This window comes from Eucalyptus grandis, chromosome 8, assembly GCF_016545825.1.
Source record: "Eucalyptus grandis isolate ANBG69807.140 chromosome 8, ASM1654582v1, whole genome shotgun sequence".
NCBI classification, from domain to species: Eukaryota; Viridiplantae; Streptophyta; class Magnoliopsida; order Myrtales; family Myrtaceae; genus Eucalyptus; species Eucalyptus grandis.
The window spans coordinates 41,346,867-41,416,652 of NC_052619.1; the positions used below are offsets into that span (position 1 = coordinate 41,346,867).

General features: G+C 38.7%; 1 protein-coding gene, 1 non-coding gene and 1 pseudogene across 2 annotated transcripts; 1 reads left to right on the forward strand and 2 right to left on the reverse strand.

Annotated features, from left to right (window-relative positions):
- Window positions 1-19,005: 19,005 nt before the first annotated feature.
- On the forward strand, window positions 19,006-23,266 carry LOC104417197. The gene is made up of 5 exons (XR_005545650.1): window positions 19,006-19,436; window positions 19,731-20,609; window positions 20,706-21,144; window positions 21,244-21,430; window positions 21,627-23,266. It is a non-coding gene; the product is annotated as a protein unc-13 homolog (transcript).
- Window positions 23,267-23,582: 316 nt separating this feature from the next.
- On the reverse strand, window positions 23,583-36,447 carry LOC120287236 (annotated as a pseudogene).
- A 2,129-nt stretch (window positions 36,448-38,576) lies between these two features.
- On the reverse strand, window positions 38,577-44,147 carry LOC104414447 (protein NRT1/ PTR FAMILY 5.2). Its single transcript, XM_010025568.3, is given in 6 exon segments — window positions 38,577-39,239; window positions 39,242-39,837; window positions 39,941-40,183; window positions 40,185-40,504; window positions 41,680-41,896; window positions 43,856-44,147. Coding segments are annotated over 6 exon segments (1,680 nt in total). The 5' UTR covers window positions 43,882-44,147; the 3' UTR covers window positions 38,577-38,961.
- Between the last annotated feature and the right edge of the window lie 25,639 nt (window positions 44,148-69,786).

The window sequence follows — 69,786 nt, forward strand, 5'->3', positions numbered from 1 at the left end:
TGTGTTATGCGCCTGACATTTCACAACCATGAGCCTATTTAGCCGCCATTACATGAAGTAACTTGGTAAAACTCATTAGAAAGCTATGAAGTGGATCCTCAAATATTTGAAGGGGACAACAGATGTTATTATAGTATATTGAAGGGACAAAAATGGTAGTGAGATCACTAGTTATGTGGATTCATATCACGACAGTGACTTGGATGATGGTATGTCTTTAGTAGGGTATGTGTTTATACTATCAAGTTGTGTAATGAGTTGGAAGGCATATGTACAAGACCACATTGCCTTGTCTTTAACAAGGTAGTGGTAGTGACCTTCATAGTGAAGGAGGCGAATGGTAGAAGGGTTTGCTTTCCAACTTTGGGTTAGAATATAAAAGTATTGTTATACACTGTGATAACCAAAGAGCGATATATCTAATATATAAACCAATTTATCATGAGCGAACGAAGTACATTGACATTGAGTATCATTTCATTTGAAATGTCTTGGGGAAGGGTAAGTTGTTGTGAAAAAGGTAGTGACAATAGATAACTTGACATACATTATGACTAAGCCTATTCTTTTGGCAAAGCTCAAGCTTTGCTTAAGCATAGTAGGCATCTACGGAAAGTAAGTGCCTATTGAGGTTAGAGTGAGCAAGATGAACTAATTGAATCAGGAACTACTTTGACTAGACCGGATCGGACCGCTAGTTCTAGGCAAATCCAGGGGGTGTTGGTTTGGTTCCCAATTCTAAAAATTAGAACTGGTGTCTATTAGTTTGGTTCCTCATTCCAAGTGAAAACTAGATTGATCCAACCAAACCAACTATACATATTTTTATTTTTTAAAATTTCTTAAAAATAGCAAACTCTAATAAAATCTCTCCTTATCTAGTTCTTCGTCTTTCCTCTCACCTCACATCTTGCTCCACATCGACACTCTTAACTCTTTCCCTCTTGCCTCTCATGCCTCACTCTTTCCACTACTCAGCTCTTGCTTGACTCACAGATGTCACTCTCGGCTCTCACTCGACTCATAGTCTCAAATGGCCCAACCATTGGTGTAATTAATAAGTTTTTCTTGTCTTTGGATTGCTGACTTCTGTTGTCTCTACTTTTTTCTTAGATTTCGATAGCTTGTTTCCAAGAATCTGGTCGTACAGGGTTTGCGGATGGAGATTTGCATAGACAGACTTTGATCAACTCTGCGAGCTGATGCTCATTGTTTTGGATCATTTAATCTCGAGATTCTATCGTAGTATCGCCTAGGACCTCTAATTTAGGGCTTAGATTACTTGCATTGTTTTGGATCGTTTAAGCTCGGACCGTTCACTAATAACCTACCTGATTTGAAGTGAAGCTAGAGGCCTCTTGGCTGAGACTAGCATTTAGTTCTGCCCAAACCATTCTCCCGCTTCTACTAAATATGTCTCGTCCATTGCCATTTTGAATTCACTTGGCTTACTTTTATGAAACTGTGCTTGACTCTTAAATCGGGAGGGCAAAAAAAAAACCTAACGTGGTCTTCCTTACGTCTTTTCTAACGTACAAAACAATTACAGAAGATAAAATTAACCGACTTATCCATGTATTGCTCATAGGGGAATATCATTCCTTGTTTTTCCCTGCCATAGTCCTCCACGATGATTAAATTGGCTTTATAAGGATCAAAGAGACAGCCCATTGTGGACAAAGATTGTCTATGCTTTTTTTTTTTTTTTTTCTAGTGGGAAATGTCAAGGCTTGTTTATTGAGATGTAGACCTATCAAACAGGTAAGTCAGATTAGGTTTGAGCCGAGTCATATAAGGTCCAACCGAAATTAACCTGTTTATGACCCATTTATCGTTAAACAAATTTCCTAACCCATACCCAACCCAACCTATTTAACCAAATCTAGGAAAGCTTGTTTCTTATGATTGTTTAAAAAAAAAATAATATTGCTAAAACACTTTCATGAAATACAAATCTAGTGGACAATTTTTATAATTGTTTAAAAAAAAATTGAGACTCCATTTGTTTCTTAAAAAATATTTTCAAAGAAGTCATTTTCTAGGAAAATAACAATATTTTATGATGTTTGACTAAAATATGAAAATAAACTAAAAAATATTTTCCACCATTTGTTTTGGAAAATCTAATCTGATTTGATTTTCCTCCATGTGCTCCTTTTAGTATTTTTATTTTATTTTCTAAAAATAAAATCTTAATTATTTTTAATTTTAATTTTCTTTTCTTATTTTTCATTTTTCTTCTTCTTCAACTAGTCACAAGCCACATGCAAGGTTGCACCTCACCAAATCGCCGAGGCTCAAGCCGTGCTAGACTTGGTAAGGCCTTGACCCCACTTGATTAGTGAGCTCGAGCTTTGCCAACCTCAGCAAGTTCCTCCTTCGCTTGGTCACCACCGGCCATTGATCGAGGAAGATGGAAGAAGGAAGACGAAAGAAAAGGAAAGGAAAAAAAAATAATTATAATTATAATTATGGTTTTCTTTTAATATTTTTATGAGGTTGAAAAGGGAGAGAAAGAGTGTGTGTGAGCCTAATGGGTTGGAAATGGGTTTTAAACTCAACTCATTTACACCCATTTATTTTAGCCTTTAAATTTGATACTCATATAAGGTAAGCTTTTTAAAATTGAAGTAACCCATATTTGACCCTTTTATACTTTAAATGGTTCATACGTGGGTTTAAGACTTATTTTAACAGGTCTATTGAGATGATGCATTTCTAGCCTTGGTTCTTTTGTACTTTGAATGTATGTCTTGCCTCGTGAGTACTTAGAATTTATTTTTATTTATCAAACTCGTAAAATTATGTTTGTTTTAGTGAATTTGTAGTAGTTGTCCTAGTTTGCACAAGGAATCCATCTCACAGCTTGAAGAAAAGTTGAATTTGGTGGGTGTTCTTGTTTGATAGCTCCAATTTATGTTTTGCTTGATTCAGGTGATCTATTTAAATGTTAGTGGAAGTGGATTGATCCAATGATGCTATGAATCCAGTAATGAACTCACTAGAATATGAATGTGAAGAAGACTTCGAAGAGGCATCCGATACAAACAAGGTATCTAATAGGATTAACAATCTAGCTTTATTTTTGTAAAGGAACAACTAGAAAGGGGAAAACTAAGGTGTTCTGCATTTATTGTCGGGTCAAGTATACATACCATGTTAATAACGATACTTTTGCTATGTTGAAACACTTGAAAAGGTGCAACAAGTATCTTTGCAATGTAAATAAAAAGCAAAATTTATTTGCTATATGTATGGTAGATTGGACTCAAATGACAATGAAACATACCAGTATTGATAGTGTTAATATCTTAACAACATAAAAACTTGATCAAGATCTTTGTAGGCAAATGCTTGTTCAGATGATCATATCGGATGAATAACCTTTTTCAATGGTTAAGCGTGTCAGGTTATGTGATTTCATTAATTAGTGACATCCTCTCTTCAATCACATCTCATGATTTATGGTAGTTAGAGATTACATGAAGTTATATCTTTATGAAAAAAATGAGTTTAAAGACTTACTTTTGCAAGCTTAAGTCTAGGGTTGCACTTACGGACGATACATGAAGATCAATTGAAAACTTAAACTATTTATTTCTCACTACATATTGTATTGATGATGACTGGAAATTGCACAAAATAATCATTAATTTTGTAGTGATGTCTAGTCACAAAGGCAAGGATAATGGGAAAATGGTTGAAAGATGCATCTACAAGTGGAGAATAGAGAAAAAAATGTCCATAATCACTTTGAAAAATGCTAGTTCGAATAATGTTGCCACTAGTTTCTTGAAAAATAAAATATCAAGAGATAGGCTATTGATCTTGATGATGATGTTATACACATGAGAAGCACAATTCATCGAGGTATGTAATTCTATTACACATATTCAAAACATGGCTAGATCTATGAGGAGTTCTCTCGTGAAAGTTAAAATACTCCAAAATTGCATTAAGAAAGCAATGATCACTTATAAGGGTTTAATTTGCCCTGGTGTCACAACTAGGAGAAACTCCACTTAGCCATGCTAGACAATGTCTTAAAGTTTAGAAAAGCTTTTGAATGGATGAAAGATCTTCCTTCCTTCTTAACTGAGCTTGACTATGAAATTCCTACACATAAGCCAAAATTCTTTCTATATTTTTGAAGAAGTTTTATAATGCCACCAATAAGATGTTTGAGACTCTATATATCACTTCAAATGATTATTTCAATGAGATAGCTACTTTAGATAGAACTCTTAAACTAGCGGAGAAGGTTTCAAATCCTAGGATGAAAGCTATGGGTGCAAAGATGAAAAATAAGTTTGACAAATATTATGGAAGTTTTGAAAAAGTTAATATGATGGTCTTAATTGTAGTAATATTGGATCCGAAGAAAAAAAATAGTTATGTGTGGTATTATTATAGACTAAACTATGATGATGGTGCAAAAGTTGATGAGATGAAGGATAAAATGAGAATTGCCTTGGAACCTTTGTTTCATTTTTATGAAAAATATTATTTTGGTTCTTGTGATAGAAATTTAGGTGGTCAACTTTTAATTGCCATGAGGAGGGTAACAAGGACGACCTTAATTTGGGTTATGAATTTCGATTTGAAAAAGGCATATGAATTCTATCTTCACAAGGAGAAAAAAAGTGTTCATGAGCAACTTATTTGAGCTTGATAAGTATCTTAAAGCCAAACATGAAGAAGATCATGATCTCGACCTTTTGATATGGTGAAAAACTATTGGCCAAAATTTTAAAATCTTTTTTTTTTTTTTTATGGCTTGGGATATTTTGTCTCTTTTTGTAATAACACTTTAAAGTTGACTTTAAGTACATTTAGTCACATGCTTGATGGCTTTCAAAATTTTTTGACTCAAAGAGTGGTGAAAGCTTTGATTTGTATTCAAGATTGGTTGAAAATGGTTACCATGACAATTAATGTTGAAGAGGGCATTGAGAATGTAGAAAAGTTTGAGTAGAATAAGTCATGAATATATTTTTTATCTTGTAATTCCTTTGTATATCTAATGAATAAATAATTTATTTAATATTTCATTTTTGTTTTATGATGATGTTCACTCAAAGCTCGCTAGAAGTTAAAGTAGAAGAAATATATGTGGTGAGATTTTCCATTTTTTATTTAAGTTTAATTTCTAGTGATTCTAGTTTGTAACTAATGTTTGGTGATCATAAATACTTATTGTAGGACTATTGATGAGTTTAGCCATAGTTTTTGGGTTTTCACTTTGATTATATTTTGCTTACTTGATCAAAGAGCCCGTTCCCCAAGGGACGCAACACTAACTAATTCAATGAGATGTGTGGAGTTTGGCAATTTAATGTAAAACAACGTCTTTCACTTGCATAGATTTTGGACTTTGATTTTTTTGTTATTTCTTATAAACTTTGTTCTAGATTAGTTATGACCATGTTTTTTTTTTTTTTTTATCATCTATATTGGTTCTTTATCAATGTGCTTCTACAAGAGTTATGGGGTATGATTGTTGGGCCGATGCTCTCTACGGTGATTGTAATGTTGGACATTCGTCATAGACTTGGAACTTGATAAGGAATTAGTTAGCAGTTCATCTAGGCTAGAGTGAGTGTTCAAGTGACTAAAAGTTTGAAATTGATTCTATTCAGATTGTGGAGAAATTTCAAATTGTTATTGCTTTAACTATGTCCTCTCTTGTTTTTTCTCCCCATGCATTGAGGTTGATGTGGGTTTTTCAAACCAAATAAGGAGTGCTATTTCCAATTTGACGTATTTCATTTAATCAATGAAGCTAAGACAAATAGGCAAGAGACTTAGGGTTAGGTGCAATGATCCCCATCATCATCATGATCTTGAGCATTGACTTTCCCGCACTTCACAACATGATCATGGAAAGGACACAATATGAACGCCACTTAAAAGAGCTTAAAGAACCAATCAATAGCGGAGCTCGAACACAATCCTTGAATTGATTTCTAAATTACCTGAAAGGTGTGGAGGTCATTTATGGGCTGTGTTTAATGAATGCATTGTGTTGCTATCGGCATATGAATCTCCCTAGCAATGCCCTATCCTTGCTCAAGATGCTCTCTCTTTCCAGGCTTTTGGTTCTAATTTTAAGAGAGAGAGAGACTTAAGTGATGTATCTCTTTTGGACTTTTGACTTTCATATTTCATTGGATTAGATTGGATCGGTTGGTCGGGTCTGTTCCCGATCTTAGGTCTAGTTGGTCCCAAATCCTAGTCCAATCAATCCAATCCTTGGTTCCAAAAACTAATCAATCCTCTTGATCTGGTCCCCGATTCTTGAGGAGGATTGGATCGGATCGGATCGGGAACCAATCATCCTTAGTCAAGATGTTAAGAGAGTAATTAGATGATAAATGCAATAACTTGACTTCCAACTTCGAGTCAAGTTAAAGATGGATAATTATTAAATTTATGTCTCAAATTTGAGCTATTCACAAGACCCTACTCAAGTTGGCTGATCACCAGACAAAGGAGAAGTTCTTGGCCACTAAAAGACAAAAGAGACACTTTTATTTTGTGAAATATATATTTCCATGGTAGACAAGTGCACTCATTTGCCTTTCTTTTGTGGGCGAACAAGAAGAAGCAAGTGGGGCCAAGAGAGAGGAAAGAAAACTAAAAGAAAAATATATGGAGTGTTTACTTTTGCAAAGCCCTAGGTATAGTCCTCCTTGAAATGTAGGCCCCCCACGTGTTTTGAAAGGCGGCCGCACAGTGAAGAAGCGTGTGGGTTTCTTTGCCGTGAACATTTGCCACCCAGTGAAAGGGAGCTTGACTTGTTCAAAAAAAAAAAAAAAGGAGCTTGACGGCCGCGCAAGACTTCCTGGTGATCCGCCGCCCAGTAAAAGCGTGTGGTTCATCTTGGTTCGGTCTTGAACACGTCAATTTGTGCTTTGAGTATTTATATCTAAGGAACTTGTTTTATTTATAAACACTTTTAATTTAGATATGATTCAAACGTGCAAGTAATCACAACTTTAATTCTCATATTATAATGAATAGCTAATAACTCTCCTCAAGGATGTAGATTTTAATAGTCGGAAGAAATCACGTAAATCTTCAATATCTTTTATTATTTCTCATTTATTTATTTGATAATTTTGCATTGAATTAATTGCAAGATCCCCATTAGCTTCCACGTTTATTAATATTACAAAGTTAGGTTATTTTACCTTTTTAGATAGAGAAATCCATTTGTTTATCTTATTCTCAAGATGTGTTTCTTTAGGTTTTCATCGCACTCGCTCATTGAAAAGTAAATACTCAACACAATTGATTAAGCTTTCCATTGAATTTGAAATTACCGATTGAAAGAGATTGCGATGTTAATTCAATATATATGGGACTCAATTTCATGCAGCATTGATGCCAATTTAGATTTTGCTAAGATGAGAAACTAATGAGCTTAAAAGATCATACCCTTCTTGTTGTCCAGAATTCACGTGGAAGAGTTTTGATGAACTTCATTAACTTGTTATCAGTAAGTTTTGGAGTAATTTGTCCAACTAGGTTCCTCCATCTTATGGCATATTTTTAAATGACCCACTCTTCTTTCAATATGCTTGAGATTCTCACAAGAAAAAAGTGGTGTCAATGTTGAATTTGTAATGTTTAATAAACACATTAGCCACTTCACCTGAGGTCTCAAGAAGTTTTATGTTCTGTGAGGTGTACCATTTTAGGCGGGCCTAGTTAAGCTTGCCTGGAATGATTCATCCACTCGCGGTACATGTGCAAATGGGTTTTTAGGTAGAGATTCCATGTACTTCTCGAACTCTAGCATTCTGAATTTTTTAACATCTTGACCTTTGCATAAATGGATAAATTGAATGGAGATGAATTCTGTGACACTTGCAATTGCTTCAGCTTTTCTTCTAGCTTCACAAAGCATTTATCGTGCTACGTTGTGAACATGTTTCGAAGTTGAGCTTTCTCCATCGTGACTTGAGGTGGGTCCTCTTTTAGTCCTGACATGTCATCATCGCTGCTACTGCCTCAGTTGCCACCAGCAAATGTTTACGGCAATATTAATTCAAATGGTGTTGGAGTGAGAACAAGCTTGCTCACCTGTTTCGAGAGTTGTTGGAGTGCACTAACAACCTGTTTCATCTTACTTTCCATACTCGCGAGATGGCTTGGCATGTATTCATTGGCTTACTTTGTTCTCGCTCTTCACTGAGTTCGAATTGGTGAATGGTCCGTGATTACCTATTTGTGAACAACAAGCATATGTAAACATAAGCTGTAAATAGGAAGCCGGTCCATGACAATGACCAAATCCCACCCCTTTTGTTTATTCATGAAAAATTTGGACATGGAAGGAATTTCCTAAAATTGGACTAGGGAAATAAAGACATTTGACATGCTAGTATGGACTAAAAAGATATCAAATTTGAAAAGGAAAAACTTGAAACAACAAAAGCATGAATTGAAAACAAATTCTCGAAAGCTTTGTTCCCCATTTTCTTTTCAAAAAGACTTAATGACAATTATTTCCAAATTGGAATGACCATGGTATTAAATCCACAACTAACCTAAACTAATTGCGAACTAATTGAGAAATATGGGAAAGTAAGTAAATTCCAAAGTGCAAGGATAGAAAACTTAACTAAAGAAAATCGATAGCAATCACATAGAAATGCACATGATACATGCAATTCGATTTCTAACTAAGAAGGCTTAATGAAGTTAAGAGGTGATCTGACTGTTGCAGTATTGCATCGTGTCAGATCCTCTCAACCTCGACTCTACTTGAAGAATTTCAGCAAAAAGAAAGGTAACCTCTATATCACGGTTTCACTTCAAGGTGGTAACTATCTTAATATCATCTTCAAATATCCTGTGGCATCTCAAGTCTAGCGGCAGGGTTGTGTGTGCCACAATGTGGTGCTAAAACATTAAAGCATGCCCAACAATTTATAATCACAAAACATTTATCTCAACAAAATTAATATTTATCTCTAATCTACTAACTTGCAAAAATACCCTAGTTAGAGAAATATTTAAACAAGACAAAAAAACCTAAGTCCACAAAAACAAATCATTCCTAACAGTCGCCAAGCTGTCACTACCTCTTCCAAGCCCTACGCACAAACATGAATGCTAATAGTTTGTTAAGTCTAGACTTAGTCCGAGCTTTCCCAGGCCCACCAATTCGCAATTTATGATTCGAGTTTTTTATCAGTAAGTTATTTTGATTGAGTAGTTGCCATTAATTGTTTTGAGATGGGTCGATTAAAAAGCCAAGTAAAATATTGGAGAAAATTTTACTCCTATGTAACTAGATAAATTAAGATCTATGACTTGATTACATTAGTTAATCGACTAATGCTCTTTCGATACATAATCTTGTTTAAACTTCAAGAAAAGTGTTTGTGTAGCATTTTTTTTTTTTTTTTTACCAATCATGATTCAATTCCTAACTTGGCTAAGGAAATAGCAATTCATGCATCATAAGGGCATAATTGGAATAAAAGGAAATGTGCATACAACAATCTAACATTTGCTTATGAGAACTTAAACACAATCTCTCTCTCTTTCTTTTTTTTTTTTTAGGATTTTCACATATTTTAAGGAAAACCATTCAAAATCTATTTTTAAGCTTTTTCCTTTTTTTTTTTCCTTTTTTTTTTTTTTTGGAAAAAATAAGCATTTTTGGTTTTTTTTTTCAAATAAATATTTTTTAATAAAATAAAAAATTAATTAATTTTTTTATTTATTTTATCCGAAAATGGGACTCGGGCTGGGCCTTCGAGCCTAGTCTGAGTTTGGGCTGCTGCTGGTCTTAGGGTTCGGGCCAAGGACTCAAAACACAAGGAAAGAAATGGGCTTAATGAACTTAAAACCAATTCAATCACGACAAAACAAAATCCAAGCCCACTAACCAAAAGAAAAACAAATCAGGCCCAACGGTAAAACTCTTTTTTCTCTTCTTTTTTGCTCTCTCTGCCCCCTCCGACGCGAGTTGCTCGCAGAAGGGATGAACCGACGAAGTGCCAACGGCGGAGGGGCCCATAGGCCTGCGCGAGACCGAGACTCGAACTCATACTGGAATCTACAAGGGAAACTCATCTTCAGAACGCGCAGCAAGCCATGAGCATAAATAAGAAAACACCCATCATGCATATAACTTGGGCATTTTATCAAACAAGCGGCGCGCATCATCCGAGGAGTGAGAAACGCGAACAACAGAGCTCGAGCTCAAGTCGATATCCGCAGCAATCGACAAAATAGGCCCCGAGATCGTAGTACGCACACAAATGAAGCTGGAACTTGCACGAATCGGACAACATCAGCCCGGTCCGGCAAGCCCGAAACAGAGCATAAGGGAAAGATTGTTCAGGTGAAGAAGCCCTACCCGGCTTGGTGGTGTTGGACGGTGGGCGAGCTCGATAGATCGGGCTACGCTCGTCTGTCTCACGCATCTCTGAGCCAGGATCCTCGGGAAATCGACGCCCAAAAGAATGGCGAACAAAACCGAACGAAAATCCACCATGAGCTCAGGGAGAGGGGTATCGCCGGTGAGTCGTCGGCCAGCTTTCGAGTATGTTTGTCGATGGAGAGCCCTCACTCACTCTTAGTCTCTCACTCACCCTCTCCGCTCATGGTTTCTATTGGTAGTTTGTTTGTAAAACAAATTAAGGGGTGCCTTATCCCATATCGAAAAAAATGTGAGTATACATGTGAAAGAAATTCAACACTAATAAACAATAATTATTTTTTATTCATTGGAAAATTATGATTTATTTTTACAAAAATTAACCATAACGTCCCATTGAAACAGTGCAGTTGTTCACGAATAAGTTACGGTTTTTATTTATTATTTATTTAATTATGAATTTTATTATTTTTCTAATAGTTATCTCAAAGGTTGTACCTGTTCAAATATAATTTCTTAATCTTTAAAATGTTGTGTTTATTTGGATATAACTTTTTGCTTTTTACTATTAAATGTCAAACATGTTGGTTTAATTAATAATCTTTATCACGCCTTGATCCTCAAGTACACGACAACTCTCGTTTACTTAGGTCATTTTGAATGCGACATTCCAAAAGGCATTGCCAACCGATTTGTATTAACTTAGACATAAGCGGAAGTGGAATACAATCACCCAACCATTCAAATAGGGATAGCTTAATACACACACATTAGTAACCACATCATTCCATACAAACTATTTCCAGACAAACTAAGCAATACAACAACATCGTAACCTACTACGCCACTTCAAAAACAACCCGAAAGCGCAATCATATCCATTTACAAAAGGGTCTCGGGGGTAAACCTAGCATCTCTAATACTATGAGGGCAACTTCAAAAAGTGATGCATTCCCACTATCACTTAGCTCCTTATAGGCTCCATGTACTAGGGCTCCGGCTCGACAATCATGTTGAGGTCAGCCTTTAGATCAAGCACTGCCATTAGGCACATCTAGATCCATCACATCCCATATAGTGTTCCCAAGTCCTGCACCTGGAAGTCCATCAAAATCTCGAATGGGGCCATACAAGTCGTCCTCTTTCAGGTTGAACGGTACAAGCAGGTTCTTTAGCTCCGGTCGGAGGCCATTCCTGAACCTCCTAGCTCTATCTATTGGATCCTCTATCAGTCTTGGGGCATACTGAGATAGCTCTACAAACTTGGCCTTATACTGGTCTACTATCATCAAACTTTGACGAAGGCATTATAATTTCTCCATCTTTTGTTCCCTAGCACTATAAGAGAAGTATTTTCCATTAAAAGCTTCAACGAAGGTGTTCCACTCCGGAACCTTGCCTTCTAGGAACGCTATTCCTTTGGTGGCCCTTCACCAAGTGCTTGCATTTCCCTACAGCTGATAAATTGCAAGGACAGCCTTCTCTTCCTCAGTGTACCTCAGCAGTGCGAAAGCCTTCTCCAAGTCCTAGATCCAGATGGCTACAGCCTCGGGATCACCTGCTCCTGCGAACCTCAGTGGGTTCAACTTCAGGAATTGCTCTACAAGCTTATGCATTGGCCTCTCAGCAATCACGTGCCTAAGTGGAACTTTAGCAGGTGCGACTGCATTAGCAACATCAACATTGGTGACAGCAGTAACGGTAGTGGCAGTGGTAGTGGCTTGATTTTGGGCCTACTATCCCATTAGATTCCTAAGAGTCTCGAGCGCCTAAATGATCCCATCGATTCTAGGATCGCTAGGGGCTGCTACACCAGCACTAACCAGCGGCAGCACTATCCCACTTACGCTAGCCTAAGCCTGCGCTCTGTTGGAGAAAACTTCCTTATTTGTTTTGAAGCTGACAAAACGTTTCCATCAGTCTAGTCTAAAAACTTGCAGACTCTTTCATCAAAGTCTAAAGACCGCCAGACCGCCAGACTCAAGATTTAAAGTTTGCCCTCATTGATAGTTTCTAGATTGACAACGAAGACTTATTCAGAATCGAGTATTTCTTTAAAGATTTGATTCGAGCGGCTAAAGAAGTTCTCACGGTTGGAGATAGCATCTCAAGATCTATTATTCGTTTTGAAATTAATTCGAGTAATTTGGATCAGTTGATTGGCGAAGTATACTTGAAATGTTCTATTTATGGAAACCTAAATTCTGATTGTATGGGCGAGCAGGATTGGTGGGCTATCATCACATTCCTTAAGTAACTCGAGATCTCCCTAATTGATTATGTCCTACGGGTAGATTGGAATAACTCCTTTGGAAGGTGCCAGTAGTTATGAAGGCATGGAAGAGTAAATAAGGAAAACACTATAGTTATTCAAGTGTATGTGCGATAGAAAATTTTCAAAGTTTCTACACTGTGGATTCAATTGTTGAGCGTAAATTTGTACTCAAAAGAGAGTTTTGATACTTGTGAGACATTGAGGAAGTGTAGCAAAGTCTCTACACTATAGAATCAAGGACGTGATGCTGTAACGACTCTTTTGATTCATAGTGAAATCCAGCCGGTGGGCTGTCAGTGTGGGAGAGTGGACGTAAGCTTTGATTAAGCCAAAGTTTTTATTTTGGATCACTTAAGTGCTAAAAAGTTTGAAAATTGATCATTTTGGTGCCAATGCCGGTTTGATTGACTGGAAATCCGACGTGACATTTTTTTATTAATTTTTAAAACTGATGTGGCTTGCAGGAGAGTACAATCAGCATTTAAACAACAAAACGACATCATTTGGTGTCTTTCCCCCAATTTAAAACCCTAAATCCCCAAATTGAGAGAGAGAGAGAGAGAGAGAGAGAGAGAGAGAGAGGAAGGCATGGCATGGGCTTCCTGTCGTTGTCTTCTTCCCTAAAGAACAGCACCGGTATTAGCACAACACCGCTTTCAGTTCATCCAACATTGTTGACAAGTCCAAGCTCCTATCCTCCTCCTCCTCTCCTCCTCCTTCTCCTTCCACCTTCAGAAGGACCCGCTTCAGCCACTTCCTGAGCAGAGCCCAATCTGCCATCTCCATATGCACCCTCCTTATTTCCCTTGCCCTCCTCGTCTTCGCTCTCTCTACCTTCAACCCCCCTTTTTTCTCCTCCTCCTCCGCCCTCACCTCCTATTCTTCGCGTCGCTTCTTGCCCGAGCAACAACCTTAGCTTCTCCTTGCTCGCCTAGTCGAGCAACTACGATGGAGGCCGAGGGATGATGGTGAGCAACTACAATAGAGGCCGAGCGACGGCGGCCGAGCAACGACGGCCAAGCGAGCTAGGTCGGCATTGGGCGAGGATTGGACAAAAAAATCCTAATTTCAATCCCCAAATAAATAAATAAAAAATCCCCAAATGAGTTATGCGGCATTATTTTTGTGAGGCCATCTACTTAGAATGGCAAAACGACATCGTTTTCTTAAGGAGGATGGAAAATGACGTCGCTTAAAAGATATGTTGATTTTTTTTTTTTTTTTTGCAATATAAAAGCCACGTAATCATTATTGTCATAATCTCTTGCCGGTGGCATCAAAGTGATCGTTTTTCTTCCGATTTGGCACTTAAGGGATCCAAAATAAAGTTTTGGCACCAAAGTGAGTGACATACACAAGTTTTGGCACTAATAGTGTACTTACGATCAACCTCAATCACAAAGAAGATTGGCACAAAACATGAGTAATTTTTATGTCTTACTGACATGCTAAAATCCTATGAAAAATTATATATGTAGAATGTGATGTCTTGATGAGTTTTTTTATGAAGACACCTAAGTCTAATTTGGTTCACATTAGCCTACACAAAAATGGCAAAACATAACAGTAAAATGGACTTCACAAAGTGCAGCAGCATTAATGCATTTTCACATGAATTATGCCTAGCTAGAAATTGACCTAGTAAACGATGATCATTTGGCATGAATTATACCTAGTTAGAAAGCTTGTAATGCATAATGAGGATGTGAATCCAATTGAATTCATTTAAGCCCTCATTTCAAGGCAAGCATAGGTCGAACTCAAAATAGGGCAGCTAAGGAAGATTTTTCAAGGTTTTACCTAACCAAATCAACTCAAAATTCTGAAAAAAGAAAAAAGAAAAAGATATGATATGACCAAGTCATTTTTGTTCAATTTCCATGAGAAATCATCTTCAAAATATAAGCACAAAAATCAGTAGAAAAATGGCAAATAGACAATTTGTCCAAAGATAGAACATCAGAAAATTGCACAAAACACAACAAAATTGACCAAATTCCAAGGCATAATTTAGGTACCATACAACGTCCATTCAGAGTCTATAACCTATCAAATCGAAGCTCGTTGAACCTAGATCATATTCTTGAATGACTCGAGGCCAAAAAAACAATGTTTACTACCTCAAATCGACCTTGACAACAAGTCACATACATGCATACGATTTTTGCAAATCAAGGTGAAACAAGAACATTCAAGTTCAAACTCATCATCAATCCTCATAAAATTATCGCAAATCATCATGTAACATTCAAAACTTCAAATCTAAGTGCAAAACATGATCCTAGGGGTCAAATCCTAACCCCAATCAACTAGTTCAATCTTGCTTCGTAGGATTCATGATTCGAGTATTACCTTTTGTGGTTTCATTGAATCAAACGTGATTGGACGATGATCATAACTTTGAATTGGGTCCCAAACTTCGAGGAATGCTAGATAAATGCTGAGGGCTTGTCGAAGGGGTCAAATCACCAATTGGACTGCCGGTTCATGAGTTGAATAGAATCGATTCGGTTTGGACCGATTTTGGATGCTAGTAAAGGATCTAGCTGATCAGAGGACTTTCGGTGGGTATCTAGCCAGGCACCAATCACCAGCACCTCAAGGACTCCTTGATGAAGCTGGTTGAGGTGATCAATGGGCCAAAGAAGGCCGCTAGATCGCTGATCAAGGCAGAGGAGCCACCGGCAAAGGTTTAAGCATGTACGTCAGTCTCCAATTCCAAGAGGAAGCGGCGCCGATCGAAGTGAGTCAGCCAGTTCTCTGGCTGTCAAATGGTGATGAAATGGTGGGGAGGAGACCTACGGAGGTGATGGATGGTGGCACAATGTCTTTGGTGGGAGCTCTAGTGACTGGCAACAGCCACGGCAAAGTGAGAGAGGCAGTGAGGCAATTTGAGCAGGAAAATTGAGAGAGAAGAGAGAATTTCGAAGAGAGATTTGCCTTCAGATTTGCAAAATGTGAATAATGAGCCCCCTTTAAAGTTTTAGAGGGAAAATCTTTATATAATCTTGATTAAAGATCAAATCTTACTGTTGATTCGATCCAATGGTCAAAACTTGATCTAATGGCCTAATTAAGCTCATGAGGGGTTAATCCTAATTAAAGTGTATCTCATGATTGATTGGATGGTCTTCATTCACAAAAAAACGGGAGTTTAAACGTTAATTGCAATTATGGCCTAATTAGGGGTAATTTTGTAATTTCATGAAATCCAGGTATTTTCATAAATCTGGAAAATCAAGGGACGTGAGGATGAAATATACGAGATGAGGCGTCGATAGGCATTCACTAGCAATCGAGAATCAACCAACAAGGGGTCGAACCGGCATCCTCCGTTGGCAGTTGGTTGGACTAATCAAACCGGTTTAAGCGGGTTTGACCGATTCTTGGTCGATCCTATCAATCCTTGTGGGGCAAAATTTTATGTAATTTCTTCTCTCAATGACCAAATTGAAAAGAAAACTTACCTAATTTGAGGGAAAACGGTCTAATTCTAAAGGGATTAGGCCAAATAAACCACATAAGTGCAATCCATTAATATTTTATTGACCTAATTGCTTGATTATCATAAAAATGACCTACACCATGGATTCACATAATTGGACATTACAGGCCAAATCAAACAAATTTTCAATTTCTCAATCTAAATCGCAAATTAATCGAAATTGAATTTAGTTAATATTGTGAGATACCTATTTGACTAATTGCCCATGCTTAGGATAACCTACTGTATTCAAATTGATTTTAAATTGACATCACGACTCTTATGCTAAAAATGAATCGAGGTTGAATAATAAAATTGAGCCTTGATTCGAAAAATTAAACTCTAGTATCAAATGGGTCAACGTGAATTTCCTTAATTGAATCTCATTAGCTTAGTTTTCCTATACCATGGAAGCTGAATTCCTCAAATTGGTAATTTCTCAAGCGAATTTCTTAAAATGAACCTCGGATTCGAACTTATCTCAAGAAAATGAATGGAATGAAAGTGTTTGTTCACAAGTCATGAAGAATTGATTTAGATCCCTAATTAGGGCTAAAAGTGGCAATTCACATTTCAAGAAGACCATTCTTGAAATTGAGTAAACGAGTAAAGAGAAATAGTCCCTAGACCAAATGTCTTAAAAAGAACTAGACCTAATTATGACTAAGATGAAAGTAATTTTAATTTTGGTGGATTTCAAACCAAATATCGAAAAATTTAGAAAATAAGGTTCTTAATTGTTTTCAAAAACTTTTCGACAAATCGAAGTCAAATAGAAACTAAAATGAAGTGTTTTGTGGATTTTTGAATTTTTATTTTTCAATTTTTCTATCAAATGCTTGATTAAAAATCAACCATTTAGTTGACTTTTCCTAAAAAGTTAATTATTGTTACAAATCTTTAAAATTTTCAAAAATTAACTTGGCAAAAGTGAAATTAAGACAATTTTAACATCTTTTGTAGAGTTGACTTTTGATCAAAGAGTTAATAAAAAAGTCAACCCAAAAGTTAACTATTTAACTTTTTTGGCTTTCAATGGAAATGAATAAAAAATTGTTTAAAATGACGAAGTAAAAGAAAGAAATGGAAAACAACACTTTTGGTCAAAAAACAAGCTCTATCGCAATCATAGATCCTAATCTCGTTTTTTTTAAACCTTTAATGGTGCATCAAATAAAAATCAAGTGTCAACAAGCAGTAATGTGAAGAAAAAGATTGTGGAAGAATCTATTTGGTTGAGGAATTTGGTTGAATAGGTGATGCATGAGATAGTTACAAAAGTGGAGGATCTTGCCAAGGACCATGGGTGGTTGTGGAGGTGGAAGCGAAGAGTGAGAGTGTGTATCTACGTTAGACCTTACTCGATGAGGTAGGTCTTAGCGAGCGAACTCAAAGCTCTAGCCCCTAGTTGGAAGGGCTCAAGCTTAGCCATAACATGGAGCTCGAGGCCAAACTAGTTCAACTCATTGCCAAGGTTCCTCCTCACCTGTGACAAGTGAGGCTAGTCTCACTTAGATCATCATGGCCATGGGCAAGGCTACCTAGGAGAGGCTAGCCTCATTCGCAGTGGTGATGGCATCCCAACCCTTGTCCAGATATGGGTGAGGTGGACGAGGTTATGACCCTCTCACCCGCGGCCAATGAAGGAGTCCCAGCCCTTGCTTGTGGCTAGTAAGGGCTTGACGACCCTCACCTTGTGGCTAGTGAGTTGCCGGCAATCCTCACGGGCTATAATAAGAAAATGGCAAAGGAGAGGAGAAGAAAAGAAAGGAAAAAGGAAAGAAATTATAAAATTGAAATATTAATAAAATTGTTTATATTAATGCCAATTGTATCACCTAGGATGGCCGACAATGACTTTAGCAATTTTTCGCTAAAATTAATCAAATTAACTCAATTGACAAAATATAAAAAAAATATAATTTAATTGGTAAAATTGAAAAGTTTAAAATTAAATTGATAAAAGTGTGATAAGTTGAGAAATTTTCGAACAATTGCCTTCTAAACGCGATAGATGGGTCGGGCACAGATGGTTGAACAGAGAGATGCGTGCAGCTTTTCTCCAAAACTAAACAACGGTCGAAGAGAGAGACGGTTGGGCGGGCGTGTGAATTTTCCCAAAAGCCGTTGTGGTCAGAAATCAATTTACTTTTGTTTAATTTTAATTCATCTGCCAGCGTATCGAGCCGTGAATGGATCTGATCAAGTAAATGCATGCCTCGTGTTAGCCAACGACGTGGCGCTTTGAGGTCACCAAATATTTTTCGAGAGAGAGAAGGTCAGATTTCTTTGGCCCTTACGTAGATATGCATAAACTGAGAGGATATTTCGGTCGATGCAATGACTATAGAGCAATCAGTCCAAATAGAAGTTTTTTTTTTAATGATCGGAATCGCCGTATGGCGGCAGCCCGGTGACGTAACCCTGTAGCGACCCGGGACCCACCTCCCAGACCACAGTTTAGTCGTACAAGCGAACGTAGGGATTTAGAGATTGAGCGCAAATCACGCGACCATGAGGTGGGTAGTCCTACTAAAAGTTTCTATTTCCTTAATATAAGAAACTGAAAGAAAAAACAAAACGGAATCAAAACGATGTTCATGTCTCGTTTTCTTCGCACAAAGAAAGTTGACAAATACAATGCCCCTCTCCCTTCCTCTCTCTCTCTCTCTCCTCTTAGTGCGAAAGTGGTGTCGCACAACTAACTAGAGAAAAACAGCTCATTCTCACCTCATTTCCACCTCTCCTCTCGCCAAACATTTGCCCACTACAATCGCTCCCCCATTGACCATCCTTCTCCGACCATCTTCTGTGGCTCGCCACCTGACCGCCTACTGCCGCCCGCCCATGGCCGCCGACCTCGAGTGGCCTTTCGGCGAGCTGCACGGCCTTGACGCCGACGATATCCGCGAGACGGCATACGAGATATTCTTCATGTCATGCCGATCATCGCCCAGCTTCGGGGGCCGGAGCGCTCTGAAGTTCCATCCCTCGATGTGGTATGAGCCCGAGCCTGGATCCACATCGTCCCAGGCCAATGGGGTGGGGATGGCCCCGAGCAGCCGGGTCAAGAGAGCCCTCGGGTTGAAGATGCTGAATCGGACGCCCTCGAAAAGATGGCCTTGGGCGCTGGGAGCCCGCCGAGGCCCCAGTCGTCGGCGGCGGCTAGGCCCCGGCGGCCGCTCACATCAGCTGAGCTGATGAGGCAACAAATGAGGGTGACGGAGCATAGTGATAACAGGCTCAGGAAAACGCTCACGAGAACCCATGTAGGCCATGTACGTAAGTCTCAAATTGCTTCATAATTCATCTCCCTCGTGTGGTATTCATGAAATTATGCAAAGCAATTTGTTTTCAATTGTCTTTCTTTTGTGAATTAGGAGATAGTAAATTGAATGTGAGAACAAGCATTTGCATGTTGAATTAGACTTGATCTTATGATACAACAAATGAAAATTGTAATAGTAGTTTTCATTTTTGAGTGACATATACTTTAATCAGTAGATACAAATCTTTCAAACTAGAATCTTGTATATGTCTTGGCTCATTCCTGTCACGTTCAATCTCCGTAGATTGGTAAGCGGGCAGAGACGATAATCCTTCCGCTCGAGCTTCTTCGCCACCTAAAACCATCTGAATACAACGACTCGAAGGATTATCATGCCTGGCAAACGAGACAGCTCAAGATCCTAGAAGCAGGGTTGCTTCTTCACCCGTCAATCCCGCTGGAGAAATTGAACGCGTTCGCAGTCCGCCTTGGAGAAATTATCCAAGCCGGCAAGACGAAGATCATAGTCATCGGGGAAAACTCAGACACCATGCGAAGCCTCAGCAATTCTGTGGTGTCATTATCATGGCGAAGCACAAACGGGACTCCTACTGACGTTTGCCACTGGGCTGATGGATTCCCTCTGAACATTCACCTGTATGTGACTCTGTTGAAGTCGATTTTTGACATCAGGGATGAGACTTTAGTCCTCGACGAGGTTGATGAGCTTCTTGAGCTCATGAAGAAGACATGGTCGATACTTGGAATCAATCCGCCAATACACAATCTGTGCCTAACGTGGGTGTTTTTCCAACAATACATCAGCACGATGCAGTTGGAACCGGAGCTTCTTTTCGCTTCGCATATCTTGTTGGCCGAAGTAGCGAATGATGCCAAAAAAGCAGGACCAAGATCCTCTATTCATTAAGGTTCTACTGTTAGCTCTGACCTCGATACGAGTGGTTGGAGAAGAGATTGGGTAACTATCATTACTACTTCGAGGATGGGAGGATGAACCTGATGGAGGATTTGCTGCCGTTGGCAGTGAGGGTGGCAAACATCTTAGGAGATGATGTAATGCTTTCCAGAGTAACAGAACAAGCGCAAGGTAATGCAGTGACCAGCCCTACCGGAGATCACGTGGATGGTTACATACGATCATCTCTGAAGAAAGCATTCGAAGGTGCGTAAGTGATTCATTTCTCCTTCATTTTGTGTTACCACGAGGGAGAAATTAAATTTTTTCCTTGTTATCGCTTGCATTAGATGGCTGAAACAGGATGTCAAGAACGCGGAATGGACACAAGACAAGATGAAAGTGAACGACTCATTCGATTGGCGAAAGAGACTGAAGATTTGGCTTTAAAAGAAAGAGGAACCTTCAGTCCTATTCTTAGAAAGTTCCATCCCGTTGCAACTGCAGTCGCCGCCGTCACATTGCACAGCTGTTATGGACTAATTCTGAAACAACATTTGACTTCTGCTTTGGTACTCGACAGTGAAATCAGGAAAGTACTGGAGAGTGCAGGGAAGCTAGAAAAAGTTTTGGCACAAATGGTGGTCGAGGACACCATAGAATGCGAAGATGGAGGCAAAATGATCGTGAGGGAAATGATTCCATATGAGGTTGAGTCGACCATGTCAAGGCTTCAAAAACAATGGATAGACGTGAGGCTCAGAAAGGCAAAGATTGTCTGCAGAGAGCAACAGAATCAGAAGTGAGTTCATTTGATAGTATATTCTCCTGAATAAAATTTACAACTGATTATAACAATTACTCATAACAAAAAGATAATGAGAAGTGTGGCCCGTGACAGACATGGAATCCGAAATCGAAGGCAAAGCCATACGTGGAATCAGCTGAAGACTTGATCAAGTTTGCTAAAGAAACCATGGACGACTTCTTTGCCATTCGAATGGAAACTACTGAGGATTTGGTGAATGATCTGGTGAACAGTTTAGGGAGTCTCTTTCAGGATTATGCTGCATTTGTTGCATCCTGTGGTAAGTGTCACCTGTCATATAGCTTGTCCTCGCTTATCACTCTGTACCTATTGCATTCTAATTGTTCATCCAAGTCGATGGTTGGCTTGACGTATGTTCATGCTTTAGTTTTACAATTTACACAAGGACTGCTAGATTCTTCTGGTTTTAATTAGCACAACTTGATTTCATCGTTTCTTGAAAATTTCCAATGCAGGGTCAAAGCAAAATTACATACCTGCTCTCCCTCCTTTGATGAGATGTCATCGAGATTCCAAGTTTGCCAAATTTTGTAGAAAGGTGACACCATGTAAGGTTGGCATAGAAGACCCAGCGAGGATGCCGGATGAGCGAAGCTGACCACCCTCATCCGTCAATGAGCGGGGGGACGCGACGCCTTTACATCCGCCTCAACACTTTGCACTATCTCCTTGCACATCTCCAATCCTTGGATGAGATGTCACTCTCTGGTGTTGGTTCCCTTGATCACAAATATTTCGGCAACAAGAAGCACCATAAGGACTGCGCTTCCTACTTTCAGAACACCTGTTCGGCCATACGTGAAGCCTGCCAACATGTTTCAGAAGTTGCTGCCCATCGCTTGATCTTCGTCGACTCTAACCATGTCTTCTACAATAGCCTCTACGTTGGTGAAGTCGCTAGTGCACGTATAAGGCCTACTTTGCGGACATTGAAGCAGAATTTGACTCTGCTTTGTGCAATTCTCATCGATCAAGCACACCCGCTAGCGATAAAAGAAGTCATGAAGGCCTCTTTCGATGCCTACCTTATCGTTTTGGTTGCGGGAGGGGACTCCAGGATTTTCTCCAGGTCGGATCACCGAATGATCAAGGAGGACTTTGAGTGCTTGAAGCGAGCATTTTGTGTATCTGGGGAAGGATTGATGAGCGAGGACGCAGTGGAGAAGGAGGCTGAGAGGGTGGAAACGGTGATCGCTTTGATGAGTCAACCAACGGACAAGCTAATCCAAGACATTAGTGCTATGATCCGTAAAATTGAAGAGAACGGAGCCGAGGATAGGAGGAACAATCAATCTGTGCCTCCGACAACAGAACGATGGAATACATCAGATCCAAACACGATACTGCATGTCTTGTGCCACAGGAACGATCAAGTAGCAAATCGGTTCTTGAAAAGGAAATTCCAAATAGAAAGATATTACCGATCTTATGCTAGTGATTGCGGAACAGTCAATTAGTGGTGCATCATCATTTGGGATATCTGAGAGAAAATCATGTCTTGTTGTTGGTGATTGCACTGGGAGGACTTTTCCCATTGAGGTGTTGAGATGCATGTGAGTTGTGTTAAAAAGTCCTATGTCGGAGAATTGGAGGGGGATCTTATTGCTTACATTGACGGGCTTGAATTTTGGCTCCTTCTTAATGATCTCCCAACCGAATGCGTCGAGCTTCTTCTGCGTCAACCCAACAAATGGTATGACTGGTCAGTCTACAACTGTTATGCTGTTTGGTGAATATCTTATGGAAGGAATCTCGCGACCAACTCGGTCCCAATGGCAACCTTCACTGTGCGGTCTGGCAAAAGAATTCAGGGGATGAAGGTGGGCATTGTTTGTTGTGGTCTTCACACGCAACAAAGTGGAGATTCAATTCAAGGCATCTTGATGCGGTGAAGAGTCTAACATCTTGAAGATGTGCAGCTTCTGCTGAATCAACCCTACACAAGGATGTGATTGTCTTTGCAGCTGAGCTTGGTATTTTAGTCTCCATCATATGCAATTTTCGTTTGTTGGTTTATCATATAGTCGAGTGAAGATGGGTCAATCATTTTTCGTTAATTGACATATACAACGATTGAATAATTTTTACAATGAGTTGCCAGAGTTTTGACCATCAGATAGTAAAAATCAATTGAGAACCAGGAGTGGTCATTCGAATGTCACTTTTGAACTCGATGGCATGCAAACCAGCAAAGAAAAAGCCGTCCGCGAATAGACTGCATAGAGATTTTATCTTCATATTCTTCCAAGAAGTATAAATATAGTCATGATCATCACCTGTGTATGTGAAGCCGCGCATTGTGGCGATGACGCCAAGAGCCATTCAAGTGCTGGATATTTTACACGTAGAGCTTAGGCTGTAAGCATTGTTTCAGAGTCATCTTTAGCCACGGCATTTTACCTATCACAGAGTTATGTCACCCGCGCTTCCTGGTTATGTACCTTCTCCAGCCCTTTCAATTCTTCCTTGAGCACCACCATTGAATCCGAGACCTCGGCACGATACACATAGAGTTTTGCCACGAACAGGAAGAACACAAAATTCAGGACGTTGAGCACCCCGAAGAAGGCATAGTAATAGTCCAGGTGCGACGCATTCAGGTTGTTTAGTATCCACCCATGGTGGCCGTGCCTCTTGGTGATGCGCGCGACTGTGGATAGGAGGAAGCTACTGAGGAAGTTCCCGACCCCCGAAGTGGCCATTGCATAAGACGTGCCCAAGCTCTTCATGCTCTCTGGCGCTTGGTCGTAGAAGAACTCGATCTTCGCTACTTCCAGGAAGGCATCGGCCGTTCCCATGAGCACGAATTGAGGAAGCAGAATGAAGATCGTCAGTGGGATTTGTCCCCCCGATTCAACCAACTTGTGCTCCCTAGCCACTCGGAGCCTCCATCTCTCGGTGAAGGACGCCACCATCATGATCACGATGTGGAGGATGAGGCCGATCCCCATCCGGTGGAGAAGACTAATGCCTCTCACGTTCTTGGTCCATCTTTTCATGATCTTGACGAAGAAGCGGTCATATAACACGACAGACACGAGCAGCGAGATAGTCACAAATCCAGAGAGACTCGCCGGGGGGATCTTGAAGCTGCCGATGCTTCTATCTAAGGTAGTTCCTTGCTTGACGAAGAGGGTATCGATTTGAGCCACCATGCAGCTCGGGACGAAAGTCGCGATCAGGATCGGGATCATCCGCAGCTTTTGTTTCGTCTCCTCAACTTGGGTGACCGAGCATAGCTTCCACGGAGAAGTCGTACCGGTTTGGACGCATGCTTTGTTCAAGAATCTGCATGGAGAGTGAGTCACACAGTTTATCAAAAGATTAACCCGGCAGCTGATGTATCAATATTTCAGATTGGAACACAGACGAAGTGGAAGTTGATGCAAATTATTACCTCAAGGTTGGTGTCGAGTCGATCCTGAATTTCCCCTTCTTGGCATACTCTTGCGGGTCAAGCTCATGAAGCACCTTCGGATCACTCGGGACCCGCACCCTCCACTTCCTCCCGGCGGCCACGATGACTCGGGCCATCCTCGTGAACGGGCTGCCTGCAGGCACCCGGTGCCGGTAATAAGGGGTCCCTGCGAGGAAGATCGCGATCGAGATTGCGAGCCCGAGGGTGGGGATCCCGTACCCGAGAGCCCAGCCCACATTGTCCTGAATATACACGAGAACGGTGTTGGCAAAGAGGGTCCCGAAGAAGATGCTAAACATCCACCAGTTGAAGAAGGAGAGCTTGTGGGCCTTCTCCTTCGGGTCGAAGTCGTCAAACTGGTCCGCGCCGATCGTTGAGATGTTGGGCTTGGTCCCACCGGTCCCGACCGCCAGCGTGTACAGCGCACCGTAGAAGACGGCGAGCTGCAACGTGGAGGCCTTCTGGCAATTGTTGACATTTGCTTCCGAGCAGTGAGGCGGCTTGAGGTGGGAAGCGAGACGGCCAGGGTCAACATGGACATGCCCTGCGTGAAGTAAGCTAGACGTGCTTAATCATCTCGTCCGCTACAAAAAATGAGTATCTTTTGCACTAGGAGCAATTGAATTGCTTCTCAATTAAGTGAACACATTGCTCACCACTGGATTCTACCCTTCTCACGTGAGAAAGAGGAGATAAGTGATTCGAATACCCACATTTTTAGGGAATTGAGATGGGGATGATTTAGCTTTAGATTTGGATTTTGACTCTCACGCTTTACATAAAAGCAAAGTAAAAGTTTGAAAGTGAGAGTTAGAATGTGAATAGTGTAAAACCGACTTAAAAAACAAAAAAATATGAATACATTGCTTGTTTCATGTACATAGAATTTATGTTAAATAAATAACATGGTGAAAAGAAAAAGTAAACACATTGCTTGTTTCCTATTATGAGCACTGTTCTTATATTTAAGATTGAATTTACATTTAATAAATAACATGGTGAATTTTAATTGGATGTTTAAATTTAATCTATAGCCTTTAGTATCTGTAGCTAGTGCATATTTTGTTGTATTAGTCAGTTACTAATTGTATAATTCAGTTTTAAACTTCCCAATTTTGTAAATCGTCCGTGATTCTTTACATCCTAAAATAGACAAAACAGCATTCTAACACGTATTCTCTGGGAAGTATGCGATGGAATAATTGACTAGATGACTGAACCAGGTTGGCTCTACTAGGATAAGCATGGACGACCGAGGAACATGCTGACAACCTCAGATTTGAGAGGGTTCAGACCTTCAAAACGGCGGTCCGATTTGTCTTCTTTATTCATTACTTATTATTAATTTATTTAGCACTACACAATTTTTCAGAAGCAATTTGAGCCCTTCACGGAAAATTATTCTCTTTTCTCAGCCGTGGACTTTTCAGATCACGTGGATTAATTGTTGAACATACTGAGATGAACAAAAAGAACAAAAACAAATTGGGGGAAGAATACATAATATTGTTTATTGTAAGCAGAAAATTGATAAATTCAAAAAAGTGATAATAAAAAATAATAATTGGAGGTGAGTTATAACTAATCGAATTTCTTTTAAGGTGATTAGCATTTCTTACTATTTGTTGGGTTTATCAAAAAATCGAGATAGCAAATAATAACGAAGTATCCAATGATGTCTGAAATGTTTCTAGCGATGTTCATGTGGTCGCTTTGACCACTAAGGTTTGAACCTCGTGGCCTAGCGTTGTGACAACAAATGCTGCAAGTCTTCGAGCTGAAGCCATTTATAGTGGTATGGATATAAGTTGCTAAATTGATATACCAAGGACTTTTTCAAAATAATACAAGCCAAATGGCATATTGTAATATATGGATTTCGCCGAACCTTGAATATGTAGCGGTCCGTGATGGATCAACGAGTTTGTCGTTGGACTATGTTGATGGCACCACTTGCGGCCATTTCATCACTGCCATTACTTGACCCAGATGTCACGTTTTGTGATGATCTTACGATGTACCCTTATAGTCACGGCTTTGCCACATCGAGACGATCCAATCATCGCATAACTTATTGTCTCATTGAAAATTTTCTTACGTAACACCACCCGCGACAACAAGGTTCATCCCAAATGACACGTCGCCAAGCTGTCTCTCATGCGGATTTCCGCCGTCTCTTATGCGTGCGTGCACAAGGCAAGGGGGACCGAAAATTTTCAGTCTATGCTCATGCAGGAACGAAGCATCCCCGGCCACGCCTTCCTCCTTGTTTAGCCGGTCAACCAAGAGGGAATTGTTGACCATACAGCCACGTCTCCTCTCTCTCTCCCTAGGTGGCCAGCGGATGAAGACTCTCACATGCAAGGGGACACGTTCTTGCATGCAGGGGCTGGACGTGGGAGCTGTCTTCATTTCCTGCTGCCATCGAATGCATGTTGTTGACTCGTGGAGTCAACAGCAAAAAGAGGAGACGCTGCCTTCTTCTCCATTCGGTGAAGGCCAAAGTTCTCTGCATTTTACAATTTCCCTGCCCAACGATGGCAGCAAATCTTCAGCCAAAACTCTTCCATAACTTGGCTTGTCCCTTCTTGCTCATCATCACGGACGTTGCACGCTATCTCCATCACTATCTCACCGTGCTATAGCTAGCCACCAGTCGTGCTCTGCCGTTGCGCCACCCAGCTCGCCTCAACCGCACCTGCAGCCCGTAGCTCACGGTTTACCTCGCCGTCGACGCCGCCGGACTTGAAGCAAGTCGATATCTACTAACCTATACAACGTGAACTCCATCATCGCTTGGTGAAATGCATCCCATAAACTAACGTTATTTTAGAGTACTCATGCCAAATTGTGAACTTAGAGGTCGTTGAATTGATTATGAGCTACGTGAGGAAGGATTTCACATCTGTTATGGTTGAGTTCAAATTAGGGACCTCTGTATGTATTGATTCTTGGTGTTTTCAAAGCTCTAAGATTTTATATGCAAACTATTTTGAAAATTTTAAAGGTGTACCGAATGTGGGACAACAAACCTTTCATGAAATCTAGAGTTCAAATACCAAGATGGATCAAGATTAAATTGTATCGTTCCACCCCTATCATTTTCCGGAAAAGTTACAGGCATAGACTTAAAATATTTTCACATTTCAAAACTTGAGATGTAATTTTCATCAAAACCATAAACATTTCTTGAAATATTGAAATCAACACATCGATGAGTTGATTATACGACGATGGAGTTCATGTTGTATAGGTTAGTAGATATCGATTTGCCTCAAGTCCGGCGGCGTCGGCGGCAAGGTAAACCATGAGCTACGGGCTACGGGCGTAGTTGGGTGAGCTGGGCGGCGCAACGACAGAGCGGGGACACGGCTGGTGGCTAGCTATGGCACAGTGAGCCAGCGATGAAGATGACGTGCGGCGTCAGTAAAGCCTAGCTATGGCACAGTGAGCCAGCGATGAAGATAACGTGCGGCGTCAGTAACGATGAATAACGATGAGCAAGAATGGACAAGCCCAGCTATAGAAGGTTTGGCTAAAGATTCGCTGCCGTCGTTAATGGGCAGGGAAATTGTAAAATGCAGACAACTTTGGCCTTCACCGAACGGAGAAGAAGGCAGCGTCCCTGCTTGTTGACTCCATGAGTCAACAGACATGCGTTCGATGGCAGCAGGAAATGAAGACAGCTCCACGTCCAGTCCCTGCATGCGAGAACGTGTCCCCTGCATGTGAGAGTCTTCATCCGCTGGCCACCTAGGGAGAGAGAGAGGAGACGTGGCTGCATGGTCAACAATTCCCTCATGCTTCGTTCCCGCATGAGCATGGACTGAAAATTTTCGGTCCCCCTTGCCTTGTGCACGCACGCATAACAGACAGCGGAAATCGGCATGAGAGACAGCTTGGCGACGTGTCATTTGGGATGAACCTCGGTCTCGCAGGTGGTATTACATAAGAAAATTTTCAATGAGACGATAAGTTATGCAATGATCAGATCGTCTCAACATGGAAAAGACGTGATTATGAGGGTACGTCGTAAGATCATCGCAAAATGTGACGTTTGGGTCTGGTAATGATAGTGATGAAATGGCAGCTGCAAGTGGTGCCATCAACATAGTCCAACGACAAACTCGTCAATCCGTCACGGATCACTACATATTCAAGGTCTGGCGAAATCCGGATATCACACATATGGTCCAATTTATGGAAGGATGGTTTAATAGGCTTTGCCTAGTTTGATGGTATTACCTTCGGTGAAACCAAAGAATTCACCGATGTGGGCTTTAAGTATTGGCAACAATAAGAAGATGAGAGAATGACTATTGTGGTGATGTCTAAGGTATTCTTTGTGTCAAACAATGCCGATTGGTGATTAGACATTGGTGCCACAAATCATATTTATGTGAATAAACATGTTCTTGTCTTACAAGAAGACTAAGGGAAAAGAGAAGCTCTATGTGGCTAATTCTACATTAGCAAATATTGCCGGCTGAGGAAAGGTGAATTTGACGTTCACCTCTAACGAAGAAATCACATTGCTAAATATGATGTGTGTATTGGAGATCCTTATAAATTTCATTTCTAGCCCCATACTTATCAAGAAGATTTTCAAATTTGTGTTTGAATCTAACAATTTTGCACTTTTCAAGGGGTGAAATGTATGTGGGAAAATGGTATTTGTTCAATGACCTAGTCAAAGCGAATGTAATTGTCATTCATGTAAACTCGAAATTCTTGTACCCAAAGGCTAGTAATAAAGAGAAGTCTTCAGTTTATACTATTGTCTCTCCTAATCTATGTCATGGTAGCTTAGGACACGTAAACTATGCTATAATAAAAAAGATAACAAACTTGGGACAAATTCCAATGTTTGAGCTGGATGCCCATTACAAGTGTGAGACTTGTGTTGAGGCTCAATTTGCTAAGAAATCTTTCGAATCTATTGAAAGAAGTGAACCTCTACAATTAATCAATAACGAGTTATGTGATTTAAAGTTTGTAGAAAGTAGAGGTCAAAACAAGTACTTCATTACTTTTGTAGATGATTGTACTCGATTTTGTTATTTTATCTATTGACTAGGAAAGATGAGTCAATAAGCATAGTCAAGTATAAAAACGAGGATGAGAACCAACTTGATAGATGAATCAAATTGTTTAGGTTTAATAAGGAGGATAATATAGTTCTTCCAGCTTAAATGAGTTGTGTGGTAGTTTGGGGATAATTCTCTAAACAACTACACCGTACACTCCATAGTAAAATAGAATTATTGAACGAAAGAATAGAATTCTAAAAGAGATGGCTAACGCCATACTCTTGAGTTTGGGTTTACCTTAAAATTTGTGGGGGGTGGGAGGTAATTTTAACTACAAACTCTATTCATAATAAAGTACCCCACAAGAAAATATGTAAGACTCTATATGAGTTATGGAATGGAAGGTTGTCAACGTATAATTTTTTGAAAGTATGGGGTGCCTAGCAAAAGTAGCGATTTTTCCTCTGAAACAAACTCGGTAAGGACCTAAAACGATCGATTGCATATTTATTGACTATGCTCAAAATAATAGCACATACAAATTTTTTGTTCACAAATCTGAAAATGAGGAAATTCATGCAAATATTATCCTAGAATCAAGGCATACTTAATTCTTTGAGAATATATATCCTATGAAAAGAAATTAAGGTGGACCTTCTTAGAAGAGATTTAGAGAATTAGAATCTAAGAATGATAAAGTTGAGACCAATGAAGCCAATCTTCAAAGGAGCAAGAGGTCATGGATTGATTAATCTTTTAGATCTGATTTTCTAACGTACATGTTAGAATACGAGCCTAAAATGTTTTAAGAGGCAATATCAACTCCAAATGCACCTTACTAGAAAGAAGCTATTGATAATTAGATTGATTCTATCATAAGTAATCACACTTGGGAATCGGTTGATCTTCCATCAAGAAATAAACCAATTGAATGTAAATGGATTTTCAGAAGGAAGTATAAAGCTAATGGTTCTATAGATAAGTATAAAGCTCGGCTTGTAACTGAAGAGTTTAGACAAAGAGAATGTCTAGACTACGTTGATACTTATTTATTTATAACAAGAATAACATCAATTAGGATGTTGATTGCTTGCAGGTCTATCATATGGATGCAAAAACTACATTCTTATATGGTGATCTTGACAAGGAGATTTACATGGAACAACCTAAAGGATTTAAGGTCAAAAGACAAGAACATAAAGTGTTTCAACTTGTCAAATCATTGTGTAGTCTTAAACAAACTCCTAAACAATCGCATGAGAAATTTGACCGTGTGATGATCTAAAATGGCTAAATAATTAATGGGCATGACAAATGTGTGCACATTAAATCCACGTCAATATGATATATACTTATTTGTCTATATGTCAATGATTTGCTAATTTTTAGAGATAATGCTGAAGTTATCAAAATCAGTAAGAGTGTTCTCAAGAAGAACTTTGAGATGAAAGACTTAGGTATTGCAGATGTTATACTCAGCATCAACATTCTAAGGAATTTAATGGTTTAGATTTAACACAATCTTATTACATTGAAAAGGTAATTAAGAGATTTAAAGATTTGCATTAAACACGAAGATAATCCTTTTCCTAACTTTGAGAAAGAATACTGAAACATTATCAAGCAGCTGGAGTACTCAGTAATCGGTAGCATTATATATATCATGAACTACACTAGATTGGATATTGTGCACTTAGTAAGAAAAGTGAGTCTGTATACAAGTAATCCTGGTCATGAGCATTAGAATGTGCTTCTAAGAGTGTTGGGTTATTTGTCTGTATACAAGTAATCCTGGTCATGAGCATTAGAATGTGCTTCTAAGAGTGTTGGGTTATTTACAAAGAACCAAACACTATGTCTTGCAATATGACAAATATCCTGCTATTTTGGAAGGCTATTGTAATGCCAACTAGATTTTGGATTCCTATGAATTGGAATCAACTAACAGATATATTTTATGTTAAAAAGGTGTCACGGTATTGTGAAATCCACAAAACAAACTCTAATAATGTGCTCCACAATGAAATCGGAGTTTGTTGCATTGGACAAAGCTATTAATTTTTAAAGGATGTTTCGTTGTAGCCAAAACCTATGCCTCCAATATGCATTTACTGTGACAATCATGCAACAATTGCAAGGGCACAAAATGTGACATATAATGATAAGTCTAAACACATTTGTTGTAGATATAATACTATAGGACTGTTGCTTTCAAACAAAATAATTTTTTTGAACTTTGTGAAGTTAAAGGAAATTATTGCAGATCTGCTAAGAAAAGATTTGTCAAGAGAGTAAGTAAACTAGGCATCAAGGGGAATGAGGTTAAAAGCCTTAACCCAATAAAGAGGTTTCAAGGTGGAAGCCTAACCTAGCAATTGAAGATTCTATGGACTAGGTTCAACATAACAACGTAAATTTTGGAAACTCTAGTGAGTGCACTGTCTCCCACTCCTATTATGCAACAATGCTTCCTACAAAGTTTTAAGGGCATGCTTTTGCATTTAATGATTCTTATAGCTTGGATTTCAATATCTTAGTAAGGTATGGTAGGATACCTTTAATAGAAATGCACCTATATGCGTGGAGTTAACCGATTCTATAAAAAAAATTTAGAGGCTAGATTTTTTAAAACAAGTATGAATTTTGAGAGATTCAGGGCTGAAAGAATGAACGCAACCAAGAACTAATCTTGATTCGGAAATATTCTATGTGAGATCTATTGTCTGGGCTTATGCTAACAACTAGCTGTTCAAGGCCTAGTCCACTAACTAATTAAATATATCCATTGTGCTTTCACTAACTAAGGTTTAAAACAAAAGGCTACCTATCTTGATGCAGTGTATTTTCATAGGCACATTTAGAATTTCTTGAGTCAAAATATTTTGTTGATTCATTAACGTGGGAGATTGTTGTAATTATGGTGGGTTAATGGATCAATGAAAGCGAGCAAAAACAAGATATGTTGTCTCCATTCATCTATCTCATTAATTCATGTATCTCTATTTAATTAATGTATCTCCTACATTCTTGCTTTCATTTAATTCATGGTTCATGTATTGCTTTTGTACATGAATTCTAAAACTCTATGAATATACTTGAAATTCTTCATTCCAAGAAGAAGCGAAAACACCTACATCTCCTCTCTTCAAGTTTCTCTAAGTGTACCGCTCTCAAAAAGTGTTCAACAAAATCCTATTGACACAAATAGGTTCAAGGTGTTCTATATTGGGAGGTATAATTTGTAAAGTTACATAACACCATTGATAGGAATCAAGTGCCTTAAGAAGATTAGGTTATCCATACCTAACCTTCAATTATTGTGTCTTTATGTTATATTTTCCCGAATTTATCAATTTTGTGGTTACAACAAACAATGTTAGGTATTAATTCCCCCAAAACATTTCTTCTTCTTTTCAACAACTTCAACATTAAAATTCATGTGTGGCATGAAATTAGAAAATTCTTGATCGGCAGATAAAAACAAGATTGTCCTCGAGTTCCATATGAAGTATGAGGAATTGGATCTTATGTACAACCCAAACTACTACAATTAGAGTATATAGCTAATGGGAATCAAGGTAAATTTTAATTTGTATGACAAGTTGTTGACTAGATGGAATCTATAAATAGCACTCCTAAGTCTCTTGATAAATTAAATTAATCTTGTTTTATTGGCACGTCTCGACAATAAATTTGATATAGTTTTCCAAAAGGACAAACCGTGAAGTATATTCTAGAATTTTTTTTTTTTTTTACACTATATCATTTATGTGCTTCCTCTAAACTTCTAAGATCGATTTTTACTACTAGTATATCTTGAAAAAAAAAAAAAAAAAAGCCAAGCTTCACTTGACCAACTCATATTCAAGTAATAGATTAGTCAAACTTGGTTCAAGCCCATAGTTCTTGAGTTTACCAAGGCCATATTTGGTAATTGGTCAAACGGTGCTAGATTATATTATGTTGTTCCTCAAAAAATAAAAATAAAAGAATACACATTTATTAGGTAACTCTTTTGTTTCTGAAAATAGATTTGGAATAGAATAAAATTGTAAAAAAAAAATCTTTATTTCTGAGAACAACTTCAGAATCAAGCTGGCATTGGCCTGCTAGACGACATTTCTATAATAGGAATAGAAATTTTATATAGTTAACAAATACATTTAAATACTCAAAAACTCGTCTAAGGAATAGAATATGAAAAAGGCATTTCCAAGCAAAAATTGTTTCAAAGAATAAAATGATTACCAAAAGGCACACTAAGTGATTCAAGTACTAACTACATATGCATGACATATGAACATTATGTATAGCTATAATATAGTTTTCGCATGATCATATTGCATTTTCAGAATTTGAATTCAAGCTTCAGCTGATCTCGAATTAGAGGAATCAAGCTCCAATTGTGCATCCGGCTGGGCACAATCGAGCTGATTCAAGCTCGATGTTAATTAAATTTCCTCTTGTCGACTCCAATTATATCCTTTGCTTTTTCAAGGACGAATTTAAGGCCGGCTCAGCATGATTTTCACATGTTCAATTCGATGACGACTCTCTACATAGGAACACTAAAAGGAAAGTTATCGCGGGGTTTGACAATGACTATAAAAGTTTCCCCCACACGCTTCGATGGCAATGCGGATAGCACATACCATGAGATAGATGGCGGATGCGATGACGAAAGTCCAGTATCGGCCAAGATGGGCGTCCGCCAAGTATGCGCCGAGGACAGGCATGATCCAGACCATGCCGACCCAGTTGGTGACGTTGTTGGCCGACTTGACCGTGCCCTGGTGGAGCTTCTTGGTCATGTAGAGCACGAGGTTGGACGAGATTCCATGGTACGCCATTCGCTCGAAGACTTCGTACACTGCTTCCAATTCAGTCAACAAGTCAAAGCAAAGACTAACGAAGCAAAATAATATATATTATAAAACAAGTCAAATTGCATGACTGCTCAAGGATAATATACAAAGGGTTTTAGATTTTTCGCTTAAAAAAAGTTTATTTAGACAGATTCGAAAGATAGCAATACTAAAAAATGATTATCAGAGAAATACGACATGAGCTCATGCGATCCGGTGGATTTCATTGAAGTCGACTTACTTTGTAAGTTTAAGTGTAATAAATGACCATAAAGTCATGGAGAATGAAGGGGAGCAGGGCTTGCGTGATTTAATGGACAAAATGACAAAAAGGACTGTCGCTATGAAGATGCATTATGAGAGGAATCTTGGAAAAAAATGGGGTCAAATAGATGCCTCGAATCTCTTCTTTATGATTTGGAGTTAGTGTTTTCTTTTTTTTTTTTTGGCAAGGGTTTGGGTGGGGGGGAGAAGTTAACGCCAGCTAGCCTTTTCGCTGTCTAGGATTAAGACTAAAGCTGAAAATTAGGGACAGAAACGATATGACAAATGGGCAAATTTGTGGTTGATTATTCTATTGGGAGAAGGTATCATTGGCTCTCTTCAGTATCTTCTGCATATATCTCGACTGGTTATGATCTCTCTAGGGTAGAATTTTCTCACGAGGAAGTCAAAAGTTTTAGGTTCGAGTTTTGTACTTACTCTAGATAAAAATGTGGATCCAAAGCAAACGGAAGCTTCTCATCTTTCTTGACTTTCAAGACAGTGGGATGATGATACCCTAGCCAATTTATGGTGGTATCATTCTGATTACAATTATCAATAATTGTACAAAGTAGCATATTCTAGACTTTGTAGATGCCAAAGTACTTTCAGTAGGTTGAAAAAATTGAATTGGAAATTAAATATGAAGATATGCTAGCTAATTAACTATTTATGGGGCAGAAATTGTTTACTTTTCTGGAGAATAATAATGGCCACCGGTACCCTATCTGAAAATTGGAAAGTGTCTTTATTGTGTATCTTAATCGACATCAATTATATTTTCATGGGTCCACATTGGGGCACGGGAAAAATGCGAATGGTCCACATTCGGTATGTATGTTTCAATTGCGATTGAATTTGTCTGTCATATTAGAGATCACACGTTTTCCATTTTTTTTGCGCGAACTTTCATATATATGCACAGTTCTCTTCCACGAAACTAAGTTTAAATTTGAAATATTGATGACCAAGATGAAGTATTCTACGACATGCCAGGGAGAGCACACCAGCAAAGGATGGACAGAGAGAGAGAGAGAGAAGCAAACAAGCACGAGGCACAACCGCCAAAGCAACAAGATGAAGAAAGAAAGTATTACTTCAGCCGCTTATGTCTGTATTTCGCAATTCAACGATGATAATGGGAGGTTGTCGGTTAGATTTAACTTTCCAGCTGCGCTCAAAACCCAACAGGAGGCATTGGAAGAGCATGATGATGCATTGCAAGGTTCACCACTTAATCATCAAGAAAGTCCAGGAAAGAAAATCAAAAGGGAAAAAGAAGCTCCAAAGTATGTGGAAGAGCATGATGATGCATCCCAACCAATCGACAACCCCCCAAAAAAATCACGTCAGCAGGCGCAAGAAAACAAGAACTCTCTTCAACCCTTGAACACAGACTTCCTATTGTTCCCATTTAATATGCAGAGAGAGAGAGAGAGAGAGAGAGAGAGAGAGAGAGAGAGAGTACCAACGACGAAGGAGCAGGCGGTCCATCCGCCGCGCTTCGACCGAAGGACAGGATTCCCTCGGAGATCAACAGTCCCATCTTGGGTGTAATCATCAACTCCTTCTTCCACCAGTGACATTTTCTATATGTATAACATACGAGTTTGTGTTTCTCTGGTTGTTGCACAGTACAAGCTCTTCTGTACTAAAACCTATCTTCTGCGAAGAACTTAGCAATCCCAAAGCCACCCCTTTATAGCCCTCCGCAGATTCGAGTGTCTCTCTCGCTCGCTCGCTCGTTCGCTCCAGTTGATTTGACTTCCCCATCTCTTACCTCGCACGGCTTGCAATTATCAAAGGTATCCCGATCGGGAAATGACACAACCACCCTCCCCAGGAATTATAATCCAAGACCTCTCGATATTGTCAAGAAGAGATCATCTGATGCCTAAAATTTCTAACATAGGTATTAGCCTGCGGTCAATAAGGAAAATCTTTCGAGCAGTCTTTTTATGCTTCCTAAAGGTAATTTAGAATTGGGCATAACCTGTCACTGCCACGGCGGATGAACAATGCATTTTTTGTAGTATTATTACAAATAAGATTTGTCAAAGGGCGCATCTTACATAAGCCGAAATGATCAACATGAGTATTCGTGAGGATTTGTATGTCAAATCTTATTTATAAATAATATCACAAGTGCATTGCTCATTCGGCATGGCATTGATAGGTTATGCTCAATTCTAAATTAATGAATAATCATGTTGATCATTTTGGCCCATGTAAGATGCGTTGGATCATTTCAAAATCGTGCATATACTTTGAACGCTCCTTTATGGACTCTACCCAAGCTGAAGACGTTGCTGGCCCGTTCATCACTTGCATAATGATTTTATAGGGGTGCGTTGTTAAGTTATTTGGACTTGGCATATCGGGGCAGGATTGCATGACCTAACTTTCTGGCAAGCACAATCGCAACCCCTTCAAATGGAAAAAAGGTATTTTATCGTCGGTCACACCACGTCTGAGTGCCGACCCAATTGGTAACGTTGTTGGCCGACTTGACCATGCCTTGGTGTAGCTTCTTGGTCATTTAGAGCACGAGGTTGGACGAGATTCCATATTACGCCATCCTCTCGAAGACTTCGTACACTACACACAATTCAATGAACAAGTCAACGCAAAGACCAACGAAGCCAACCTATATATAATAAAACAAGCCAAATTGAATAATGGCGACCAGGCTCTATCCGATCTGCACTACTGCTCAAGGATGATATGCATAGGATTATCGATTTTTTTGGTAGAAAAAGTTTGTCCAGACAGAGTCAAAGAATAGCAAGACGAAAAAATGATCATCAGAAACATGAAATGACGCAGGCTATCGTGATCTAGTGGATTCAATTGAAATCGGCTTACTTAATACTATGTTTAAGTGTAATAAATGACCAATAAAATCATGGAAAATGAAGGGAGGAAAGTGAGAATACACAGCGGGCAGCTTGCGTGATTCAATGGACAAGATGAATTTCTTTTTTAAACCTCTTTCTGAAAATAAAAATAAAAATAGATATGGCAAAAAATAAAATAATTATTATGTGCACCCTTATTAACCAGCTTCTCCATGTCTCACCATCATATAGTATAATTGTCGTATATATAACATTTTTCCTTTCTACATTTGCCTATTATTTTGTTCTCTAATAGTTGTTAGATGTATGCTTCGAGAAAAAAAATTCATTGAATTGAAAACTCCAAATAGAGAACTCATAGAGAATTGTGTCTTGTTGTTGGAGATTGCATTGGGAGGAATTTTCTCATAAGGTGTTGAGATGTGTGTGTGAGTTTTGTTAAAAAAAGTCCTACATCGAAAAATTGATATGGCGTAAAGCAGTCAATAATCTTGTTTGCATCACAAGCTTCAACCTTTTAGTAGAGGTGGATCCAATTGCTTATATATGACAAGTTCGAATTTTGGCTCCATATTGATGATCTCCCAACTGAATACATCGAGTTTCTATTGCATCAACCCAACAAATGGCATTAATGGTCAGCCTCTAATCCGTGCTGCTTTTTGGTGAATACCTTCCTGAAGGAATCTCACCACCAACGCCGTCCCGATGGCAACCTTCATTGTCTGGTTTGACGAAAGAATTCAAGGGTGAAGGTGAGCATTGTTTGTCGTGGTCTTCACACGCAACAAAGTGGAGATTCAAGTCAAGGCATCTTAAGGCGTTGAAGAGACTAACATCCTGAAGATGTCAATCTTCTGTTGAACCAACCTTGTACAAGGATGTCAATGCCTTTGCAGCTGAGTTTCGCATTTTAGTATCCATCATATGCAATTTCGTTTGTTGTTTTATCATAATAGTTGTGTGAAGATGGATCAATCATTTCTCGTTAACTGACATTTACGACGATTGAACTTGTACAACGAATTGCCAGAGTTTTGACCATCTGATACTGAAAGCAATTGCGGACCAAAAGTTGTCATTCGAATGTCGCCTTTGGGCTCGACGGCATGCAAACTAGCAAAGAAAAAGCCGTACAGTGAATGGACTGTCTAGAGATTGTATCTTCATCTTTTTCCAAGGAGAATAAATATTATCTTCTCCATCATCATCATTTGCGTATAAATGTAAAGCTGCACATCGTAGCGATGACGCCAAGAGCCATACAAGTGCTGGATATTATACACCAGGCAGAGCTTTAGACGAAAACCATTGTTTCAGTCATCTTTAGCGGCGGCATTTTACCTACCACAGAGTTATGTCACCGGCACTTCCTGGTTATGTACCTTCTCCAGCCCTTTCAATTCTTCCTTAAGCACCACCATCGAATCTGAGACCTCGGCACGATACACATAGAGTTTCGCCACGAACAGGAAGAACGCAAAATTCAGGATGTTGAGCACCACAAAGAAGGCATAGTAATAGTCGAGGTGCGATGCATTCAGGTTGTTTAGTATCCACCCATGGTGGCCGTGCCTCTCAGTGATATCTGCGACGGTGGATAGGCAGAAGCTGCTAAGGAAGTTCCCGACCCCAAAGTGGTCATTGAATAAGACGTGCCCAAGCTCTTCATGCTCTCCGGCGCTTGGTCATAGAAGAACTCGATCTTTGCTACTTCCAGGAATGCATCAGCCGTTCCCATGAGCACGAATTGAGGAAGCAGAATGAAGATCGTCATTGGGATTTGTCCTCCCGATTCAACCAAATTGTGCTCCCTAGCCACTCGGAGCCTCCATCTCTCGGTGAAGGACGCCACAGTCATGATCACGATGTGAAAGATGAGGCCGATCCCCATCCGTTGGAGAAGACTGACGCCTCTCGGGTTCTTGGTCCATCTTTGCATGATCTTGACGAAAAAGCGGTCGTACAACACAACAGAGACGAGCATCGAGATGGTCACGAATCCAGATAGACTCGCTGCGGGGATCTTGAAGCTGCCGATGCTTCTATCTAAGGTAGTCCCTTGCTTGACGAAGAGGGTATTGATTTGAGCCATCATGCAGCTTGGGACGAAAGTCGCGATCAGGATAGGGATCATCCGCAGCATTTGTTTTGTTTCCTCGACTTGGGTGACCGAGCATAGCTTCCACGGAGAAGTCGTACCGGTTTGGACGCATGCTTTGTTCAAGAATCTGCATGGAGAGTGAATCACACAGTTTATCAAAATGTTAACTCGAGAGCTTATGTATTTCAGATTGAGACACAGAAGAAGTGGAGATTGATGCAAATTACTACCTCAAGGTTGGTGTTGAGTCAATCCTAAATTTCCCCTTCTTTGTATACTCATGCAAGTCGAGCTCATAAAGCTCCTTCGCATCGCTCGGGACCCGCACCCTCCACTTCCTCACGGCAGCCACGATAACCCGGGCCATCCTTGTGAACGGGCTGCCCGCAGGCACCCGGTGCCGGTAATAACGGGTCCCTGCGAGGAAGATCCCGATTGAGATCGCGAGCCCGAGGGTGGGGAGCCCATACCCGAGCCCAGCCTACATTGTCCTGTATATACACGAGGATGGTGTTGGCAAAGAGGGTCCCAAAGAAGATGCTGAACATCCACCAGTTGAAGAAGGAGAGCTTGTGGGCCTTCTCCTTCGGGTGAAAGTCGTCGAACTGGTCCGCGCCGATCGTCGAGATGTTGGGCTTGGTCCCGCCAGTGCCGATCGCCAGCGTGTACAGCGCGCCGAAAAAGACAGCAAGCTGCAACGTGGAGGCCTTCTTGCAATTGTCGACGTTCGCCTCTGAGCAGTGAGGCGGCTTGAGGCCGGGAAGCGAGACGGCCATGGTCAACACCAACATGCCCTGGATGAAGTAAGCTAGACATGCTCAATAATTCAATCCATGACGAAAAAGAGTATCTTTTGCACGAGAACAAGTCGATCTCTTTTCAATTAGGCAAACACATCGCTCGTTACCTATTGGTGAGCAATGTTCTTATATTTAACATCGCATTTACATTTAATAAATAACATGGTGAATTTTAATTGTGCATTTAAATTTAATCTATAGACTTTAGTATCTCTAGTTTATGTGTAATTCAGTTTTAAACTTCCCGATTTTCGAAATCCCCCATGATTTTTTACGTCCTGATACAGACAAAACAGTATTCTAACATATATTCTCTTGGAAGTATGCGATGGAATAGTTGACTAGATGACTGAACCCGTTGGTTTCAACCTGGATAAGCATGGACGACTGAGGAACATGGCGACAACCTCCGTTTTGAGAGCGGTCAGACCTTCGAAACGGTGGTCCAATTTTATTCATTAATTATTATTAATATATCGAGCAGTATAGGATTTTTTCAAAACATTTTGAGCCCTTCACGGAAAATTATTCTCTCTCTACCTTGGACTTTTCGAATCACGTGGATTTAGAAATTGGAAAAGTCTTTGGTCGGCAAATGAACACAAAATTGTCCTCGAGTTCAAATGGAGCACGAGGAATTGGATCTTATGTACAACCCAAAACTACTACAATTATAGCATATAGCTTAGAAGAATCAAAGTTAAATTTTAATTTGCACAAAGGGAATCCCTCGTGTTTAACGAGATGCCGACTAGCATGGAATCTGTCGACAGCACTCATAAATCTGTTGATAAATTAAATTAATCCCTCATGCATATGAATATTATGAATAATCAACTGATATAGCTTTAAAAGATTCATATTATATTTTAAGAATTCAAAATTCGAGCTCAAGCCGATCTCGAACTAGACGAATCAAGCTCCGATTTTGCATCCACCAAGGTGCAATCGAGCGGATTCGAGCTCAAGTATTAATTAAATTGTATCGACTCGACTCTGATTATATCCTTTGTTTTTTCAAAGGACAAAATTCAGGCCGGCTTAGCACGATTTCCACATGTCAATCCAATATCGACTCTCCATATGGGAACATTAAAAAGGTTATTGCCGAGTCTGATAATGACCGTAAAAGTTTTCCCCACTCCAACGGAGAAGTGGGTGGCACATACCGCGAGATAGATGGCGGACGCGACGATGAAGGTCCAATAGCGGCCGAGATGGGCGTCCGCGATGTACGCGCCCAGGACAGGGTGATCCAGATGGTGCCGACCCAATTGGTAACGTTGTTGGACGACTTGACCGTGCCTTGGTGTAACTTCTTGGTCATGTAGAGCACGAGGTTGGACGAGATTCCATAGTACGCCATCCTCTCGAAGACTTCGTACACTACACCCAATTTAGTCAACAGTCAACAGTCAACGCAAAGACTATCGAAGCCAACCAATATATATATATATATATATATATATATATATATATATATATATATATCATAAAACAAGCCAAATTGGATAATTGCGGCCAGGCTATATCCGCTGTGCACTACTGCTCCAGGATAATATGCATAGGATTATCGATTTTTCGCTCATTTTTTTTTTGTTCAGATAGAGTCGAAGAATATGGCAAGACGAAAAAACGATCATCAACACGACATCATGCGGGCTTGCATGATCAGTGGATTTAATTGAAATCGACTTGCTTAATAATATGTTTAAGTGTAATAAAAGGACCAATAAAATCATGGAAAATTGAAGGGAGGAAAGTAAGAGGTACACAACGGGCAGCTTGCGTGGATCAATGGACAAAATGACAAAGGAGATTGTCGCAATGAACATGAATTATCAGAAAGGAATCTTGGAAGAAATGGGGCCATAATATATGGTTCGGATTTCTTCTTTTATGATTGGAGTTAGTGTTTTTCTTTTCTTTTTTAATATATTCGATTTGGAGTTAGTGTTAGGCAGCTAGCTTTTTCGCTGTTCAAGATTAAGACTGAAAGCTGGAAAATTGGGGACAGAAAAGATGTGACAAATGCGCCTATCTGTGGTTTGATTATTCTATTTGGGAGAAGGTATTACTGGCTCTCCTCAGTATCTTCTGCATATATCTCGACCGGTCATGAACTCTCTAGTGTAGAATTTTCCCAAGAGGAAGTCAAAGTTTTCGGTTCGAGTTTCGTACTTACTTTAGATAAAAAAATAAATCCAAAGCAAATGGAAGCTTCTCATCTTTCTTGACTTTCAAGACAGTGGAGTGATGATGCCCTAGCGAATTTATGGTGGTATCATTCTGATTACCACTGTCATGGATAGTAAAAAGTAGCATATCCTAGATTCACAATAATGGGATTTAAGGATGACTTTGTAAATGCCAAAGTACTTTCAGTAGGTTGAAAAATTGAATTGCAGATTGAATATGAAGATATGCCAGCCAACCAACTATTTATGGGGCAGATCTTGTTTACTTTTTTGGAGAATAATAATGGCCACTGGTACCCTATCAGAAAATTGGAAAATTGTCTTTATAGTGTATTTTGTAGCTCAACCTACTTCTTCTGCAGAGTCTTAAAGCCATGGAGAAGAGACTTCTCATATATAGTTGCTTTCACTCAATCTTTACACCCACTTTGGAAGGAGCGATGTCTGCACGATCCTAATTATCTGAATGGAAGTCAATCGTATTTTTGCGGGTCCACATCGGGGTCCTCCAAAAATGCGAATGGTCCACATCCAATGGGTATTTTGCGACTGCAATTGAATTTTTTCAGTGTATTATTGTTCATACGCTTTTTCCTTTTTCTGCGCGAACATTGGTCTTTATGCACAGTTCTCTTCCATGAAACTAAAGGTTAAATTTGAACTATTGATAACGCAAATGAAGTATTCTACAACATGCCGAGGAGAGCACACCGGGAAAGGATGGACAGAGAGAGGGATAGAAAAGCGCGAGGCACAACCTCCAAAGCAACAAGTTGAAGAAAGAAATTATTACCTCAGCCGTCTATTATCATGTCTGTATTTCGCAATTCAATGATAATAATAGTGCTTGTCGGTTAGGTTTAACTTTCCAGCTGCGCTGAAAACCCAACACGCGGCATTCACTCATTGCAAATTTGCAAGGTGCACGACTCAATCATCAAGAAAGTCCAGGAAAGAAAATCAAAAGCAAAAAAGCAGTTCCAAAATATGTGGAAGAGCATGACGATGCATCTTAACCAATCAACACACCCCAAAAAGAAGCACATCAGCAAGCGCAAGAAAACAAGAACTCTCAACCCTCGAACACAGGCTTCCCATCATTCACTTGTAATATGCGCACGGAGAGAGAGAGAGAGAGAGAGAGTACCAACGACGAAGGAGCAGGCGGTCCATCCGCCGCGCTTCGACCGACGGACAGGATTTCCTCGGAGATCAACGGTCCCATCTTGGGTGTAATCATCAGCTCCTTCTTCTACCAGTGACATTTTCTTTTGTGTATAAAGATATGAGTTTGTGTTTCTCTGGGTGTTGCACAGTACAAGCTCTTCTGCACTAAAAGCTATCTTCTGCCAAGCGCTTCGCAACGCTAAAGCGACCCTTTTATAGAGCCCTCCACAGAGTCGAGTCTCTCTCTCTCTCTCACTCGCTCGCTCCGGTTCGGTTGACTTTTCTCATCTCTCACCTCACACGGCTCACGCGGTTCGCGATTATCAAAGGGTATCCCGATTGGAAATGTCATGAACGCCCTCCCCATGTCGACCTTCTACTTTTGTCGTCTTCTTGCAATTTACTTTTCCTATGTTCTTTAAGAGATGTCACCTCGGATGTGAGTCTTAAATATGTGATAATGGCCATTTTTATTATGGACGAGTTTAGCGGATCTGACTGTCACATGGGTGGCCGAGGATAAACCTATAAACTAGTCATCGTCAAGAAAATATCATCTTATGCCTAAAATTTCCAACATAGCTGGTTAGCCTGCGGTTAATAAGGAAAATATATCAATCAGGCAATATTGTTATTCATAAGTAAGATTCGTCATGCAAGTCCTTGTGAATACTCATGTTGATTGTTTTGGCTTATGTAAAATATGCATGAGCATTTCAAAATTGTACATATACTTTGAACACTACCTTCTAGACTTTGCCCAAGTCAAACGCATTGTTGGCCCATTCATCACTTGGATAATGATTTTAAAGTGGTTTGTTGTTAAGTTATTTGAACTTAGCGTGTCAAGGCAGGATTACATGACCTAACTTCTTGGCAAACTAAAAGGATATTTTGTCGTTGGTCACATGATTGATGTGGCATTACTAACCAATTACATTATTAGTGTGATATGTGTCAGAAATTATTTTTACATTTGAATTTTGAAGAGACCATCTCTTATTGGTCGATTTCTTCACGCGTCATCTCTCTGAGGAATGCCTGTCGTATATGAAATGCATTCTCCCTCCAAGCTTAATAGTTTTCAGATGCGTGCTTTGAAAAAATTTCACTGAAACACAATGATAGTGAACAACCTACCACTACTGTTCGTCTTACCATCTCTCTCTCTCTCTCTCTCTCTCTCTCTCTCATTATAGATATGAATATTGGGCAAAAATCAAAAAAAAAAAAAAAATCCTAAAATATGTCACTATGACAAATTTACCTAATTTTTTCTATGATATTAAAAATCTCAAATATATACCTATGTGACATATTCACCTTTCATCAAAATTCTATCAATGAGAACCATTTAAAATTTGCTTATATGAATGCTAAAAAACAAACGGTTTAGATAGAGCGTCCGTGTGGCTTAAGTGAAATAAAAACAATTTTATTTTGATTGGAAAAATTATCTAATTGAATCTTAACCGAGGGTAAATGCGCCACATAAGTATTGGGCTTTTTATGTCATAATTTTTTTTTTTTAGGGTAAATGTATCATAATTGGCATGATTTGAAATTTTTTTTTTTTTTTTTTTTTTTGGGTGGCTTTTCCCTATACACACACACGCACACCCACATTACTGAAATTAGCATGCTATCCCACATACACAGCCTTTTTTCTCATCCTTTTCAAGGGACTACCTATTGGTCTTTAGAGAATTATTAATTTATACCAGAACATTTTCAGGTCTCGAAAATTTTCTAATTTACAGGATCCAAAAAGTGGCAAATGAAGAGCACACTTATAGGCAAGCTCTAGGGTCTCGGAATTGAGTTTGTTGCCTATGGGATAGCTTAGCTTGGTGCATCAGCTCCCCTCCCCGAGCTTCCAGATCTAGATGCGGAGGCTTGGCTCTGACTTCACAGTGGTCGAGCCTTAAAGCAGGCACAGCGTCAACCTCTAATGTAGCTGACGAGCTCGGTGCTGGCACGAGCTCTCCTGCTGTTATGAGCTACGTTGTAGACGACAAGGGTAACAAAGAGATGATGACGGCGAGCAGAGACACACGAGTCGGATTGATGGTTCACTGATGACGATGAAGACGGAGGACGGTGGTGGCTCATCTGTATCTGTGGTTGAGGGACTCAAGGGAGAGAGGAAGATTGAGGGATGTGTGCTTGGTGATAAGATTTTGCTTGGTTTTGATTGGGCGCGCTGCAGCTCAAATGAAAAAGGACACGTGTAGCAATCTCACATGTGACTATCAATATAGCTTTAACCTTTAATTCCACGTTAGCAAGTAACGTGGATTTATTGCTAACATGGAATTGCCTCGTCGGATGATTAACTTTGGATGACATTTTAACGGAGATCTAATTTGGAACTAAAGTTGGTGATTTTTATGAGTCAAAAGAATGTTTTGATCAGGATTAAGGCTCCACCTAAATTTGTGTATTTCTTTTAGGAAATTAGACCCTTTAGCAACATCTCTTGTTGGATTAAACTGAATTGTAAAATATCACGGAAAGTGAAATTAGAGTTTTTTTCCCCTTTTCTTTTGGAGATAAGTGTATTGAATGTCTTAAAACTTGTTACAAAAATATAATTGAGTCCTAAAATTTTCAAAAATGCAATCAAGTTCTAAATTTTTTACGAAAGTATAATCATGTCTCAAAACTCTTTAAAAATGTATTAAAATCCTAAAACTTGTCAATTTTGTGCAATCAAGTTATTCCATCAACTCCACCCAACTAGAAAAATGGCAGGACTTGATTATACTCTTTGAAATTTTTTTATAACTTAATTATATTTTCGTAACAAGTCTTAGGATTTTGGTGCACTTATCCCTTTTTTTTTTTTTTATGCTTTTGCAATAATCTCTCTGAAATCTGAATTAAAGCACCATACATCGGGTGCGTTTGGTAGGATTTTGACAAAGGCCTTTGGGGCCCTAAAGACCTATGGCAAAAAGAAAAAGGTCTTCACTAAACACGTTTGAGAGAGTTTTGGGGAGATACATTGCATCTTCAAAACTCACTAGAGGCCTCACCTCAGGACCACTCCTCACTATCCTCCACGAGTTCATGACAGCAACGTTGAGTCAGTCTGACCATCTCTCTTTTCGAGCACGAGTAAAAATCTAACTGAGCAAAGGACGATTGATATGTAGCCCCACATATTCAACCACGCGCGTCGACCAATTCCTCGTTCGCACATGGTTGTTCAGAGCGTTGATGCTGACCCTTGGTTCTCCCAGTTTGGTTCGAGAACTGAAACTCAATTTTATGCCACACCAAGTTGCAATGTAAATGGCCATATGGAGTTTTCTGAGAATATACACAATAACGGCGTGATTGACCATCTGCTTTTGCGTAATCAGGAAAATCCAACTAAACAACGACTGTTTCTTGGACTCATTTGATAAAAACTAATCGAGTTGATACTTTCACGTCAAACTTTAGACTAATTGTCCCACATTCCATCCGCATACAGACTTCTAATGGCTCACATAATTACCGCGGCATGAAATGGAGATACATGATCCCGACACGACAAGATAACCCTAGTCAAACAAAAGAGAGTAAGCTATCGGAGGAAAGCTCGAATCGCACAAGATACAGAAGTGCACTAGCCAAATATTGGGCGCTTCATGGATATGGTTGAGCCATATTACTGAGGTCCTCAGTGGTGGTTGCAACATAAAGCATCCAGGAGTTCTAGAGCAAATTGGCGCAGTCCTTTCTCTCAGAACAACATTAATAAAAGTAACTGATCTAAGTCAATGGAATGTGGGCGTGTGTTTGTCATTACATTATTAATTTTCTTTTTGGTCGAACATTACATTATTAATTTACTTTTTTTATTTAGTAACGATTAGCTTTACATTATCCTGTAAAAGATAATGGCTTTTGAACGAATCTGGATTCCTTTTCCCCAATGTATGGTTTTCACTCGTGTGCTTCTTCTAGGCTAGACGCATCTTCATCCAACCTAGCTCGACTCTTTCAAATACACCTGATTTTTCCACAACTAGTGAACTTGGTACTTTGAAAACTCAAGATTTTAAGTCAGTTCTTATCTCTACATATGCAAAGCCTATATGGCTTTTGACTATTGAAACTGACATACATGCAATCGCAATGGCAATTTTCGTGTCAGCTTTAATTGGGAACTGGTCGACATCTCAACTCCTAGATGGTCGTCAGAAGACCTCATGTGTATCGTCATCCCTTAGTTTAATAAAGAAAAATCATTTTAGAGCAAGCTAAGTCTATAGTTTAAGCTTTATGGGTAAGACTTGTTTGGTTTTGGAGCCAAGGATCTCAAAGTCGAATCTTAGCAGACCATCACTCACTTGTGGGATTTCCTCTCGTTAAGCGCATAATAAGTTTTCCTTATTCCTTGATATCCATGCGCGTGGGATTCACATGCTTAAGCGCTCCATCATTAAATCAACCTTTATGTTAGGAGCAGTGTTAGGGTATAAAATCCTTTTAGTGGTGAGTTGTGGCCCGGAAGCCTCAGAGTAAGGAAAGGAAATAGCTCAATGTGAAACGGAAGAGATTTACTTATAAGGTATTTAGAGGTGTTTTGCTAAGAGTCCCTCTCATAGATTCGGAAATGGGATCAAACAAGAGTTGGCCGGCCTCCTCCTTATCTCTTCTCTACCAATTATTTCGTCCTTGCGCATGAAAGAGTGAGTTTTTTCCTCCTCCTGATGGCGACTGTTACCTCATTCGCGTGTATCTAAATTTTCTCCCAAAGTCCTTCATTCTTTTTACACACTTTAAGGCTCTGCATGAGCCGGTTTCATCACGATGATGTTGTTAGTCGTGGCGCTTTGCCTCAGCTCTCGGAGGAGGTTTGAGTGGCGGAGCCAAGATAAATTAGGAATTGATTGAATAAAGGCAAAACGCACATTCATACACAATCAACTAGTCCGATCATAATAAATTTTAGAAAACCAACTCCAAAAATGTGCAGAACTACCAAAGGTGAAATTTATGAGGAGGAATATATGGTTAGGTTAAAAATATATACTTTTGTAAATAAAAGTTTTGAAACAAAAAAGAAAGGTATAAATTGAGGTAGGCTAACAATATCACGTAGTGGGGATGAATGTGTGATTTTAACAATCTCCCTAATTATTACAAAAAAAATGTCAAGATGAATATGATTAGGAGTAGATAAAATAGAATATGAATATGATCAAATTTTGGTAATATTTAAGTTATCTAGTGCAATGCTTCAATCGAGCAATAAATGAATATATATAGAGAGAGATAGAATACTTTGCACATAGAGCTTTATAGTGGTTCCGCTTAATGTAAATTTATGTCTACTCTCCCATGCTGACAATCTACTAGTTAGATTCCAATAATTAATGAGAAGTTATAGTAGCAAATGTTGCTTGAACTTAAGCACTTCTCTTCGAAGTAGGTGTTGCTAGGGGTGTGCAAAGGAATTAGAAACCACTAAGACAACTCGGACCGCCCAAACCACTCGGAGCTCTTAGACTGCCTAGACCATCAGGGAATCATATCAAACCAGTCCGGAATCGACGGTTCTCATGAGGACCGGTCCAATTCTTGTTTCCGATTTACTAGTAGCTATGAATGTTGATCCGGTTCCCAGTTTCGAGCATTGAACCACCCACCCGAACTGGATGTATGTATTTTTAGAAAAGAAATTCCAACTCAATTACTTAATTATTTTGTAATTTTTGACCAATATATATGTACATATATATTAATATTGACCATTATTGACTAACTTTGTCTCTCGGATGTGTAATAGGATCCCCCTACTTACTGTTCATTCTAAATAATCCATTTACTAATTTCTTCATTAAAAAAAAAAACAAATGAAAAGGATGAAGAAGACAAATTGAAAATGTCCATAAATGTTGTGGCACTTTGTCGTCATGATACGAAATTTAAAGCCAATGGCTTGTTTTAAGAGCATAAATAGGTCTCTTTTTAGCCATCGCCATGATTAAATTAGGTTGACGTTGAAAAAAGATGGATTTAAGTGATTAATGTTTTGATTTCTATGGAGGTTAGGGCTTTGAATGTAGAGTATAATTCTCCACATATTCCCGTTGTCAAGAAACCCTTAGAGGACCTCACCATGATCTTTGGAGAAATTAAGTTCCTAGCTGACGAGTATTGTTGATTCATTCTGCCCTATAATTTTAATCCTTAATCAAAATCAATGGCTCGCAATTCAACAAGCTACAGTGCTCTACATAAAAACTAGGTTCACCGTGATATTAATTGATAAGAGCAATTTTATAGGGAATGGGAACTGGTTTTATAGATCCACACGAGAATCAGGCTAAACCAATGGTTTGGTTCCCAAGTGGATCCTTAGAAACAACAAGTAATTCCCAATTCCAATTTTTGGAACCCATCCTTAGTGAATGGCTTACGGTTCCAAGGTAGGGGCCGCCCATCTTGATTATGCTCACCCTTAGGTGTTGCTTATACACAAACTAATAGGACTCTGTATCTCACACCTAAACACAAACTATCACTCTACCAACACTTCTGAAAGATTAAAATTGAGTGCTCATAAAAGACAAATAAGAATTTGTGAAGCTTTCTTAAGCTTTTTGTTTCTCTTGATTTTTCTTTCTCTTTGATGCCTTGGTTTTCTTTTTTTCTTTTTCTTTTGGTAAAACTTGGTTTTCTTTTACACTCAACATCTATAACTTTCCATTTGGACAATCTCAAGAGTATCAATCGCCAAACTAGCCATTGGACAATTCTTGAGAAGATCATGTTAGCTGTTGAGGTTGAAAGGTTGAACAATTAGAGATTCCGTCGATTTGATCACCCATACAAACAAATCTTGATTTCCATAAATAGATTGCTTCAACTAAGGAAAGAATTTTGCCTTCGGGATAATTGACAATTAGTTAAGATGTTTTGTGTGATTAAAAATGTCACCAAGATAATCTTTAAGATTGAAAGTCGATCAATATCTTCCAAAGTTGGAATCCATGGCAGATCACAAGCTGTAAAGCTATGATATAAAATATCTTAGAATAATATCTTGGAGGTTGTAGTAAGAGTTTGGTCACAAGTAAACTAGGTGCTCTACTAATATTTAGCCATAGATATTATTTTGATGACATTCAGATCCTTGCTCATCTTCAAGCGTAAATCCTGATAATATCCAACTTATATTCATTCATTTACCATGATGATATTCATGCAATTGTCTTGTTGATATTCACCTAGTTTGTTGTTTCTTACTTCCTGAATGTATGATCGACCGTTCTTGACAAGGTATTTAACAATGATAATGATATGGATATTGTAGGCATAGAACCTTGACGCTTTCAAGTTAATATGAGTTCCCCATTTTTCTAGACTTGTTCATATTGGTCTTTTAATCATTAAGAATACTCGCAGCTTGAACATTACTTGAAACATAGACATTTTCCTTGCATATATCAAGATCAATATAAATACTGGATAGTTTTGTTAATTTCAAAATATATTAAGAGATTTTCTCGATACAAATAACGTCTAAAAGCACTACTCGAACAGCTTTGACTATGTCCCTAGGAGTCTGGAGATCATTGCTCGTGCCGCGTAGCAGTTGCATCTTTGGATAGGTGATGAAACCAGCTAGCTTTAGTATTTCAACAGCAAGACTAAAAAAGCACTAGTTCTGCCATTTTTAAGGAAGGGAACTAAACGATGTGCCGTGATAACAGGTATAAAACATCGTTTGTGTTAAAGTACTTGGAAAAAAATCGGTGTGACTGTAATAATAAAAAAAAAAAGGATATTACCAATCTAAATTAGTCATATTGCCAATGTATACAATTTGCGTGCAACAATATAGCTATTTCGATTTTAGTTCTTTCAAGAAAAGCATCTCGAATGACAATTGAATTTCATTTTTATATTGTGCTATCTAATGATGTACTAAAAGAATATTATATTTGTTTACATGAGTATGAGATGATGCAATTATACCTGCGAAGTCCGAAAACGGGCATCTTACATATTTATATGAGTAACAATGATGTATGAAAATAGTAAAAAATGAATTATATTTACCTAAACACGCGTATATCATAAAATGATAGTGTTTTCTTGTACAAAATGACTAAAAATTGAATTGCTACTTAATGTTTTTAATCTCCTCCTCCTCCCCCCCCGCGGCGGAGCCAAAAGAGAGAGAGAGAGAGAGAACACTGAACAGTGTTCTCAATTTCTTCAAGGAGGTGAGGCGAGAAATCTCAGCTGGCAAATATGTTTAACATGGGCAGTCAATGATTCGAAAATCTTGAAGCAAAGAGACATCGCCAATTCATTCCAACAAACACATTAGATCTCACAGCATTCAACCTCAGGAAATTGCACTGCTGCCACTAGTTTGGAAGTCTTCCAATTGTAAGACCACGAAGTTTCGTGAGGGATCGCCACCAGGTGCCATGCTTGTCACCTTGGCTCAAAAAGTCAATTATTGCACAAGCTCAAATCCTAAAGTGCTAGAGTAACTTTTTTATTTATGTATGAGATAGGAGGTTGTGTTTCTATAAGTGTTGAACAATACAAGTTCTTCCATACTTAAAGCAAACTTGTGCGAAGAGCTTCATGACCCCAAAACCAACCTTTTATAGTTATACACGAGTCGAGTCTCTCTTTCATTAGAAGACTGTTAAAAATATTATAAATATATTACATTGGTATCAATTAAGTCATAAACCTTTCAATTTAACCAATTTAGTTATAAACAATTTCATATTGGTACTATTTTATTCCATATGACCAATTTTGGCTAGAAATCATTAACATGGATACTAATTGTCCTACATGACATGATTTAACGTTGACATGCACAAATTCTACAATTTTTTTAATACTTTCTTGAATTATTATTATTATTATTATTATTATTATTATTATTATTATTATTATTTTCATTGTGTCTGGCAAGGCTCACTGAGCAAGGGCAGCCCCCACCTAGCCACGAGGGTCAAGCCCTCACCAAAGGCTGCAATGGCAGTCCTCACCCATGCCACAACGTTTGAGCCATTACCGGATCCGGTGAGGGCTTGCCGTCCTCACTCGCAGCCAACGATAGCTTGAGTGAGACCATGACCTCACTAGTGACCCTCGATCACAATAAAATATAAAATAAAATAAAATAAAAAATTGAGAAAAAATATTAAAAAATTGTAAATTGTATCCATGTCAACGTTGGTCATATTATGTAAGATGGTCAACACCCATGTCAAGAATTCCTATCAAAATTGGTCGATGAACTCAATTGGCACAAATACAAAATGTTTATGATTAAATTGGTCAAATAAAAAAATTATGACTAAATCAATACCAATATAATAGATTTATAACTTTTTTGGTACTTTTTTCCACTCATGCTTCAATTGAATTGACTTTCCCATCTCTCAACTCACAGCTTGCAATTGCATATGATAGCTATCAAAGCCACTCTAAATGGAAGTCACTTTCCAATCTCTCACTCATATATATATATATATATATATGTGTGTGTGTGTGTGTGTGTGTGTGTGTGTGTGTGTGTGTGTGTGTGTGTGCGCGTGCGTGTGTGTGTGTGTAGGTGGGTGAATATTAGGACAAGGAATCGCCCAAATTCTCTTATTTTTCATACATGGGAAACGTTAAGGAGAAGAAGGTAGAGGAAGATAGGATTTATATCCAAGATCTATTAATAAGAATAGATCAATCTCTTATGTCTAGAATTTCCAACTTAGCTGTTGGCGTGCAGTGAAATAGTCTTTTGCTGCTTCCCAAGGTAATCTAAAGCGGAGCATAACATGTCAGTTCCAGGACGGATGGGCAATGCACTGTGGTATTACTCATAAGTAAGATATATCCTTATCTTGAATACTCATTTTGATAGTTTTGGCTCGTGTAAAACGCTTCGGATCATTACAGCATTATGTTAAAACTTTGAACACTCCTTTCGGAACTTTGTCCAAATCGAACTCACTGTAGGTCGGTTTCTCACTTGAATCATCCTTTTGGATTCGGTGGAATAGTTCGGCGTTATAATTGTTTCTTTCTTTCAGATTGTTAGGCTGGTGAGTTGTTGGGACTTGGCCTACCAAGGCATCATTGCACAACCTAACTTTTTGACTAGCCCAGCCGCAATTCCTCCATACTGAAAAAGTATTTTGGTGACAAAACTAACGTGGCATGACTAACCAAATACATTCTTGGCGGATAGACATCTCAATTGACTTCTATTTCAAATTTGAAAAATTAGACTTTTAGAGGACGAATGAGAACCATTATATTTCCGGACACAATTTCTAACTAGAAATAAATCGATAATGATAAAAAATTTCTTCCTCCTGAGCAGGTGGTGGCAGGAGGCAACCGGTGGAGGGGAGTGGCAGGAGATGGCTAGCAGGGAAGGTAGCCAGTGGTGACCAGTGGATAGGTGGCAACAATCGGCTAGTAGCAAGGGCGAGTGGTAAAAAGATTTTTCATTTTTTAAATTTATTCCATAAATAGGAAAATGGAAAATTTTCGCTTATCATTTCTATTCCAAACCTATTTCTAGATTAAATTTTTTTCTAGAAATATTAAAATGAAATTGTATTATCAAATAGATTTTTGTTCCACACACCTAGGAATAAAAATAAATCTCATAAAAAATAGAATATTTATCACGCATGCACTTGTTAGTCGGCTTCTTCTTGTCTCATCATCATATAGTGTGACTTGTCATATACAGAATACTTTCTCTTTCCGTGCTTGCCCAGTATTTTGTTTTCTAATAGTCTTCAGCTGTATGTTGACAAAAAAAAATTCATTGAAACGAAACTTTTTATCTTCATTTTTCCTTATTGTCTTCTTGTTCTGTGAGCAAAACAAAATAATCGAGGGATAACTGTACCCTTTTTGTTATTTTCTTTTGTATGCTTTTGCGATAAACTCTCCGAAATCTCAATTGAAGCACCATCATCATCTACGATACTTGACAGAAACGTTGAGATGTGTCACAATCTCGCTTTTCAAGCAAGAATATTCTTTTTGAGCAAATGACGAATTGAACTAATTTTAGGGTATATTTATTTTGTGAAAATTGAATGATTTAGAAAATATTTTTTCATAATAATCGCTTGTATCGCTAACAAAACAGATTAACGAAAAAAAAATTATCGTATTACGAGAATATTTAGATATAAATTATAATTAGCAGTCAAAACACTTTTCATTGATGAATTATTTCAAGTAACACAAATAATTATCTTTTAGAAAATATTTTCCAAATAATTTATTTTTCACGAAATAAATGCACCCTTACTCCAATATACCTTGCACGTTGACCAGTTTCTTCTTCACAATGGCTGCTCAGAGCGTCGTAAGATCTATAGTTGATGTTGACCCCTTTTCTTCTCCGTTGTTTGGTTCGAGAGAAATGGAGATTGGAACTCAAATAGATGCTAATAGCAAGTTGTCATATAAACGACAACATAGAAAATTCTAGGAATACACATCATGACAGCGTGATTGACCCTCTGCTTTGCGTAATCAGCAAAATCCAGCTAAACAGCGACTGTTTCTTAGACTCATTTACCAAAAACCAATCATGTTGATACTTTCGGATCAGACTTTAGACTAATTGTCCGGAATCCGGTCCGCATATAGACTTCCAACAAGTTCACATAACTATTGCAGCACAGAATGGAAATGCAAGAATGTGACACGCCAAGATAACCCTAGTCGAACAAAAGAGCGTTAGCTATCGGAGGAAAACTTGAATCGCACGAGTTATGGAAATGCAGTAGCCAATTTGGGGCGGTTAGATAGGATCAAGTCACATTACTAGCTGCCGTCAATGGTGGTTGCAACATAAAGCATCTAGGACTCGAGGAGCGAATTGGCAAACAACAATACCGATAACGATACGTTTCTTTCTTAGAAAACAACATTAATAGAAGTAATAGATCTAAGTCAATGGAACATGACGTGTAATTACTTAATTTTGATTCCCCGTAAGGAAATACTCCGCCCGTCCACCCACCTGACAAAGACTAAGAATTATTACATCGTATAGGCCGATTTGCTTACAACCTAGCTCGACTCTTTCAAATACACTCGATTAATTCCACAACTAGTGAAGGTACCAAGAAAACTCAAGATCTTGACTTTATACGTGAAAACCTAGTTGGCTTTTGACTATTACAACCAATACGTATGCAATTGGAAAAGCAAGTTTTGTGTCACTTTCATTGAAAATGGGTTAAAATCGACAAATACATTATAAATGGTCATCTGAAGACCTCATATACATCGTCATCCCCTGTTTAATAAAGAAAAACCATGTTAGAGCCAAGCCTAGCCTATAGCTTTTGCTTTTGGTCGGATTTGTTTGGTATCGGAGCCAAGGCTCTCAAAGTCGAATCGTAAGAGCCCACCACTCGTTTGCGGGATTTCCACGTTATTTCTTTCATATCCATAGGCAATGGATCACATGCTTAAGCGCTCCATTATGAAATTAATTTTTTATGTAACGGGTGGTGTTCAAGAGATAAAACACATATACTCTTAGTAGTGAATTTGTGGCCCGGAAGTCTCGACGTAAGGATAGGAAATAGCTCAATGTGAAATGTAAGAGACTCGCTGCGAAGATATATAAAGGTGTTTTGCAAAGAGTCCCTTGCATAGATTTGGAGGTAGGGTCAAACAAAGTTTCACTGTCTTCTCCGTGTCCTTTTCTCTACCGATTATTCTGTTCTCTTGCACGCAAGAGTGAGTTTTCCTCCGCCTGCCGCGGGTGACTATTTCCTAACTCAAATGTGTATCAAAATGAAACTTCCTATCACGCACAATCCCTTATGTTTAACTCAATATAGGAAAACTCTTACACAAACTGAGATAAAAGCACAGAGTGAGTGAGGACAAGAGAGAGTGAAAAGAGAACCATGAAGATTGGTTAAGTTTAAGTCAGTTGTAAACTCATTTAATACATATTATTTTGACCTTTGTCATTATAAACCAAGTTATAATCAATTTACTTATAACTAACCCATGTAACAACTCAACCCATTAATATGGGTTAAAAAATGGATTTGTGACCAATTTTGACATTATTGAAGGCAATGCAAACTGGCACCCACGCTAGCTAGATTAAAAAAAAAAAAAATTACCATCAAGTTCTAATATTTCTTCACGTAAAATTTATTGCAAATCATGAGCATAATAATCTTAATGCATAGATTGTTTTGTTTACTACATTTGTGCAGTAATTGGTCATCTATTGCACACGGAGTTACGCCACCTGAATTTTCATTATGCATAACCTAGTGCACCACGTTTAAGAGATTCATGTGATTGAATGATCCATTAGACTATTATGCCAAAAATTGTGATACATTGGATAAAAAACACGTCAAAGTAAATTTGGCTAGTTTTAATATTAATAAGTGTCAGATACCCTAAGTGTCAAAACTTGGTATGGGTGGACACTTAAGTGCCAAAATCGAAGAAGAAATGGACACTTAAGTGTCAACAACGAGAAATTCCAATCACACTGCTGACGTGGCAATTCTTTTAATAAAAAAAAATATCTACGTAGACATCAAGAGTACGTTAAACAACGTCGTTTTTGGCACTTAAGTGATCACTTTTAACCACGATTGACACTTAAGTGATCACTTATATTATAACTTGACACTTAGGTTATCATTTTTTTAATCACAATAGGTACTTAAGTGAACATAGAAGACAACTTCGTTTTAAGCAAGTATTGCTGAGTAGACATTCCGATGAGACACGTAGACCAAGCTTATTATTAAAATAATGCCACATCGAATTTCTAGCAAGTGTACTGGAGTTGGCACTTAAGTATCTCAATTTTAAGAAAAGAATGGCACTTAAAGTGTATTTTTTGGAATTTTTGGCATTTAAATATCCACACGTGTCAAGTTTTGGTATTGTAATGTAACTTAACCTAATATTAAGTATTTCTAGAACATGAATTAGTTATTCAAACAAATCGGATGATTCCTAAGTGGAATCGAAAATCGGACCAAAAGCGAGAGTCACAGGGCCAATTCTCAGTTCTGAACGGAGAAGTGACCCATCTAGAATTGATCATCCCCTGATGCCACCCCTCCGATCTCTCTCTCTGCATATTTTCCTTTTAATTTGAAGTATTTCTTTTTAACATTTGCCAACCCTTTTTTGATGTGATGCTACATAGGATAGAAAAATTAGTAAAAATTTTTGCCACGTAAACAATGACTCGTTAAAGGAAGCCAATATAAGCGTCAATACAATCGAACAAGAGTTCCTTGTGTTCATCCATGATTGAATACCCTATTCAGATTGAGGTTCGTAGCTAATTCACGACCAAATGAGCTCTGACGTGGTCAAGCTTGACTAGCGTGGCTAGGTTGATGACCTATCCCGGCTGGCATGTGGCTAGGACTAGCCAAGCGTAAAGCAGAGCTGATCGGGCTCGAAGTGTGATGACCTAGACCCGAGGAAATACGGAGGAACGGACTAAGATTGCCTTGGCAGTACGTGGGCGAGGAGAGTGTGACGACCTGAGTGGTGGTGTGTAGGGAGGAGGGATGGCGATGCGTCCGTGCCTCGGTCCCCGAACGTGTGTAAGGAAAGGGTCCCTCTCTTGTCCTACAGTGCCTAGGGAGGGAGTCTTGGGCTAGCTTATAAGGCAATGGGCCCTCTAACTGTACATACGCGTTCTAAGGGAAAAGACCGTTGCTGGAATGGAGATGCGTCCTCACCAGTGCAGGTGACCCATAAGAAATAAAAACCTTGAGGGAGGCTGCGCGACTTTGTGGGTAGTATGGGCTATCCCGATAAGAACAAAACCATGAGGACTTAGTGTCCAAGAGGTGCGTTCTCGCCAATGCGGGTGACCCATAAGAAACAAAAACCTTGAGGGAGGCTACATGACTCTGATGAGGCGTATGTACCTATAAAGGAAAATACATTGGCTTGGGAGAGGGATGGCGATGAGTTCGCACCTCTGCCTCTGCAATACGCATTTTTTGGGGATAGTATGTGCTGCCCCAATAAGAACAAAACTGTAAGGACTTAGTGTCTAAAACGGACAATATATGTACAATGGAGACCCAGGGTGTTACACAAAGTCAGGCTGACCAGGCTTAGGGTTGGTTGACCAAGCTTAGAACCAGCTCATGGCCTAGTACAGAGCCAGGTTCATGGCTTGGCTAATCAAGCTCAGTATTAGATCCATGGTCGGACTAACCAGGCTCACGATTGGATCCGTGGGTGATCCATGATCTTTCGCAACAATCCATGGTCAGTTGTGACCAATCCATGTTTGAGCATAGCCAATCCATGGTTGACCCTCGATTGTCATAGTTGCATAGGATTGATCGATCCGCGACCAATAGACCATTGCACGGAATTAGTCCATGGTCATTTGCAACCAATGCATGGCCATGCAGAATGACCCACGATCAGTGCATGATCGTGTGAGATCGATCCATCATTGTCCATTGATCAATCTGTGATAGTGTGTGATTGTCCCACAATCGACCCTTATGGTTAAGTGGCCAATCCATGGTCAAATTACTATGATCGACTTGCGTGATTGATGGATTGGTTCACAGCTAATCCCTTGGCCAACACATGGCTAATCCTTTGATCGAACCATGGTTAATCCTTAGTTGCCTTTCTTGATCAGGCCAATTGGTCCATGACGGATCCATCGGCCCATGGCAATCCCTATTATCGGCATACCTATCCCTTTGCCATCTCTCATGATCGAGACAAGGGCCAGAATTGTAGATGTCATAGCTTGTTATGCCACAATGTCATATCATCAATTCCATGTAATTTAGTGATTGCATGTCTAGGTTGATTTAATATAGAATGCATATGGTGGAATGGAATGAGTTAATCTTTTCTATCGTTAGAACTAGGTCATAGTTTTGATATAATATTGCAATTCATGCATTACAAATAGGTTAGTTTTTCTTTTAAGATAAATAGAACCCAAAGAAAAATTAATTAGTTTGCGTAGATCAAAGTTCTTTCTTTCTAGCAATTAATTTATTTATTACTTTTGATTATTAGTTGTTATTTCATTGATTGTGCGGACCCATATGATCACCCATTGCATGATAGTGAATAAGTTAAAATTAATTTAAACTGCTTGACAAAATATTTTCAAGGATAAAAATAAAATATACCTAAAGGATGTTAGAGTAATATGGCGTAATCAAATCCTTGAATCCATTAAATCTCTAGTTCGTAAAAGTATTCTCCAACACTTTATTTAGATTTCTAATTGACTTGCTTAAAAACTGATTAGTTGCGACAAAAAAGCAAAAAAATAAAATAAAAAAATTGATCGTGCATGTTAAGGACTTGAATCTAAATAGCAAAATTGGTATGGGTTTGAAAGAGTCTAGATTAGGTGAAAGTTTAGTAACTCATTAACCAAACTTTACATGGTTCCACTTGAATGGAAGGTCACAAGATAAGTCCCCATGAATACTTATTTGATAATTTTGACCCATGAAAAACATGTTGGATCAATATAAGATTGTGTGGATATTTCGAACACTTTATTTAGCACCTTGCCAAATTGAACACATTGTAGGCCCGTTCATCACTTGGATGATAATTTTGGATCCGTGAAATAGGGCGGACGCTATATTTGGTTTTTTCGTTTTGGACGAATATGATGTTAAGTTATTCGGATTTGGCCTGCCAAAGCACGATTGCACTACCTAACCTTCCCCTCACTAAACAAGTAACATATCCTTGGTGACGTGATTGAAGTGGGATAATTCATCATAAACGCGAATTTTGAAAGGCTCACTTTTCATCGGCCAGCTTCTCCACGTGTCACTATATGTGAAATGACTGTCATATAAGAATGCTTTTTCTCTAGTTTTTAGTAGACTTGTCAAAATGAGTTTTAAACCCATATATGACCAATTTAAAAAAATAAATGGGTCACTTAAATCTTGAAGAGTCTACTTAAATAAGTTTAAAAACTGAAAGCCGAAACTAAATGGGTCTAAATGGATTGGACTTAGAATCCATTTCTAACCCAAGGCTCACACGCTCACTCTTTAGCCTTACAAGAATATTTTTAATAAAAATTGAAATTATAATAATTTTTTTTTATATTTCCTTTTTCTTTTCTTTCCTTTTTTTTTTTTTTCTCTTCTTCCATCTTCCTTAGCCGCAGTCGGCACAACAACGGCTAGTGACTCCGGCTAGGCAAGGGATGAGCTTGTTGGAGACCGCAAAGCTCGAGCTCACCAGCCACAAGTGAGACTTGAGGTTGTTGATGTTTGGTGAGGCTCGAGCCTCATCGATCTTGGCCTTAGGCAAGCTTGAGCTCACTGATCCGACGTGGCTTGGCTTGCCGGAATCAAGCTAGCTCAAGGTCGCTTATGGCCGGTGTTGGCCATCGTTGTGACCAGCGGCGAAGAAGGAAACAAAAGAATTAAAAATTATATTTTAAAAAATAAAAATTAAACATTAAAATGAGTGCACGAAGGAAAAGTTAATCATATTGGAAATATTTTCTAATTTATTTTTACATTTTAGGAAAAAATAAAAAATATTGTAATTTTCTAGAAAAATTACCTCTTGAAAATTTTTTTTCTAAGAAATAAACAAAGGGTTATTTAAAAAAAATTATAAAACTTGTCTACTAGATTTGTATTACATGAAAGTGTCTTACCAATACCATTAAAAAAAAAAACATAAGAAATAAGCTTTTTTAACTTTAGTTCAAAGAATCATATATGGGTTGACAATGGTTTGGCTCGAGTATGAATAAAAAAATTTGCATTACAATAAATTGGTTATAAACGGGTAAAATAGGTTGATTTGCGTCCGACTATTTATGACCCGACCCAAACTCGATCCGATAGGTCTATTTTTTAGTAATATGCCATGACAAATATTAATTGAAATGAAGTTATTTTTCTTCTATATTATTTATTTTTTATCTTCTTGTTCCGTGAGGGGAAAAAACACATAATAGATAAATCTACCCATTTTTGTTATCTTCTTTTTTATGCTTTTGCAATAATTTCTCTGAAATCTGAATCAAAACACAGTAAACCCTCTATGACTTCATGACAGCAGCGTTGAGTAAGCGTGACGATCTCTCTTTTCGAGCACGAGCGTAACTTTTCGAGCAAAGGACGAATACAAACCAAAATATGTAGTCCCATGTCCAATCAGGCGTCGTTGACCAAATTTTTCTCGTTCACACAGGGCTTTGCCGAGAGCTGGAGATACTCAGTCGATGTTGACCCTTTTCTTCTCCGTGGTTTGGTTTGAGAAAAAATGGGGATTGGAACTCAATTATATGCAAATGGCAAGTTGCCATATAGATGACAATATAGAATATTTTACGAATACATCATGACAGCGCGATTGGCCCTCTGCTTTTGACGTAATTCGGAAAAATTCAGCTAAACAGGGACAGCCTCTTGGGTTCATTCGACCGAAAGCCTAGATGTCTTTTGACTATTGTCACTAACATGTACGCTATCGCAAGTCAACATCTCACTTTCTAGATGGTCATCAAAAGACCTCGCATATATCATCACCCCTTAGACTATAAAAGAAAATTCATTTTAGATCCAAGCCCAGCCCACAGCTTTTGCTTTATGGGTCAAACTTGGTTGGCATCGGAACCAAGGGTCTCAAAGTCGAATTTCTTGGACCATCCCTCATTCGTGCGATTTCCTCTCATTAAAGTGCTATCCATATGCATCGGATTCACATGCTTGATTGCTCCATCATTGAATCAACCTTTATGTGTGGGGTAGTGTTAAGGAACAAAATACATAACTTTTGGTAGTGAATTTGTGGCCCCGAATCCTCGAAGTAAAGGAAATAGCTCAATGTGAAACGGAGGAGATTCGTTCAAACAGTTCGCTCACAAGGCATTTAGGGGTGTTTTGCAAAGAGACCCTCTCATAGATTTGGAGGTGGGATCAAATAAGATTCGACGGTCTCCTCCTTATCCTCTTCTCCACCAATTACGTTATTCTCGCACACGAAAGAGTAAGTTTCCTCCTCCTGACGGCTACTATTTCCTCATTGAAATTTGCATCTAGATGAAACTTCCTATGACCTGCAATCCTTTCTATTTTCTCCCTAAGTCCCTTGATCTTATCACCCACTTTAACGCTACGCACGAGCTAATTTCATCGCTGTGTTGTCGCCGGTCGTGTCTCTTTGCCTCAGCTCTCGAATGGAGATTTAAGTGGTGATGCCAAGACAAATTTTACCTCGGATCGATGATCTAAAGGCACGTACACACACACACAAATAGTTAACTCCAATCACAGTATGTATATCGACACCAACTCAAGGATGGGCAAAACTGCCTTAGGTGAAATTTTGAGCTGAGCTCGAACGTACGATTGCACTAATGCATGTATTTCTGTTAATAAAAGTTTTGAAAAAAAAAAATTATATCACGAAAGACCTCAAGTTAGTATACTTGAAATAAATTACCCCAAACTAATTTTCGAGTCACTAGATTTCACAAACTAGTATACTCGTGACATATGTATCCTTCATTAACTTCCATTAAATTTTACTATAATATTGCTGAGTTGGATTACATAAGACAATAACTTAATTGACATGATAAGTCTGCATAGAAATCTATATTATTTTGTAGTAAGTTTACTATAAATGTACTAGCTTAGGGTTTTTGATGACCTAAAAATTACTTTTAGGTAAATTCATTACAATAATATCAATTTAGGGTTTCTTATGATATTAACCCCCAAAAAATTACAAGAGACCTTCCTTAATAGTCCAAAGCTCATCACGTGCCATAGCAGTTGCATCTTTTGATAGGTAATGGAACCGGTTGGCTTCAATATTTCATTGGTGAGGCTAAAAAGCACTAGTTCTTCGTAGGGACAGAAATTAAACAGTGCGCCATATGAACATGTACAAAACATCGATTTTTTCATGTTTTTTTTTTAAATCTAAAAAATATTGTTATCATGGTATCATAAACATATAAAATTTGCATGCAAAAATATTCATTCTTTTATCTCGATATTTTTAAGGAAATTACAGCGTATGACACTTGAATTTTGTTTTTACCTCGTACTCTCTGATTATGTACCAAAAGAATTTATATAAATGAATATGAGATGAAGTAATTATACTGGCCGAGTCCGGAATATTAGGTCATAATTGACACCTTACATATTTAAAAGGCTAAAAAATGTATGAAATGAGAAAAAATATGAAAATTTAATAATTTATACCTAAACACAAAAAATGTTATAACTGTTTTTTTTTTTTTTTTTTTCGCTTGTATCTTCTATAATGATAGCTAAGGTTTTTCATCTTCCCAACGAAAAGCAAAGACCTAAGGAATTCTTGAATTGGATTATATCTGGGTCCCGAAACAATTATTTAAATGAAAAGCATGGAACGTGCGCAATCTTTTACCAACTTGCACCATTTTTGTTTGTCACCTCTCTTTCAAAGCTGAACACCCAACAATTCTCAATTTCTACAAGGAGATGAGGCGACGCATCCCAATAGGCAAACACATTAGATTTGAGCAACCAATAATTTGAAACTATTGGATTAAAGAGAAATTGGCAATCCATTTCGGCTAATTGGTCAGATTCTCACAGAGTGCAATTTATATCGAGAAATTGCACAGTGATGACACGTTGAATCCCCTCGAGTAATGCCACCAATTCTGAAGGTTCATTAATTCTAAGAGCACAGAATTTCATGAGGGATCTGCACTGAATTCCATGCTCATCATCGTGTCTCGACAAGTCGAGTTCTTTCCAAGTCCATATATCGAGGTGCCGGAGTGAGGTTAGGTCTACATGTCACGAGAGAGATTCCTTAGTTAATCACAATAGTAGAGGTGCATGAACTCAAGATTAGCGAGGAATAGAAGTAGTGTCTCGAGCATCGAGTGTTCCCAATCCACCCCACCAAAGAAATGTAGATTCTTTAATTTAATGAGGGACGAATATGCAAATTAGTATTGCCTCTTATAGACAATTCGGCCATCAATTGTTGTTCCAACAACTTTGTGCTAACTCCACCTAATCTAAAGTATTCTATCCCGAGGAAAAATGGCATGGAATTCAAGTGGGGACAACCCGTATTTGCATGGACTAAAATTTCGAAAATGGTGATAGTGAATCAATCGTCGATTACCGTGATATGCTACCTCCAGTTGTCATCCTCCCCGCCATACGTTGCAACAGTTGAGGAGTTACTTACATTAAATATGAGTATTAAACCCGTCACAACGTGTCTAATTATATTGTGCTAAAACAAATGAAACGTTAACGCGTCAACTTAAATGTGTTAATTTGTATTTAAATAGGTTAAACAGGTCAACTCTCCTAAGCCAAAATTTTAATCTCATCATACCTGTTTATGATATCAATTCATTTTCCTAGGATTTAAAAGGATCCTACTGAGAGAGAGAGACTTTGTTTAAGTGAGTGAGTGAGTGAGGTTGAGATATAGTTAGTTATAAAATTTCTCTTCCCATGTCCACTATTACGATAATGACATGTACGTTTTGTTTAAAGGAACATGTCACGGTGCCAAGCCCGAACACAACACAAAGTGGCACCCACACTAGCTAGATTTAAAAAAATTAGAAAAACTAATGCATCACCTTTCCAATATTTCGTCACGTAAAATTGCTTGCAAATCCTGAGCATGATAATCTTAATGCATAGACTGTTTGTTTTCTACATTGTGCAGTAATGGGTCATCTATTGCCCTCGGAGTTGTGCCACCTGAATTTTCATTATGCATAGATTAGCACACCACGTTTAAGAAAAAAATGTGCTTGAATGATCTATTAAATTATATAACCGGAAACAGCGATTCATTGGATAAAACAACGCGTCAAAGTGAATTTAGCCAGTTTTAATAAATATTTAAGCATTTATAAATTAGACACGTTGACAATAATCGATTATTGTGATCTGCTACCCCAGTTGTCTTCCTCCCCGCCATACCTCGTAACCGTTGAGGAGTTACTTACGTTGAATTTTCATTATGCATAGATGGGTATGTTGTAAAGTTATAGGGACTTGGCCTGCCAAGGCACAATTGCACAATATAACTTTTTGACAAGTCTAGTCATAACTCTTCCAAACTAAAAAAGTATTTTATCTTGATCACACAACCGATTTGGCTTAATTAGCTAATTATATTACGAGTGCTATATGCATCCCAATCAATTTTTCTGCTTGAATTTTGAAAAGCTCGCATTTTATTGGCCAACTTCTCCATGTGTCATCATAAGTGATACAACTATCGTGTACGAAATGCTTTTCTATAGTTTTCAGCTGTGTGCTTTGACAAAAAAATTCACTCAAACGAAGCTATTTTTCTTCTGTATCTATTAATTTTATCTTCTTTGTTCTGTGAGCAAAACAATTTGCTATTTTTATTTTGATGCTTTTGCAATAATCTCTCTGAATTCTGAATGAGAACACCATAAACCCTCCGCGACTTCATGACAACAACGTTATGTAAGCGAGACGATCTCTTTTCGAGCCCGAGACAAACTTTTTGAGCAAAGGACGAATAAAACTAAAATACGTAGTCCCAAATCCAACCACGCGTCGCTGGCAAATTTTTCTTGTCCACACGTGGTTGTTCAGAGAGATGCGAGATATTTAGTTGATGCTTGATGTTGACCCTCTACTTTTGCATGATCAGGAAAAATCCAGCTAAACAGTGACTGTTTCTTGGACTCATTTGACAGAAACCAATCAAATCGATGCTTTCAGATCTAACTTTAGACTAAGTGTCCCGAATTCGGTCTACATAGAGAACTTCTATCAGTTCACATAACTATTGCGGCACAGAATGGAAACGCAAGAACAAGGACACAACAAGTTAACCCTAGTCAAACAAAAGGGAGTTAGCTATCGGAAGAAAACTCGATTCGCACGAGGTACAGAACGCACTAGCCAATTCAGTGAGCTTCGTAGAATTGGATTGAGTCACCTTTCTAATGTTGTATATGGTGATTGCAGCACAAAGTATCTACAACTTCTAGAGCAAATTGGCAAAAAGTAATAACGGTAACAATACGTTCCTTTCAATGAAGACAACGTTCTTAAAAGTAACATATCTAAGTCAATGGAACATAACATTTAATTACTTAATTTTGATTTTACGTAAGGAAATATTCCACTTGTCCACCCACCCGACAAAGAGTAAAAATTACGTCGGCTATGTATTTACTTTATGTGTTTAGTAACGAGTAGCTTTGCATCATCTGCACACAAAAAATAAAATAAAATAAAATAAAATAATAATAATAATAATAATAATAATAATAATAATAATAATAATAATAATAATAATAATAAAATTTTAAAAAAATTAAAAATTAAAAATATCAAAATTAAATAAAAAAACAAGGGTTTTGGACAAATCTGGTTTCCTTTCCCCGCATATATAGTTTTCACTCTTCTAGGCTGACGGATTTTCTTCCAACCTAGCTTCACTCTTTCAAATACAATTGATTAATTTCACAATTAGCGTGCCTGGTACCAAGAAAGTCAACCGGATCTTATATTTATATATGCAAAGGCTAGATAGCTTTTGACTATTGTAACTAACATATATGCAATCGGAATAGCAAGTTTCGTGTCGCTGTAATTGAAAAAAAAACAGGTTAATAATCAACATCTCACTTTCTAGATGGTCGTCAAAAAGACCTCATATATATCGTATTTCTTAGTTTTTTTTTTTTTTTTTTTTTTTTTGACGAAAGTAGTGCTTGCATTTCATTCTTTGATACGAGGATTACAAGGAAAGGATAATTTGAAATCAGAACTTAAAATATTCCAAAAGGGTTGCGGTGGTTCGATCCGCCAACTGAGGGAAGGGTTTTTAGGCGAAATGCTTTTGCTACCCAATCTGCAGCGTAATTTGCATCTCTGGAACAGTGGGTTAGCTTTGCGTGGGGTACTTGGGCCAAAGTCTGCTGGCACTCCTGTATCAGGTCCTTCACGGCCCATGGTGCTTCTGTTCGGCCCATAATGGACTCTACAACTGTGCGGCAATCAGTTTCACAAACTAAAGACTTCTTCGCTTCTTGTACTTGCCCCACGTGGGTGTCGTTCTCTTTCTTCAACAAAAGCAGTCCATGGAGCACGGCTAGGGTTTCCGCTTGAAGGGGTGAGGAGGCGTGGATGGCTTTGGCGAATCCCTCAACGATTACTCCGCTGGAATTTCGTATAAGGCCTGCAAGTGGCCGGCGAATTCTCCTTCCACCCAAGAGCGGTCAACGTTCAACTTCAAGTTTCCTCCTTCCGCGCTGTCCGGCTCGTAGGTGAGTTACTGCGCTGCGGTTGTTCTTTTGTGATGCTTCGGTTCCATCTTTTTGAAGCTTCGACTCGTGCTAGGGCGTTCGCCACTATGGCCTCTGCTTTCGGCTTCCTGTCACGGAAGATGTGGTGATTTCGATATTTCCAGATCTGCCAGAGCACCTCCACCACGAGCCCTTCATCCGGTGAGTCTGTCTTTGCTTCAAAAAATTCTGCGAGCCATTTATCCATTCTGGTGGCCGATCGTGTACTAGTGCTGAGGTTCAAACTTGGATCTGACCATACTCTGTTTATTGTGTTGCAGAAGAAAAATAAGTGCTCGACTGTCTCGGGGAATTTGGCGCAAAGCGGACATAGTGGGTCAGGTAGGATTCTTCTCTGGTAAAGTTTTTCTTTTGTTGGGATAGCATCCTGGCAAAGGCTCCACAGGAACACTTTTAGCTTGGGGGGAATTGATAGTTGCCATAGCTTTGTCCATAGGGTTCGGGGAGGCTGATATGAAGTGGATGCCCTGTTTCTGTCTTGCTGATTGGAATGATCATACACTTTGTTATACCCGCTTTTAACTGTGTAGTTCCCTGTGTTGTTTCCAGTCCAAATCAGTTGATCTGGTTTAGTCTGCATCGTGATGGGTATAGATAAGATTTCATTCACAATTCTCCGTTCAAAAAAGTGATTCATCACCGGTTCTTTCCACTCTCTTTTTTCCTCATCAATTAATTCCGCTACCGCCTGAGGCTCTTCTCTACTTTACGGGCCTCCTAGCACACCCTGTGATAACTTTGATCTTGTCGAATATTAATGGATTTTCCATCTCCCACTGTCCACCGAATAGCTGGTTCAATGGCATCCCGTCCCATTAGGATGCTCTGCCATCCCCACGAGGGTCGTTGGCCTTTTTTTGCTCGCCATAAGTTGCCATTAGGGAAGTATATGCCCCTCGGAATCTGACTCCATAATGCCGGTGGTGAGTATAAGCGCCACGCTTGTTTTCCCAATAAGGCTTTGTTTAAAGTGAGCAAATCTTTAAAGCCTAGACCTCCCCCCGTCTTTTACGGACTTTAGGACCTCCCAACTCTTCCAATGTATGCCTTTCCTCACTTCATTTTGCTTCCACCAGAATGCTGCTATTCTTTTTTCAATAGCTCGTGATTGAGACAGTATTTTAAAGATGGACATTGCATAATGCGGCAGCGCTTGCACAACGGTTTTTATCAATATTTCTTTCCCAGCTTTAGACAAAAATTTCTCCTTCCAGCCCTCTAGCTTCATGTTTACTCGTGCCAAGATCCACGCAAACATTTCTTTTTTGGTTTGACCCCAATCAGATGGTATCCCTAAATATTTCCCCGTTCTTTCAATGCTTGGTACGCGCATTTCTTGAGCCATGTTCTCCTTTAAAGCTTGTGGACAGCCTTGACTGAAGAAAATGCCTGATTTATTCAGATTGATTGCTTGCCCCGTCGCATAGCAATATTGATTTAGGATAGCTGCTAGACCTTGACACTCTCTAATTGTGCCATCCATAAAGAAGATTGCATCATCGGCAAACAACAAGTGAGAT